The sequence below is a fragment of the Pinus tabuliformis genome, chromosome 5_2 (assembly GCF_031772625.1).
Source record: "Pinus tabuliformis cultivar Carrire ecotype Pingquan chromosome 5_2, CPIR1, whole genome shotgun sequence".
In the NCBI taxonomy this organism is placed as follows: Eukaryota; Viridiplantae; Streptophyta; class Pinopsida; order Pinales; family Pinaceae; genus Pinus; species Pinus tabuliformis.
In genome coordinates, this window is record NC_142306.1 from 918,085,338 (window position 1) to 918,157,426 (window position 72,089).

A 72,089-nucleotide genomic window follows, 5' to 3' on the forward strand; every position below is an offset into this window, starting at 1 on the left:
TATGAATCCTATAAAAATTAATTATACTTTCATTTACTTGATAATACTCTTCTTCCTGTGTTAATGGTGGGAAATACCAAAACCCAGAGTAACCAATCAATCAGTTTTCACAGATCAATGGAATCAATTGTAAAAGATACCCATTCTAACACCAACAACCAATAGGGTAGCAATGTCAATTATTGAATCAATGCACATAGGGAGCCATAAAATACTAATCATTTCTCCTTCTGGTCACTCTATCTATCACCCATTCATTATTTGATGTGATTCCTAGTCTCCCACCCCAAATGACCACATCTTATTTTCTCCTCACATATTAATGATTGTGTTAAATAAATAGAGAAGTGAGAAGGCAAGGAGAAGTAAAATATTCAAGTTGTGAGCTTGAACCTAATGAACATCCCCTTTCAGAGTTTGGAATATGTGAATCATTATTAGTGAAGTCGAAGTAGCAGAAGTAAAGGATGAGTCGATCCATTTCCAATGTGACCTCGCAACTAGCCATTGTGGGTTCAAACATTTGTCCTATCGAGAGCTTGGACTACGAGTATGTCTCCCTCTAACTTATAAGTCTGAATATGTGGTTGTTGTCTATGAATTTTCATTTCTATGTTGATCGTCTGACCATGGCCTCATACATCTTGAGTGAAAAATCACATGATTTATGTTTTGAAATATATTTCATTTTGATATTTCTTTGATGGTATTTGGCATAAAGTTGGTTCCCCCATGGCCATATGGCAAGAGAATAGCCAATCAAAATCCCATGTTCTAGCAATTGGCATTCAGTTCATGAGTTTGGTCCTCAAGTAATCACATGCACTGATTCTAGATTATGTTCCAACACATTCTATTCCAATTCTAGAACTTGCAGAATTCAAACTTCGTCATGGTTTACATTTGGGTTTCCACATCTTGAATTGAATTCCCCAACACCCCTCAACCCCCAACACATTTGTTCCACTTGGATGTGGATAAAGGAAGCAATTCTAAAATAACAATCATGAGTTAAAATTTCACAAGATTTAAGGATCAAACATGAAGATTTGAGCAATGCATTCATATATTCAACTCTCTTAATTTTTCTCATAGATGAAAATAGAAAATTATCCCAAACTTGCTTGCTAGAAAATGACAGATCATTCCATGTTTCTCCATTAGTTCATTAGTGTGATTCAGATCTTGCAATCATCTTAGGATACAATGTACACCTTAAACACCCATTTCCGTTTGGAAATTACGTACAAACTCATACTGAATGCATTGTTAGTTGTTAGTTAGCCAAAAGAAAAATGGAAAGCACCCTACGAACTTTCGATGGGTTTGAAGCCAACCTCAATTTCTTGGGTCTACCATGACACCTTGTTGAATTTCAATGGGTTTGAACTTTGAATCCAACCTCAATTACTCAGATCTACCATGATATACTACCATTTATGATTTTTCTTTAATGTTTTCAGATTCATCGTCCATCTTGAACTACAGATCTAGTCCCTCTATCCTCTGCCCTTGGATTTATAGACATACCCTAATGCCAATGTTGATGTACCCAAATTTAGATTCACACCAAAGCTTAGGGTTGTGGCTAAATATGGTGAAAATCGTGTTACATGAGCTATCTCATGTTATCTAATTGTTGAAAATTTTATTCGTTACTTCAATATAAGGGTGATGAACACCACAGAGTGCTTGATATTCATCCTGCTTGATAATATAAAATCAATATTAGTGGTGGATGTACCCAAGGCCTAAACTGAATGTTTAACTTCTCAAGCATATACATTTTTCCATTATTCTTGAAGATGGTGGTGGTTTCCTATTTTTATCATCCAAGATTATTGAAAATTATCTCTTAAAACATGATTGGCATAGCTGCACACAGATTCAAATCTTTCAGTACATCATTGTGAAATTGACTTTGGCATTTTTAATTAGCCTTATAACTAGACTTGTTGGGACATAAAAGGTACAAATCTACATGAATAACATGCATGCTTATTGCATTATGTGTCTTGACTCCTTTTTTACTTTCTTCCATAGTCTTGTTTCATTGTTTCTATATTTTCTATACCAAATTTTAGTTAAACGTACTTGTTTCTAGTAAGATGAATTAAACCCAACTAAAAGTTGCTTAAACTTAAGAGTGGCTCATAATGAATTAACAAAGTTGTAATGTTTTAATGCAGGTATGAATTATCATTTGGAGTATATGTAGCATCTAATTTTACTCTAGTTATATTTGCAACAATACTTTGTGCTTATATTGCTCCAGCAGTTGCCAGATCTGGTATACCAAAAGTTAAAGCTTATTTGAATGGTATTGATGCTCTAGGAATTTTGTCTCCATGCACACTAATAGTGAATGTATGAATTTATGGATATTGTTACAGATACATTTGGGAACATCACTCCCATCATACAGATCAATATTTTAGGGCTCATCAAACCCTAATTCCAGTTGCTACATGCCCTAAACAAGTCACCCCTTTGAATGCCTCCTTCCCATATAGTTTCATGACATGAAGACATCCAGAAATGGCCTCTAGAGGGACTAGTGCAGGGAGGCCCATGTAAGGGTGTGCCGCAGAGTAGTTAAGTCCATGCCAGGGTGCTCTATAGAGCACTTAGGATTCCTTTCACCTGGGTTGGCCGAGTTTGAGAAAAATTCACATAGGGTTTGGGAATATTATTATCTTTTGGAGTCATCTAGAAGGTTCCCTCACTTATCAACTCCTATGAGCTCGAAAATGGATGAGGAATGAGTTAAGATGCATCCTATCCTCTCATCCCTTCCTCCATGGAACTAATTCTAAGTATGGAAGGCCATTCAATACCACCATTTATGACAAAACCTCCTTCATCTCCCTATAAATTGACCATTCATCTAAGTGATCATGGGTTGGAATATGTTGAATTGTAAGGAGATAATGTTACTATGAGAATTGGCTTTGAAGCAAGTATTGTAATGCTACAAGTTTTTCATGCTTTTGATGTAATGTGGATGGGATCCAAGTTGGAGGAATGAATTTGAATCAGACATAATGGTTGTAATTCTTGCTTCTATTCAATAAAGTATTTGAACCTTTCTCCCATATGTTTGTATTGTCTTATGATGCTTATATGTGTGAAATGAATCTGATTCCATTTACTTGTATTCAATATATCTTTTTCTTTGATCGGTTCTTTTTCTTTTGTTTGTGTTTACAGGTACTTCTCAAGCGTGTTAAGTACGGGAAGGAGCGAAAGGATCGATACAAAGGAGACAAGAGGAAAGAGGAACTACAAGTAGGTCTTCTCATCTTCTTTGTCTTATCTATTGCTTATAGGAAAAGGCTAAAGTGCTTTAAATTGTTGTTCTAGATATGGCTACTTATATACGGAATTAGTATCTATCCGTACATACCAAATTCTCCAAAATAAATTGGTGACTCTGCTAGGGAATATCATCTTTGCTAGTATCTTATCCACCTCCTAGGACATCCCTGCAGACCCTACTTGTGTTTGTTGATTGTAATTTAGCTCTTTTGCATTGAAAATTTGGTCAAAACTATGTCGAATTTCCTTTTGAAATGGCTCACTATCACAAGCTCAGGCTTGTGAGGGACACAGTGCATTGCAGAGCACCATTGCCTTAGGGGGAGTGATCTGAAGTGCACTGTCTCTCATCCAAGGCTGCATTGATCCTCCTGGGGTCAATTTCTCACCTGTGGAATGTGTTTTTGCCAACTTTTGTTTGTTTGTTTGCTTGTTGATTGATCAATGAATGTCATATCTCAGAGAACAAGTTTTTGTCTCATTTTCTAGCCCTACTTAGACTTGGTCTATTAATGTTTCTTAAACATTTTATTTTTCATTATTGATTCATAGTCAAAGTTAGAATATAGTTGATTAATCTTTGTTCGAAAGAAGGTGTCGTAAAAGTCTTCTTTTACTTCGAAACAGAGCTGTCATCAAGTCTTTGTTCTTGTTAAAGATTGATTGATTGTATGTGCATAGTTTCCTTTTTGTTCATCATAACATTAAGGGATTTGAAAAGAAAAGTTTGCATTGTTCATATTGTAGTTTGTGAATGCTTGAAAGGAATAGCTAGGGAATTTGCATTAGATATGCTCTTTGCTCTTTGTCAAAGGTTTGATTGCTCTATCCCTACTAGCTAAGGTTTTCATTGTTCAATTGAATGAGAAGAATGCTTATCCTATTAGTTGCATTTTATGAATTGCAAACATACATCACGTGGTGAACCTTGAAAGGAAAATTCTATAGAAGATCAACTTAAAATTTATTTGAATTTACCTATTGGAGCATTGTCACCTAATGAATAACATTTAGAGGTTCTAGGCTAGAGACGTGTTTTGACGTCGTAAAACATAACAGTTGTCGTTAACTTGTCTACAATACACCCCAAGTGTGATACCTCATTCCACGTACGTGAGTATATCGTAGCTTGTCAATGTACCTTCAAGTATATAGGGTGGTGTTACAGTGCGTAAAGTATATGGGAATGCTATCATTGTGCGGTTTCACATTAGACGGTGCTAAGACGGATTGGGCATCCATGTACTTTCGGGTATATATGGGAGGACAACACTAGGTTGCTATCCATCCTTAGGTAACCGATTCGGCTTCCTTGTACACTGTGATACATCGAACACAGAATTCGGGGAGATTTCCTACTCGTACTTCTCGGTTCATCGGGAGGTATTCTACAGTTCGTAGTTGCTTGGTAAACCTTTTGCCTAGATTATCCCTTTTTTGTTTTGTTATGTTACTTTGATTAAAATAAATTTAATTGACCGCAGATAACATCCTCCACGCTCGCTCCTTAGTTTATCTTAGGTTGAGACTTATGGCGACAAATTTGGAGTCCACCGATCAAGGAATTCCTTTTTTTGGGAATCCTGTTCCTTTTCCTCCTTTTGTAAATATTGGTGCTCCTTATATGGCTACATTGTCCCTTCTGGGACTTACCATTGGCTTGCCAGTATGGTTGTTTTCAACCTCAGTTCAAAATGTCATGATTTCTCCGCAATCAAGTACTCCTCCAACTAGACAAAATTAACCTCCAGTTGATCCTAAAGTTGACCCTTTTCATTCTTCCTCGGTTGTTTCTTCCTCCCCTTCTTCCTCTTCGCCTAGTGAAAGTATTGGTACTAGCAACCAGGTGGCTAAGAAGAAGAAGAAAGGGAAGAAGAAGAAGAAGAAGCAAATTCAGCAAAAAGGAAACCAAGGAACCATTGCTTTGACTGCAACTTCTGATGAGAAACTGTTTATCAAGCCTCACAAATTTCGATATCCATGCAAACTTTGTATGGGAGACCATCTTCTTTGAAATTGTTCTGGTATTCCTCAAATCTTAGAAGAATGGTCTTCGTGTTAATGTCATCCTATGCCATCAACTTCTGGAGATCATGCTGGTGACACACCATCAACTAGTGGTAGTAAAGTTCATGCAAATAAGGGTAAAATTAAGTTTCCCTGAAGGTTATGTGAAGGGATTCACCCCATTCAACTTTGTCCCTATCTAGATGAAGCCAAAAAAGTGTTGGATAACCATCCTAATTCATCGTAGTGACTTCCATCTGGTTACAGGAGACTATCCCTTAATCCTTCACTAGTTTATGAATTGACTAACCAAAATCAACTGTCAGTCAAACCCACTCTCCCTGAATGTGAATCCAATGAGTCCATACCTAACCCAAATCAACAGATCGAGGAAACAGTTCACCCAATTTCACCTTTAGTTAATCATACCTTTCCCGAAGAGAGTGGGTATGATACCACTCAGGTTCTTTTCGTTTCTTTAGATTCAAATGAGCTTGGAGGAAACCCTCTTGTTCCATCAAGACAGGAGGAAAATCCTCCCATTCGTGTAACTCAAGGGGGTAATTCTCCCATTCTTATGGTACCCTCTCCAAGTAGTCTAGTCTCTTCCTTTGATTGGAATCGACTAGCAGGATTTCATCTTCCTTCTTATGTGCCTTTCCAGATCATAGTATAAGTTTGTAATATAATTGTATCTGACACTATTATATATGAAGGTGCATCTACGAGTATCCTTTCCTCTACTACTTGGCAAGAGCTCGGTTCACTGCCACTTGTGTCTATTACCCAGAATCTATTTCCTTTTAACAGAGGAACCAATCAAGCATTAGGGATCCTTCCTTAGTTGCCTATTAGTTTGGGAGGAAAAATCATTTATTTGAATGTTATGGTAGTCCCAGGCCCTTTAGATTACAATTTAATTCCTGGGTGCAATGATGTTTATGACATGGGAGCTATTGTTTCAACACTCTTTCGAGTGATTTGTTTCCTGCATGAAGGTAGAATTGTCACCGTTGACCAGCTTTCATTTCCCGGTACAAATATGGCTTCTAGTCAACCATCTTCCCTAAATGGTCCTTTTGTACCAATGGTATCATCCCCGCCATGGGTTAATTATGTTGCATCCCATTCCATGCCTACATCAACTGACGATCAATTCAGTGATGTTGTACATTATGTGCTGGGGGCATTAGAACCAGATTGCTCTAGTGTTCTTCCATCTGATGAGAACCTCCTAGAATTCATGACCTCTTATTAGTCATGAACAAGGAAAATGAGGAAATTTCCTTGTCTTGTGTCAACCTCGTTAAAAAATGAAACCAAGGATATGACGATAGTTCCTGGTCTTGTGTCGACCTCGTTAAAAAATGAAACAAAGGAATATGAGGATAGTTCCTGGTCTTGTGTCAACCTCCTTAAAAAAATGAAACAAGGAGTATTAGGATAGTTCCTGGTCTTGTGTCAACCTCATTAAAAAATGAAACAAATGGTATGAGGAGACTTCCTTGTCTTGTGTCAATCTCGTTAAAAAATGAAACAAGGAATATGAGGATAGTTCCTTGTCTTATGTCAAGCTCGTTAAAAAAGGAAACCAAGGATATGAGGATAGTTCCTTGTATTGTGTCAACCTCGCTAAAAAATGAAACCAAGGATATGAGGATAGTTCTCGGTCTTGTTTCAACCTCGTTAAAAAATGAAACAAGGAGTATGAGGGTAGTTCCTTGTCTTGTGTCAACCTCGTTAAAAAAATGAAACCAAGGATATGAGGATAGTTCCCAGTCTTGTTTCAACCTCGTTAAAAAATGAAACAAGGAGTATGAGGGTAGTTCCTTGTCTTGTGTCAACCCGTTAAAAAAATGAAACCAAGGATATGAGGATAGTTCCTTGTCTTGTGATAAGTTCGTTAAAAAATAAAACAAGGAATCTGAGTAGAGTTCCTTGTCTTGTGTCAAGCTCATTAAAAAATGAAAGAAGGTCCCTTGGAGCAAAGTTCCAAATCGAGTCTTTGATTAGATCTCGTAAAATCCTAGTCAAGTCTTTCACTTGATCTCATAAAAGGACCTTCATTACATCCACCTGATAGACACAAGTAGTCTACTTTGGTCAATTTAATGAAGCTTGGTGGGTATGAACCTAGCAGTAAAGTTAAGTTTCCCTGTAGGTTATGTGAAGGGAATCACCTCATTCACCTTTGTACCTATCTAGACGAAGCCAAAAAGGTGTTGGATAACCTTCCTGCTTCACTGCAGAGACTTCCATCTAGTTACAGGAGAATCTCCCTTTCATCATGTTGGGGGCATGTAAACCAATCTCAAGCATAGTTCTTCATTTCAAGCTTCTGTAAACATGAAATTGAATCCAAACATAGTTTTTCATTTCAAGCTTGTGTAAACATGAAACTGAATCCAAGCATAGTTCCCTATGGTTCAAGATTGTGTAAAACTGAACCCATCTCCATTTTAACCCTCGTGATTGCCATTCTATCAGCCTTTTCCATCATATGAGCCTTGGTTTTTCTCCTTCCATCATTACTATCTGCTTGGCCGATCATACGCTTTCACTTGGTTGTTTTACCCTTTTTGAGGAACAGTTGCAATGAGTGGTCTTGTTAGCTCTGCTATGCAATTCTAACTTTCTAGGGTCAGAAATAAGCTCAGTCTGTTGGGTGGTGTCTGAAAAAAGGCTCAAAGTTGGTCATTCCTCCTTTTTCTTCCACTCTGCTTTCTCTCTGCCACCTCCATCTCTCTTTTTCATCCTAAAACCTTGCAAAATGGCCCTTTTTACCTTAAGCCCCGAGCACAAAGGCCTAAACCCACCATACCACCTCACCTAATGACCGCGCGCGCTCATAAACCCCTTCCTTCATCTCCGCCGTTGATCACCCCGTCGATCTAACGGCTCCCATCACGCCCGATAAAGCAATCTGCACGCTTATTCCCCAATTGTCTGATCCATCTCTGCCCGATCCGACAATGTTCACTCTTCCCGCGCCCATAACTTGATCGAACGTTAGCACGCGATGAGAGTGGTTTTTCTCTCTCATTCGCCGCTACGTGTCAACCAATGAGTGGAATCGCACACCCTCGTCCTTGTTCCACTTTATGCCCAAAGGCGGTGCGATCAATACCACTTACCACTTAACCTAGCCGCCCGACAATTAAACTCCCGTGCAACTCTACTGCCCGATCGCCATTAGATCTGCCTACTTAAGATCTAATGGCCCAAAATCAATCTGCTTCCCTTTCATCTGATAAACTGCGACAAGCCATCTTCGATGTCTATTCTCCCAATCTGACGGTCATCCTGTCTTACCATCTTGACCATCCATTCACCCATGCACTCCACATCCTTTGACCACTCCATCTGCCCGACGAAAGGAGGTAACCCGCATGCTCGTACCAATTGCAGTAAAGCCCCAACAACCATGTTTAAACATGAAGTATGGCTAGGAGAGATAAAGGACAAGAACGACCCTATAACTGCATTTACCATTTATGGAGCTACAGTGATACAAACACTCCACCTACTAAAGAGAACATCCCTGCGCCTGAAAAGATCAGATTCATCCACTGAAGCAAGAAAACGCACTCAGAGAGTCTATCAGACTGTTAAATGCGGTTGGTGATTAACTATGAATTCTCCCTACCTAAACGGCTAAGAGCCCCTGTAATGTAAAATCTATAAATACCCCGAAACAAGATGTAATGAGGATTGATGGTTAGTGTTTTGATGTAAGGTTCAATTTCTGGAGACTGTAGATATTTTGTCACTTGTAGCGTCTCATTTTCGTTTTCAGCTAATACAAACTTCTTTTGCTATTAACTACTCACTTTCCATTTTCTTCTGCTCTAAGTTGTGCCCGATATACTGAATTCTTGATTTCTTTAAAGTTTAGCACTTGAAAGCTATCATCCTATCTATGTGTTAGACTGTTAAATGTATCATTGAATAAGTCATCCAGGTTTCTTTCTATTTAGTGCCAGAGAGCTGTCATCCTGTCTGTGCATTAGTAGAACAAATTTACAGACTTCTTTACTGGTTGCAGCCGGCCATCACATGGTCTTGTGTATCTGCTGGTGTGGTCAGTATTCTCCATCTTCACCTAGTTTCTAAAACTGTGATTAGTTGGTGGTCTAAAGCCTTGTAGTCTGGGGGTGTTCACACATGTCTGGAGTGAAACAAAGTAGAAGTGGTTATCTGGCTTGGGCAAGCATCATTCCTTCCATTCATCCATTGCAACAATAAGTTGAATTTTATATGTTACCAAGCATCTCTGAGCTACAACCTAGGAGAGGTTCTTGGAGCTCTAACGTAACTAGCGTCGTTGCCGGGGAGAGGAGATTGAAGCTCAACTTCCCTGGGAGAATGACATAGATCCAGCTTTGATGATAGGCAAAGCCTGGACACGTTTTTGGTTGTAATCATCTATCTGGAGACTCTACTGGAGGACCAACCTTTGGCGACTCCACATTTTAGTTCTGGCTTAGTTTGTGAGGCATACTCGAAGGAATCCCTAGAAATCACCAGCTGACGCAGTGCCTAACCCTGAGAAGATTGTCAAGCAGAAGAAGGCATCACAGAAAGGAGCATTAGGATCAGGTAAGCCTAAACAATCTTATGTATCTCTACAAGAAAGGCTTGTAACAAAGCATGTACACCTTGAAAATATAGAGCCTAGCACTTTTAGTGAAGAATTATTCTCAGAGATTCATAAAGCTCCTTGTCCATTAAGTTCCCCTTTGGATCTCAGTCCAAAGAAAACCTCCCCTATAGTCCATCATTTTCCTTCTGCCCTATCATTCATTTCTCAGCCTTTTGTCATCCAAAGAACCAGTACCCATCCATCCATCCCAGTCATGGCAGGCCAACAAGCACCTACAAAAATGGAAAGAATCATAGCTGCCAGGAATGGACCCCTGGTCCTGCCTGTTCCTTTGAATGTCGTGCCTGTAGGAGAATACCAGAAATACATACCTAAGTTCACTGGTACAGAGGGAATAATAACTGAAGAACATCTTGAGTCTTTCATAGTTATGCTGGTAACCTAGATATTAGTGAAGATGATGTGTGGATGAGAGTGTTTGTCCAGAGCCTTGATGGAGAAGCTAGAAAATTGTTCAGAGAGCTGACCCCTAGGTCCATAGTAGACATTGAAGCATTAGATGATGCGTTTTTAAAGCATTGGGGAGATAAGAAGGACCTGCTATATTACCATACTGAGTTTGGAAACCTCAAGAGGGAAAATGGGGAATCACTATCTGATTTCAATAAAAGATTCAATCGCATGTATAGAAATATACCATCTGAAGTAAAGCCTACCCCCACCTCTGCCAAACTCACCTATGCCAATGATTTTGACTCTGATTTTTGCTTGCTATTAAGAGAAAGAAGATGTGTCACTCTAGCCGAAATGTAAGATGCAGCCCTAGAGGTGGAATCCAATATCATGGCTACAGAAAAGCTCAAAAGTCATGCTGATAGAAGAAGGTAGAGAGGTGAGGCTTCCTCTTCTTCTACTTCATCTCCAAAGCCCAAATTGGATAAAATGACTAAGATGATAGAGTCATTGGCTGCTGAAATATCTAAAGTAAAGGTTGAGTAGAGTTCTGGGAAGACAAGCCCCCCAAATACATTTGCCCCTAGAAATCCTAATCCATTCAGAAGAGAAAATGATCAATTGCAGATTATTCAGAGGGGCAAAGGAGCCAGTGAAGAACAAAGGGTCAAGGCTCCTTTCCAAAACGTAGTCATGGAGGAAGAGCATTCCGATGAAGAGGGTGAGATCCATTGCATGGAAGACAAGGGCAGTGTTGCCTTTTTGACATTAGCTGCCTACGAAGAATCATTACTCAATAACCAAATCAGTCAGGAGTGGGATAGAGAAGCTGTTTTACAGGCCGATGAACACCAAAGGTATAATTTGAGGTCAAGAACAAGTAATGTCAAAGAGAATCCTACTCAAATAGCTATTGTCCCTATAGAACAAAAGATCAACAAACAGAAGAGGCCAGTAGTTGACCCCATCATCCTCAAAGTTCCATCTCAAGAGGTAAGAGGCCCTGATAAGTCCCCTTACCCTTTTAGTTTTGAATCAGAAGTACAAAAGCTTAAAATATCTATGCCTCTGATTGAACTTACAAAGAGTGAGGTCTTTAGAAAGCCTATCCTAGATGTCAATGAGCTAAAAGCAACTCAAGCCTCCACTGGCTATGTGCATTTGTAAGATGATAAACCCGCAGTTGTGTTTAGCCCAATGACTGAACCTACCGATGATAACTCTCCATCATTTTATGTCTCTCTGATCATTCATGAAAAAATCCTCCAAAATTGCCTATTGGACACTGGTGCCAGCCATAACCTCATGCCTAAAGTTGTCATGGAATAATTAGGCCTAGATATCACCAGACCTTATCATGATTTACTCTCCTTTGATTCAAGGAAGGTGAAATGTCTGGGGTTGATCAAAGATTTGGCTATCACCTTGACCCAGCTGCCCATGATGAGCATGATGATGGATATCGTGGTAGCAGACGTTCCCCCTAAGCATGCTGTTGTCTAGGCGGTGGATTAAGAGGCTAGGTGGGACATTACAAAATGATTTATCTTATGCTACTGTCCCAGTTTTTGGAGGAGAAAGCAGAAGGTTATACAGGGAATCTCAACTGGCCTATTTCATCAGTGATGAAAAGAACCCCTATAATCATCCCATCTGTGCTGTGGACACTAATTTTGGAGCACGCATTCTCAAAATTGAAGAATCCCAGAGGACATCGATGCAGATTAAGAAAACAGTAGGCTAGGCCATGGAAGAGGAACAAACACAAGCTTGGGACATGTTCTTTGATGGAGCTTGTTCAAAGGAGACTGTTGGAGCAGGTGTGCTGTTAGTGTCCCCAAAACAAGGAAGCACACATCTGTCTTTCAAGTTGACTTTTTAGGTCACCAACAATATAGCAGAGTATGAGGCTCTGATATTGGGTCTAAATGCTGCCAAAGACAGTGGAATCGGGAATATAAGGGTGTTTGGAGATGTTGATCTCATCATTCAACGAGTAAACAAAACATTCCAAGCAAGACACCTAAGGCTGAAAGCGTATAGAGATGAGGTATGGAGGCTCAAATATTATTTTGATAGTTTTTGTATCTCATATATTCCTAGAGTGAAAAATCAGCTCGCTGATTCCCTTGCTATGTCTGCTAGCCTGTTCATCCCTCCCATGCCTCCTAAACTGGTTTATGAAGTCCAGATAAAATATAGATCATCCTTGCCTGATAATGTCCAATACTAGAAAGTCTTTGAGGATGATGATGAAGTAAATCAGTTTTTGCAAGTCACTGATGAGTTCTATGAAATGCAAATAGACCAAGAGAATGAAGCCTTGGAGGAAAATTTCCAACCCCAACTAAGGAACCAAATTGGCCATGACAACATTGTCCAGTTGCCTAGCAATTATATACCTAGAGGGCTACTTCCCCTAGAAAGATTGTTTGACCATAATGATGTACCTTATAAGGCTTCCCAAAAAGAGGATCAGTCTGCTGTCCATAAGCATAACATAGGGAGTCCAGATCATCCTAAATACATAAATCTGTCCACCCATTTGTTTGTTGCCCAAGTTGCTGAGTATCGCACCTTGATTAAGAAATTTGCTGATGTCTTTGCCTGGGAATATAGTGACCTGAAGACTTATGATAAAACGATCATCCAACATAAGATTCCCTTGGAGAAAGACACCATCCCTTTCAAGCAGAAATTGAGGCCCATAAATCCCTTGCTCCTCCCTCTGATTGAAAAAGAAATTAAGAAACTGTTGGCTGCCAAAATCATAGTCCCCCTAAGGTATTCAAAGTGGGTAGCCAATTTGGTAGTGGTGAGGAAGAAAAGTGGAGAAATCAGATTGTGTGTGGATTTCAGGAACCTGAAAAAATGCTCTAGGAAAGATAACTATCCACTGCCCAAGATGGAGCATTTGCTACAAAAGGTCGCAGGAGCCAAAGTGATGTCTTTCCTGGATGGATTTTCAGGGTATAACCAGGTTGTTGTACATTCAGAAGATCAAGAAAAGACTGCATTCACCACTCCTTGGGGCACTTTTATGTATTCCAAGATGCCTTTTGGACTGATGAACGGTGGAGCCACTTTTCAGAGAGAAATGGATATAGAATTTGTAGGAGAGAAGGATAAGTTTGTCCTTGTCTACCTAGATGACATAACAATCTACTCTAGCAGTCAGAAGGATCATTTGCAGCACTTGAGGAAAGTGTTTCTAAAGTGCAGGAAGTTTGGGATATCAGTCAATCCCAAAAAGTCTCAATTTTCTTTAGAAGAAGGCAAGCTGCTAGGACACATTGTTTCTGCTGCAGGTGTTAGAATAGACCCAGAAAGAGTGAAATCAATACAGACCTTATCTGTCCCAAGATCAAAGAAGGATATCCAATCCTTTCTGGGAAAAATAAATTTTTTAAGGAGGTTTATTCCTAACTTTGCAGAACTGGTCAAACACATCACCTCCATGCTAAAGAAAGGATCAAAGGTAAAATGGACTGATGCAGCAAGAGGATCTTTTGAAGCCATCAAAAGAGCTATTATGGAAGCTCCCACTTTGACTAGCCCATATTATAGCAAGGAGTTCCATATCTTCTCCTTTGCCTCAGGTGACACCCTTGCAGCAATTATATTACAGAAAGATGATGAAGGTTCAGAACATCCAGTGGAATTCTTCAGCAAGACATTAAGGGATGCTGAACTAAGGAATGACATCATAGAAAAACAAGCTTATGCCCTTATCAAATCATTAAAGGCTTTCATAATCTACATTCTACACTCCAGGGTAATTGCATATGTGCCATCAGCTTCAGTTAAAGATGTCCTCACATAGCCAGATGTTGATGGAAGAAGGGAAAAATGGATTGTAAAGCTGATTGAATTCAATATAGAATTGAAGCCCACCAAGCGTGTCAAAGGTCAGGGCCTTGCCAAGCTAATGGCTGAGGAAAATTGCAGGATGCTCGATGTGAATTAGATAAGTACCATTTCAGAAGATGGACAGACAGAAGGAACAACTAAACCAGGGCTTGACCATTCATTGCTTGAAAATCTAGCTTCCTGTGAATGGTATTCTGCAATAGCTAAATTTTTGCAGGAGTTAGAAATTCCTCCAGGCTTAAATTCAAGCCAAGCCAGAACCATCAAGCTCAGAGCGGCCAAGTATTGTATTCATGAAAACTTGTTGTACTGGAGGGACCCCTCTTGAGTCCTTTTAAGGTGTGTAGGCAAACAACAATGCTTGGAGGTCCTGCATCAATTTCATTCCAGCATATGTGGAGGGCATTACTATTGGAAAAAAATGGCCCACAAGATCCTCAGAGCTGGGTATTATTGGCCCACCTTGTTTTCTGATGCCTTTTCATTTGTAAAATCTGGTGACAGGTGCCAGAGGTTTGAAGGAAAACAATAGTTGAAGTCTTTACCCCTAAATCTAATACATGTCAGTGGCCCTTTTCAGCAGTGGGGTTTAGATTTCATTGGGGAAATTAATCCACATTCTAGTGGCCAGCAGAATCTTAGTAGCCACTGATTATTTCTCTAAATGGATTGAGGCCATCCCTACTATGAAAGATGACCATCAGGTGGTCATTAAATTATTCACAAATAATATTTTCACCAGGTTTGGTTGTCCATACAAGTTAATTACAGACAATGCAGCAGTCTTCATGGCAAAAGAGTTGGTGGACATGTGTGACTCGATGGGCATTAAGCTAGTTCATTCCACCTCATATTACCCTCAAGGTAATGGTCTAGTAGAATCTTCCAACAAAAGCCTAATAAGGATAGTGAAAAAGCTGCTGGAAGACAACAAGAAGAGTTGAGATTCCAAGCTGAAGTACGCATTATGGGCTGACAGGGTAACCAGCAAAAAATGTACAGGGAACTCTCCATTCAAGTTGGTATATGGTGCTGAGGCTTTATTTCCAATTCGGTTGACCCTACCCATGGAGAAATTCTTGCAGGAAGAATAGAATGAGGAAGATGATATGGCAAGAAGGATTAGTGACCTGGCTGAAGTGCATCAAATCAGAGATCAGTTGGTTGAACAGTCAGCAGCAAATCAAAAGAAAATCAAAGAAGCTTTTGACAGAAAGGCAAAGGTAGATAGTTTTCAGGTTGGAGACTTGGTTCTTAAATGGGATGCACTAAAAAAAAAGGAGACGCAATCATGGGAAGTTCGATGCTCTATGGACTGGACCTTTTGTCATCACTCGGATCTAGGGGAACAACACTTTCATGTTGCAAAGTATGGAAGGAGAGGCAGTTTTTGCTAGCCCAGTTAATGGGCGATTTTTGAAAACTTATGCTATTTAAGGTCTTTGGGCCTCAACATTGTAATTATATCCTTTGTCAAGTTTTAGTGTAGGCTTAATTAGACTCCATGCCTAATGGAATACTAGGCAATGTTTTTAATCTTGTTTCTGTATGAAGGCAGTTGTGTATGGTTCTTGAGACCTCATAGAGAGGATATCATCCCCAGAAGGAGCCAGTGTTAGCTCTGCTATGCAATTCTAACTTTCTAGGGTCAGAAAGAAGCTCGGTCTGTTGGGTGGTGTCCGAAAAAAGGCTCACAATTGGTCATTCTTCCTTTTCCTTCCACTCTGCTTTCTCTCTACCACTTCCATCTCTCTTTTTCATCCTAAAACCTCGCAAAATGGCCCTTTCTACCTTAAGCCCTGAGTGCAAAGACCTAAACCCACCATAGCACCTCACCTAATGACCACGCGTGCTCATAAACCCCTTCCTTCATCTCCACCATTGATCACCCCGTCGACCTAATGGCTCCCATCGTGCCCGATAAAGCAATTTGCACGCTTATTCCCCAATCGTCTGATCCATCTCCGCTCGATCAGACGACATTCGCTCTCCCCGCACCCGTAACTTGATCGAACATTAGCGCATGATGAGAGTGGTTTTTCTCTCTCATCCGCCGCTACGTGTCAACCAATGAGTGGTATTGCATGCCCCTTCCTTTTTCCACTTTATGCCCAAAGGCGGTGCGATCAATACCACTTACCGCTTAACCTAGCCGCCCGCCGGTTAAACTCTCGTGCAACTCTACCACCCAATCACTGTTAGATCTGGCTGCTTAAGATCTAACGACCCAAAATCAATCTGCTTCCTTTTCGTCCGACAAACTGTGACAAGCCATCTCCGCCGTCTATTCTCCCAATCCGATGGTCATCCTTTCTTACCATCTCGCTCATCCATTCACCCATGCAATCCACGTCCTTTGACCACTCCATCTGCCTGACGAAAGGAGGTAACCCGCATGCTCGTACCAATTGTAGTAAAGCCCCAACAACCATGTTTAAACAGGCAGTATGGCTAGGAGAGATAAATGACAAGCATGACCTTGTAACTGCATTTACCAGTTATGGAGCTACAGTGATACGAACACTCCACCTGCTAAAGAGAACATCACAGCGCCTGAAAAGATCTGATTCATCCATTGAAGAAAGCAAACGCACTTAGAGACTCTATCAAACTGTTAAATGCAGTTGGTGATCAACTATGAATTCTCCCTACCTAAACGGCCAAGAGTCCCTGTAATGTAAAATCTATAAATACCCCGAAGCAAGATGTAATCAGGGTTGATGGTTAGTGTTTTGATGTAAGGTTCAACTTCTTGAGACTGTAGATATTTTGTCACTTGCAGCGTCTCGTCCTCATTTTTAGCTAATACAAGCTTCTTTTGCTGTTAGCTGCTCACTTTCGATTTTCTCCTTCTCTAAGCTGTGCCTGATATACTGAATTCTTGATTTCTTTAAAGTTTAGCACTAGAAAGATGTCATCATATCTAGGTGTTAGATTGTTAAATGTATCATTGAATAATTCATCCAGGTTTCTTTCTATTTAGTGCCAGAGAGTTGTCATCCTGTCTGTGCATTAGTAGAACAGATTTACAGACTTCTTTACTGGTTGCAGCCGACCATCACATGGTCGTGTGTATCTGCTGGTGTGGTTAGTATTCTCCATATTCACCTAATTTCTAAAACTGTGAGTAGTTGGTGGTCTAAAGCCTTGTAGTCTGGGGGTGTTCACGCTTGTCTGGAGTGAAACAAAGTAAAAGTGGTTATCTGGCTTGGGCAATCATCATTCCTTCCATTCATGCATTGCAACAATAAGTTGAATTTTATATGTTACCAGGCATCTCCGAGCTACAACCTAGGAGAGTATCTTGGAGCTCTAATAGGTCTTATTATCCATCCTCTTCACATAAATCAACATGTTTTGAGAAGTTCGAACATCACCAGAACCAGTTGCTACCTAGATACCACTTTTTCCTCAAAATGGAGTCCTCTTTAAGCTCGTTTCAGACTCACTAAACATGAAATGATTTTCGAGTGCTTTTCCTTTTTAGCTCATTAACGGATTGGAAACGACATCTCTCTCGTATTGTTTTACACTTTTTCAGGCTTGAGAGATTAATCTACGAAAAAGAGCTAGTGGAGTTTTCTTTTTGTCCCTTTTCAAGCTTCTAAACATGAAAAGGACCGAGTTATCATTTTTGTTAAACTCGTTAAAACATCAAATAGCGACAAACTTGTCCATCTAGGAAAGACCGAGTTTCACCTTCGCTAGACTCATTAAAACATCTCATAGCGATGGATTCAACTGAAGGGTGGAATTATACAACAAGCATATGTTATCCTCCTCAAGCTTGATAAAAATAAAGAGGTACTAGTCAGCAATGTCTGGGGAAAATGGGAAAAATGGGAAAACCACTTTATGGTAGCAGGCCGCTCTTAAACATGAAACTTTTAGTTCATCTCCGTGACTATTTGGGTTCGGTTATCTGCTTCACAGTTATCATACTTATGGTATATCACACCATCCATCACTTTTCTTTTAGGTCAATGCTACCAATCCATTCAGACTATTTGGGTTGGGTTATCTGCTTGATGCTTATCATACCTATGGTCTATCACACCATCCATCACTTTGGTTTTGGGTCAATGCTACCAATTCATTCAGTGTCATCGATATGTTCAAGAGAAGTCAATTAGTAAAATTCATCCTTTGCAATACCATAAACCTTCATTTTCATGACCGCCATTCCTAAACCTTGTGTCATCAGTCAAGTTCCATATCCAAAATCATTACACTCATTTCATGTCATTGAAGTGGGATATATCAAGGCCCTCGTGCGATGAGTCACTTCTTGTTGACATCAGCACATTATCCAAGAAGTTGACTTAGAAACGCCCTTCCAATACCTTGAGGCTTGCATACATCAATGGTAGGTTTCTCGTTTCCGGCAATAGGTTGACATCAATGGCCTTCGACCGAAAGACTTTGCATGGTGTTCGACATCAAATCATCCATTCACACCATGAAGAATGTACTGCAGTACCTTGAGGATCATTATCATTATCGGTGATTTCTCTCGCATCTGTTAACAGCTTACAACATTGGCTGGTAAGTAGACGGTGTCTTCCCATGTTCGACTTCAGATCACATATTCACATGGCTAGACTCATACTTGAGCAAATGATTGAACGAGATAGAAGACCCCAATCTAGTTTCATTCATCCGGGTTGCGATTTTAGGAGTACTAAATCATATATACAATGGCTTTACATTGATTCTCATTCCGATCATGGGTCTATATCTATAGATGATTGTTTATGTACATGTAATGAAAGTTTATAAGTTGAGCATGTGTATGTCTTCCCTCAACGATTCATGTGAAAATCAAAATATCATGATATATGTATTGTAATTGATGCAGGTCACCTTCCACTTTGATACCTCCTCATCACATCGTAAAGCATTTCATTCGACATTTTCTTTTTTCCAACTTCATGCTTTAGAGGGGGGTTGTTACAGATCCATTTGGGCACATCAATCCATTCATCCATATCAGTATTTTATGGCTCATCAAACCTAATTCCAATTGCTACATGCCCTAAACAAGTCACCCCTTTGAATGTCTCCTTCCCAGACAGTTTCATGACATGACGACATCTAGAAATGGCCTCTAGAGAGACCAGTGCAGGTAGGCCCATGTAAGGGTGTGCTGCAGAGTAGTTAAGTCCATGCCAGGGTGCTTTGCAGAGCACTTAGGCTTCCTTTCGCCTGCACTGGGCGCGTTTGAGCGAAATTCACATAGGGTTTGGGGAATATTCTTATCTTTTGGAGTCATCTAGAAGGTTCCCTCACTTATCAACTCGTATGAGATCGAAAATGGATGAGGAATGAGTTAAGATGCATCCTATCCTATCATCCCTTCCTCCATGGAACTAATTCTAAGTATGGAATGCCATTCAATACCACCATTTATGACAAAACCTCCTTCATCTCCTTATAAATTGACCACTCATCTAAGTGATTAGGGGATGGAATATGTTGAATTGTAAGGAGATAATGTTACTATGATAATTGGCTTTGAATCAAGTATTGTAATGCTACAAGTTTGTCATGCTTTTGATGTGATGTGGATGGGATCCAAGCTGGAGGAATGACTTTGAATCAGACATAATTGTTGTATTTCCTTCTTCTATTCAATAAAGTATTTGAAACTTTCTCCCACATGTTTATATTGTCTTATAATGCTTATATGTTTGAAATGAATCTAATTCCATTTACTTGTATTCAATAGATCTTTTGCTTTGCTCAGTTCTTTGTCTTTTGTTTGTGTCTACAGGTACTTCTCAAGTTTGTAAAGTATGGGAAGGAGCAACAGGATTGATACAAAGGAGATAAGAGGAAAGCATAACTACAAGTAGGTATTCTCATGTTCTTTGTCTTATCTATTGCTTATAGGAACATGTTAAAGTGCTTTAAACTGTTGCTCTAGATATGGCTACTTATCTAGGGAATTAGTATTTATCCGTAGATACCAAATTCTCCAAAAAAAATTGGCGACTCCGCTGGGGAAGATCATCTTTCCTAGTAGCTTATCCACCTCCTAGGACATTCTTGTAGACACTACTTGTGTTCATTTATTGTAATTCAACGCTTTTGCATTGAAAATTTGGTCAAAACTATGTCAAATTTCCTTTTGAAATGGCTCACTATCACCAGCATAGGCTTGTGAGGGACACAGTGTGTTGCAGAGCACCCTTGGCTTAGGGACAATGATCTAAAATGCATTGTATCTCATTCAGGGTTGCGCTGATCCTCCTAGGGTCAGTTTCTCACCTTTGGAATGTGTTTTTTCCAACTTTTCTCTTTTTGTTTGCTTGTTGATTAATCAATGAATGTCATGTCTCAGAGAACAAGTTTCTATCTCCTTTTATAGCCCTACTTCAACTTGATTGATTAATGAATCTTAAATGTTTTCTTTGTCATTATCAATCCATAGTCAAAGTTAGAATATAGTTGATTAATCTTTGTTCAAAAGAAACTGTCGTAAAAGTCTTATTTTCCTTTGAAACAGAAATGTTGTCAAGTCTTTTTTCTTCTTAAAGATTGATTGATTGTATGTGCATAGTTTCCTTTTTGATCATCATAACATTAAGGGATTCGAAAAGAAAAACTTACATCATTCATATTGTAGTTTGTGAATACTTGAAAGGAATAGCAGGGAATTTTCATTAGATATGCTCTTTGCTCTTTGTCAAAGATCTGATTGCTCTATCCCTACTAGCTAAGGTTTTCATTGTTTAATTGAATGAGAAGAATTCTTATCATATTAGTTGCATTTTAGGAATTGCAAACATACATCACATGGTGAACCTTGAAAGGCAAATTCTAAAGAAGATCAACTTAAAATTTATTTGGATTTACCTAATGGAGGATTGTCACCTAACGAATAACATTTAGAGGTTCTAGGCTAGAGATGTGTTCTAGCATCGTACATAACAGTTGTCCCTAAGTTGTCTACAATACATCCCGAGTGTGATACCTCATTTCGCATACGTGAGTATATCGTAGCTCATCCACGTACCTTTGGGTATATAGGGTAGTGTTACAGTACGTAAAGTATATGGGAATGCTCTCATTGTGCTGTTTTGCATTAGATAACACTAATATAGATTGGACCTCCACGTACTTTTGGGAATATATGGGAGGACAACACTAGGTTTACATCCATCCTTAGGTAATTGAGTCGACCTCCTTGTACACTATGATACACCGAATACAACATTCGGGGAGATTGCCTGCCCATACTTCTCAGTTCACCAGGACGTATTCTACAGTTCACAGTTGCTTGGTAAACCTTTTGCCTAGATTATCCCTTTTCTATTTTGTTATGTTACTTTCATTAAAATAAATTTAATTTACCACAGATAACATCCTCCATGCTCACTCCTTAGTTGATCTTAGGTTGAGACATATGGCGACAAATCTAGAGTCCACCGATCAAGGAATTCCTTTTGTTGGGAATCCTAGTCCTTTTCCTCCTTTTGGAAATATTGGTGCTCCTTATATGGCTACATTTTCCCTTTTGGGACTTACCATTGGCTTGCCTGTATGGTTTTTTTCAACCTCCTTGGTTCAAAATGTCGTGATTTCTCTGCAATCGAGTACTCCTCCAACTGGACAAAATCAACCTCCAGTTGATCCTAAAGTTGACCCTTTGCCTTCTTCCTCGGTTGTTTCTTCCTCCCCTTCTTCCTCTTCACCTGGTGAAAGTATTGGTACTAGTAACCAAGTGGCTAAGAAGAAGAATAAAGGGAAGAAGAAGAAGAAGAAGCAAATTCAGCAGAGAGGCAACCAAGAAACCATTGCTTTGAATCCAACTTCTAATGAGAAATCGTCTGTCAAGCCTCACAAAGTTTGATATCCATGCAAACTTTGTATGGGAGACCATATTCTTTGAAATTGTTCTGGTATTCCTCAGATCTTAGAAGAATGGTCTTCCCGTTCACATCATCCTGTGTCATCAACTTTTGGAGATCATGTTGGTGACACACCATCAACTAGTGGTAGTAAAGTTCATGGAAATAAGGGTAAAATTAAGTTTCCCTGTAGGTTATGTGAAGGGAATCACCCCATTCACCTTTGTCCTATCTGGATGAAGCCAAAAAAGTGTTGGATAACCATCATGCTTCACTGTGGCGACTTCCATCTGGTTACAAGAGACTATCCCTTATTCCTTCACTAGTTGATGAATTTACTAACCAAAATCAACCATCGGTCAAGCCCACTCTCTCTTAATGTGAATCCAATGAGTCTATAACTGACCCAAATCAATAGGTCAAGGAAACAGTGGACCCGATTTCACCTTCAGTTAATCATACCTTTCCTTAAGAGAGTGGGTATGATACCACTCAGGTTCTTTTCATTTCTTCAGATTCGAATGAGCTTGGAGGAAACCCTCCTGTTCCATCAAGACAAGAGGAAAATCCTCCCATTCTTGTAACTCAAGGGGGTAATTCTCCCATTCTTACGGTACCCCCTCCAAGTAGTCTAGTCACTTCCTTTGATTGGAATCGACTAGCAGGATTTCGTCTTCCTTCTTATGTGCCTTTTGAGATCATGGTACAAGTTTGTAATATGATTGTATCTGGTACTATTATAGATGAAGGTGCATTTGTGAGTATCCTTTCCTCTACTACTTGGCAAGCACTCGGTTTGCCACCACTTGTTTCTGTTACCCAGAATTTGTTGGGTTTTAACAGAGGAACCAGTCAACCATTAGGGATCCTTCCTCATTTGCCTATTACTTTGGGAGGAAAAATTGTTTATCTGAATGTGATGGTAGTGCTAGGCCCTTTAGATTATAATTTACTTTTTGGGTCTGACTATGTCCTAATGACATGGGAGCTATTGTTTCAACACACTTTTGAGTGATTTATTTCCTGCGTGAAGGCAGAATTGTCACCCTTGACTAGCTTTCATTTCCCGGTCCAAATATCACTTCTAGTCAACCATCTTCCCTAAATGGTCCTTTTGTACCAATCGTATCAACCCCGCAATGGGTTAATTATGTGGCAACCCGTTCCATGCCTACATCAACTCACGATCAATTCAGTGATGTTGTACATTATGTGTTGGGGACATTGGAATGAGATCTCTCTAGTGTTCTCCCATCTGATGAGAACCTCTTGGAATTCATGACCTCTTATCGATCGTGAACAAGTAAAATGAGGAAAGTTCATTGTATTGTGTCAACCTCGTTAAAAATGAAACCAAGGATATGAGGATAGTTCCTAGTCTTGTGACAACCTCGTTAAAAAATGAAACAAAGGAATATGAGGATAGTTCCTGGTCTTGTGTCAACCTCGTTAAAAAATAAACAAGGAGTATGAGGATAATTCCTGGCCTTGTGTCAACCTCGTTTAAAAATGAAACAAAGGGTATGAGGAGACTTCCTTGTCTTGTGTCAACCTCGTTAAAAAATGAAACAAGGAATATGAGGATAGTTCCTTGTCTTGTGTCAACCTCGTTAAAAAATGAAACCAAGGATATGAGGATAGTTCCTTGTCTTGTGTCAACCTCTTTGAAAAATGAAACCAAGGATATGATGATAGTTCCTGGTCTTGTGTCAACCTCCTTAAAAAATGAAACAAGGAGTATGAGGATAGTTCCTTGTCTTGTGTCAACCTCGTTAAAAAATGAAACCAAGGATACGAGGGTAGTTCCTTGTCTTGTGTTAAGCTCGTTAAAAAATGAAACCAAGGATATGAGGATAATTCCTTGTCTTGCGTTAAGCTCGTTCAAAAATGAAACAAGGAATCTAAGCAGAGTTCCTGTCTTGTGTCAAGCTCATTAAAAAATGAAACAAGGTCCCCTGGAGCAAAGTTCCAAGTCGAGTCTTTGACCAGATCTCGTAGAATCCCAGTCGAGTCTTTCACTTGATCTTGTAAAAGAACCTTCATTCCATCCACGTGATAGACACGAGTAGTCTACTTAGGTGAATGTAATGAAGCTTGGGGGGCATGTACCTAGAAGTAAAGTTAAGTTTCCCTATAGGTTATGTGAAGGGAATCACCCCATTCACCTTTGTCCCTATCTGGACGAAGCCAAAAAGGTATTGGATAACCGTCCTGCTTCACCACAGCGACTTCCATCTGGTTACATAAGACGCTCCCTTTCATCATGCTGGGGGCATGTAAACCAATATCAAGCATAGTTCTTCATTTCAAGCTTGTGTAAACATGAAACTAAATCCAAGCATAGTTTTTCGTTTCAAGCTTGTGTAAACATGAAACTGAATCCAAGCATAGTTCCATATGGTTCAGGCTTGTGTAAAAATGAACCCATCTCCATTTTAACCCTCGTGATTGCTATTCTATCTGCCTTTTCCGTCATATGAGCCTTGGTTTTTCTCCTTCCATTGTCACTATCTGTTTGGCCAATCATATGCTTTCACTTGGTTGTTTTACCCTTTTTGAGGAAAAGTTGCAATGACTGGTCTTATTAGGCATCCTTTTCACATAAATAAACATGTTTTGAGAAGTTCCAACATCATCGGAACCAGTTGCTATCCTAGACACCACTCGTTCATCAATGGTAGGTTTCTCACTTCCAGTGATAGGTTGACATCAATGGCCTTCGACCAAAAGTATTTGTATGGTGTTCGACATCAAATCATCCTTTCACACCATGTAGAATGTACTGCAGTACCTTGAGGATCAGTATCGTTATCGGTGACTTCTCTCACGTTTGTTAACAACTTACATCATTGGCTTGTAATCAAACGGTGTCTTCCCATGTTTGACTTTAGATTACATATTCACATGGCTAGACTCGTATTTGAGCGAATGATTGAACGAGATAGAAGACCCCGAATCTAGTTTCATCCATCTGGGCTGCGATTTCAGGAGTACTAAATCATATGTACAATGGATTTACATTGATGGTCATTCCAATCATGGGTCTATATCTATAGACGACTATTTATGTACATGTAATGAAACTCTATAAAATGAGCATGAGTATGCCTTCCCTCAGAGATTCATGTGAAAATTGAAATATCATGATATATGTATTGTAATTGATGTAGGTCACCTTCCACTTTGATACATCTGAATCACATCGTAAAGCATTTCATTCGACATTTGCATTTTCCTAACTTCATGCTTTAGGGGGTAGTTGTTACAGATCCATTTGGGCACATCACTCCATTCATCCAGATCAATATTTTAGGGCTCATCATACCCTAATTCTAGTTGCTACATGCCCTAAACAAGTCACCCCTTTGAATTCCTCCTTCCCAGACAGTTTCATGACATGAAGACATCCAGAAATGGCCTCTAGAGGGACGAGCACAAGTAGGCCCATGTAAGAGTGCACTGCAAAGAAGTTAAGTCCATGCCAGGGTGCTCTAAAGAGCACTTAGGCTTCCTTTCACCTGCGTTGGGCGAGTTTGAGCGAAATTCACATAGGGTTCGGGGAATATTCTTATCTTTTGGAGTCATCTAGAAGGTTCCCTCACTTATCAACTCCTATGAGCTTGAAAATGGATGAGGAGTGAGTTAAGATGCATCCGATCCTCTCATCCTTTCCTCCATGGAACTAATTCTAAGTATGGAAGGCCATTCAATACCACCATTTATGACAAAACCTCCTTCATCTCCCTATAAATTGACCACTCATCTAAGTGACCAAGGGCTGGAATATGTTGAATTGTAAGGAGATAATGTTACTATGAGAATCGGCTTTGAAGCAAGTATTGCAATGCTACAAGTTTGTCATGCTTTTGATGTGATGTGGATGGGATCCAAGTTGGAGGAATGACTTTGAATCAGACATAATGGTTGTAATTCATTCTTCTATTCAATAAAGTATTTGAACCTTTCTCCCATATGTTTGTATTGTCTTATGATGCTTATATGTGTGAAATGAATCTGATTCCATTTACTTGTATTCAATAGATCTTTTTCTTTGATCGATTTTTTGTCTTCTGTTTTTGTTTACATGTACTTCTCAAGCGTGTTAAGTACGGGAAGGAGCACATGATTGATACAAAGGAGACAAGAGGAAAGTGGAACTACAAGTAGGTCTTCTCATCTTCTTTGTCTTATCTATTGCTTATAGGAAAATGCTAAAGTGCTTTAAACTGTTGTTCTAGATATGGATACTTATCTACGGAATTAGTATTTATTCGTAGATACCAAATTCTCCAAAACAGATATGACAATGACAAGTTGATATGCAACAATAATTATAATATGAAACACTAATACTCAAATAGTAGTCCCCAAGGAGGATTCTGCATTCTTGAAACTTTGTCCTGTGCCACAAATAATACCAAACGAAAACTAATTTTGGGAACAGTTCTTAATACACATTAAATTAAATACTCTTGAAATGTCCAAAATAGAAAAGCATAAAGATGAGGGTTGGAGCTCATATCAGCTAAAAACAAGCATGTACATTATTTGGGAAACAAGTAAGAGTTGACATAGTATTCATAGTGATATGAGTGCTTATGTAATCCTATAAGCCATTTAGAGAACATTATCCACTTTGATGATTTCCATTAGTAAGTGATAAAATGATAAAAACATAAAGATGGGGGATGAAGATTATATTGGATAAAAACAAGCATGTACATCATTTGTCACACAAGTTAGTGATGCCATAGTATTCACAGTAATACATGTGCCCATGGAATCCTACAAGCCATTTAGAGAACACTATCCACTTTGATGATTTCCATCATTAACTGATAACATAGAAATTTTGAGGGAAGCAAATCATAGTACACCAAGGAAATGAAAATAATCATTATGCTTCATTGATCACATGCACACCTAAAATACCATCTATTTTTGTAATTTGTTTTAGATGAATAAGTCCACAATGGCTTGAGAAGATGAACTGTTGTATGTTATCATATTAAAATAGTCTCATATTCTAGCTCGATTGAGAAGCGATCCTAAAATCTCATCCTAATAATACTGCATGAGTTCTTTTGTCCTCCCCAATTCCAGATTACCACCATGTTTCAAGAATTTGATTGAAAATTTTACAGAAGGAAGTAAAGGAATGTGACGTTTTACTAAAGGATTGATTAAAATCGTTTTTTTTCTAGGCACAAAGTGGGCTCTAATATGCATGTATATTTGTACCCAACAATGGGGGGCCTAAATGATGTACTGGAACTTAATCATTCTTCATATAGCATAATCCTCACTATACAAATTTGAGCTCCTCATTATCCTAAATCAAGTAAAATATGCGAAAATCCATTGTAAATGGCAAAGGGTGATACGAGATAGAAGAAATTGGTTAGAGACTGCTTCTTCCTTGCTATTATCTCATCTTAAATATTGTGGGGCCAACATTTTATTCTTGTTTCCGCTTATGATATTTATATCTGAACATATCAAATATTTATATTGCAAGGGTTTATAGCTGAATGTCATGGGTAATTTAAATTCTAGTTTCTATTGGTTTAAACATTAGGGATAATCTATCTACAATTGTGATTGGATTATATGAGTTTGAAACCTTCTTTTCTGTTTTTGAAGACTAACACTTATGTTAATAGAGAGTCTACCGTACCTCATTTAACATGTATTATTCAATTTTTTCTTCTCTGTCTGCATTCTTAGCACATTGAGAAAATGATATGTAATAAGAAATGTCAGTGAACTTTTTCATATGCCGATTTTGGGGAGCATTTACGCAGTCTCTGATTCCGTAGATGTAGGTAAGGAGGGACCTCTTGTGCATACTGGGGCATGCATAGAATCATTGTTGGGGCATGGGGGCTCCAAATGGTACCATTTAACATAGATATGGCTGCGGTATTTAAAAAATGATAGAGATAGACGTGATCTCATAACATGTGGTTCTGTTGTGGGAGTTGTTGTTACATTTCGTGCCCCTATGGGTGGTGTTCTATTTTCCCTTGAAGAAGTATAATCATTGTAATACTAATTTTTTTGTATCTTCTTTAAATATGTATCGAGGGGGTTTATGGAGTTTTAAAAACGAGAATATGTTCACTTGTTTCATCAAGGTTCAAGTCATAGGGAAGATACTTAAAGAGGAAATTGTTTTTAGATAGAAGTGCTTGGATTATGAAATGTTTAGGGTGTTGATCATTTCATTGCTTTGAGTCTCTTACTACCTTTGGAAAAAATTTTAACAAACATATTTCTCATGATTCTAAGGGTCTATTCCATCTTCTTAGCATAAGACTAACCTATTGCATTTGGTTACTAAATTGTGTTGATAAAGGCTCAAACAGTTTTTTGTTCTGCAGGTGGCGGAGTGCTCTTCTTTGGAGAAGATTTTTCAGTGCAACAATGGTTGTTGTAGTTTTGAGGGCACTCAAAGAATTTTTTGAAACATGAAAATGTGGGCTCTTTCGAAACGGTGGTTTGATAATGTTTGATATTAGCTCATTTAAAATTTCCTATCGGACTACTGATCTTTTTCCAGTGATAATCCTTGGAATTATTTGGGGATTAATTGGAATTCGTTTTAATTACCTTGTGCAAAAGATCCTAATATTTTATAATCTTATTAATGGGTATGTACATGATCACTTTAACATTTTAATTGGTATCAAAATGTTATATTGGACCTTGATGCACTAAATGTAATTAGAAATGATTTCCAATCAAAACATTCTTCCTAAGCATGCATTTAGGACTAATACATACAATCATCGATGTCATTAGAACTAATACATACAATCAAATTTAATTTTATGAACTCAATTAATCTTTTTTATTGTTGTTAATATTTTTTACATGATTAAATATTGAATGATTAATAAAATTTTGAGGAAATCCATATGATAGACGTGTTACACTGTTCACCAATACCAAATCAAATAATAAAACAATCTTATATATGCAAAAAAGAGCTATGATGCACATAATTCATCTATACAAAAAAATACAATGGCATGTCACCTCGTGGCTCTTGTTATCCAAGTTTCAATAATTTATTTACTAGTTTAGATAAATTATTCAATCAATTAAATTGACTCTCTCTCTCTCTCTCTCTCTCTCTCTCTCTCTCTCTATATATATATATATATATATATATATATATATATATATATATATATATATATATATATCTATATATATCTATATATATATTTATATATATATATATATATATATATATATATATATATATATATATATATATATATATATATATATAGATATATATATCACAAAACAAAATTAAATGATGTTGGCTTCATACGTTTTAATTAATATTCAAATTAAAATCTATATAAATGTAAAATGGAAAATGGAAACCAACGTCTCACAATGATCTATCTTAGTCATCTTAATTTATAAAAGAAAATATAACAAACAAAACTTAATAAATTGGATAAATATAAATTACAAAACCATGGGTTCTAACAAAACTATTGGCAAAAAATTATAGATTAAATAAATATAAAGTACAAAACGATCTGCTATAACCAAACCATGTGTGATAACAATTTTGTCAAAAATTATTTTAACAGAATCAAATCTAACGACTAAAAATGAATGGTTTAGTAGGTTATAGATTCAAGTGATATTTATATATAATATTTAATTTAATAGAAATTAAAAAAATCATAATTTAATAATATTTCTAAAATCAATTATCGACTGAGTCAGTAGGCCCTTGAGCCACTCAAAGGGCCCAACTTTGAACCTTGTTCTTTGAACCGTTCCACTTGACAAAACGTACATGTTGATTGACAAAAAAGGAGTTGTATTAATCATGGTAATATGCACTTAATATGCAGGCTTGGGGTGAGATGACACTGTTCACCTAGACCAATAGGAAGCTTTCATTTTTGTTGTCCTTCTTTCAATAAAAAAATTGACAAGTGGAATTAAAAATATGATAAAACATTCAGTGGGTTTTCGCCATTATTTTCCTCATCCTTGTCACCATCACACTTTGCATGGATTTCATGAGCACATGTCTTGCGGATGGAAACAATGAGATCGAGCTTTGCATTGAGGCCCCCAATGCAGTGATAGATTGACAAATCTAGCACAACAAGCTTTGACAATGTTGCACCATGAGAAAGTTTTCACTATGAACCTTGGCATCACAGACACTAGCTTCATCCCACTCACGATAAAATCTTGCATGTAATTCACATAGATTGCATTCCTTCATTTCTTTAGCTTTTTTTAGATCTATGAGAGACCCCAAACTACCTAAGATAAGAAAACCCAAGATTTATTCACTAACCAAATTCAAAACAAAATGGACTTCACAAAGCCTCTTCGGATTGTGGACATGTAGAACAGTGGGGCTTATAAGGCCTTTGTGAGTGCTATGGTGATAATACCTAAAATTAGAGATTGCTTCTTAGACAATTGCACTGGCTATTAGAGTGTGCTAAGAATTGAAAACATATGTATCAAAGGTGGATACTATCCTAAGCAGATTGGTTATGGCACAATCCTTGTGTATTAAAAAAAGAGATAGTGCATGTGATAATCGACCCATACTATCACTTAAATTTATACCATGTTAACAATAATCCTAAAACAAAAAGAAATTCGAATTTTTTTTATAAAGTAATACCAAGCATTAATCATAGAGTTTTAGAGAATTGCAACCATGGAAACACCAAGAAAAGTGAAAAAGTGCTCAAGATACACAATTAAACCTACCATAGAACTCAACGAATTTCCCAACCACTCTTGCTTTCAAAAAATTAGAATCACCATTAAAACCAAGTCCTTACATGTCACTCCATTATTGATATTTCAAATTAGAATCAAGAAGAACCATACTCATTGGTTGTGGATGCATAAACAAATGTTCATAAGTAATTTAACCTAGAAAATATTTTAGTGAGTCTTAAACCTACAAAAACACACTTGTCACCTATAACTAAATAATAAAAAAACACTCGAGCACACTTTAACTTAATAAACATTCAACAACTGAGGTTATCAAGGAAACGAAAATGGAAAGTCAGCAGTTGGAAGCTATTGTACAGAAAATGCAAATTGGTTATGAGGTTATGGCGCTCGATGCTGTAGCCACAGCAGGGGGATTGGCGATTATGTGGAATCCGGAGGAGGTAATTTTTGAGCATTGGTATTCCTGTCCTAGAATTCTTTCCAGGAGGTTTCGTCTAGTTGGGATGGGCGACCGAATTTTGTTCACAGGGGTATATGGGCCTCATACTCATCGTGATAAGCAAGATTTTTTACTGCATCTTCATACTATGCGGCATCTCCTTCCACACATCCCATGGATAATTGGGGGGGATTTCAATCTCATTCGGCATCTAGGGGAGAAGCGAGGTGGGGTAAGAAGAGAGGATGCACTTATGGAGGAGTTTAATGATATGATCAATGACCTAAGCTTAGTCGATATACCTACCACAAATGGCGAACATACGTGGAACAATCGGCGGGGAGGACAGAGTCAAATAGCCTCTCGCTTGGATCGTTTCTTGGTATCAGAGCACATACTTAATCGAGATGTTTTCGTAGAGGCTACAATTCTTCCTACCATTGGCTCAGATCATTGGCCAATTCGATTGGAGATAGATATTAAGAGAACAAAAGGACTGAAGCCTTTTCGCTTCGAATCCTTTTGGTTACGGGATCCTCAATTTGTACAGAAGATGGAGGCCTGGTGGAGCCAGTGCACTTGTCACGGAAAAGGGAGGATGCATACAGTTCAGCTTAAGCTTAGGGAGCTTAAACAGCGAATCAAAGACTGGAATCGAAAAGACTTTGGCAATATTTTGGAAGCTAAGCAACAGCTGGAAGGTAAACTGGAGACCCTACAGCAAAAAATAATTTTATATGGCAGAGATGAGGCCACCAGTAGAGAGGAGGGAAGTCTAATCAGTCAATTAGAGGAACGACGTAAACAGGAGGAGATTTTATGGCGCCAGAAATCTAGAGTCCGATGGCTAAGAGATGGTGAGAGAAATACAAAATTTTTTCATCAGGCCATGGTTCAACATCGCCAGCGGAATCGGATTTTCTCTATTAAGAATGAAGCGGGTGATAGAGTGGTGGACCAGAAGGACATTGAGAAAACCTTAGTGGATTATTTTAAAGAGGTGCTTACTGAAACCCAATCTGATAGAAGGGAGGCTATTCGAAATTTATGTGGGGATATACCTCGACTAGTTACTGATGAACAGAACAAGGCATTAATGCGAGCAGTCACCATGGAAGAAGTTGAAGAAGCCGTGATGGCGATGCCTAAAAATAAGGCTCCTGGGCCGGATGGTTATACAATTGAATTCTTCCAAGCATCTTGGAAATTTATCGGTCATGATATCCTGGCAGCGGTGGAGGAATCCAGGCTTCGTCAGCAAGTATGGCCAGGTATTAACTCAACCTTCTTCACTTTGATACCAAAGGGCACGGCAGCTGATGAACCAAAGGGTTTCAGGCCTATTGCCCTATGCAATGTTCTCTATAAGATTATATCAACAGTGATGGCAAAGCGATTGAAGCCTCTCTTACCTACCTTGATAGCGCCTGAGCAAACAGGGTTTGTGGAAGGTCGTCAAATTTTGGATGGTATTGTGGTATCCCAAGAAGTGATCCATTCGTTAAAACAGCAGAAGAAAAAGGGGATGCTGATGAAATTGGATTTATCTAAAGGCAGTCCGGGCGTGTCCAGAGGAGGGACGGTGGTGGCATCACTCTGCTGTGCGGGCTATCACATCAAGGGTGGTGGGTTGCGACGTGTAACTCTACCTCGAGCTGGGTATTAATGATCAAACGAACCGGGAGATCGTCGTGCTGGGCTCCTTTATTAGTGCATGCTTGCGAGGGGATTTTGCCAGTTCGTCGAGGGTGGTCGATTGAAGTTGCATTCGTCCAGGGTAGGGTGACATCAGTCCGGTTGAGAGGTGAGGGTGTGTTGCAGGGGTGTAGTGGTATAGGGCCGAGAAGGGGGAATTCTCTACCACCCGGTCGCAGCGACGGGCTCTGTCACCATACTTGGGTGAACGCCTCAGGCCGAGAAGGGCTCTGCGGCTATCTCTGGGCGAGTGCCTTGGGTAATTGGACCTTGTTGGTTCAGAAGTGGACGAGGATGGCAGCCATGCGTGCTGAGGGCCGGCGAACGCGTAGCCAGGGGGCTGTCTTGGAGGAGCAAGGGCCGCAGAGGCAGGAGGAAACCCTGCGATCCATTTACCAAATTTCTGATGAGTCCGACGGGCCGAAAGAAGCTTCACCGCAGGGGGTGGCAGCGCGAGCACCTTGGCCGACCTCTGGTGGTAAGGTTGGTAAATGGATGAAGCATACTGAGTCCGCGGATGCTGCAGATGAGTCTGTCGAGGAGGAGGTCTCGGAGGATGAAGATGAGGAGGAGTATGATCGTTGTCGAGGTCGAGGTCGCGGCAGGAGGGGCCGTGGGCGAGGAAGGGGTCGTGGCAGGTCTAGTGAACAATCAGCGGAGGGTAGTCGGGCAGGGAGCTCTGGAGGTAGGCGTGTCAAGAGGGATATGCGACGCAGGCTTCACGAAGCAGAGGCTGCTTTTGTTCAGGAAACTCATCCACATGTTCGCAGTATCATCGACCACCTTGAAGAGCAGGCTTTGCAGGATCAGTCCGACCCTGAAATGTTTGATTGGGAGACTTATCTCCCTGATCCGGGTCATACTCGCGGGCGTATGTCACTCTATAAGCAATCATTGCATGTGTATTGGGGACTCAAGCGTCTTCTGGCGCGGGCTATGGAGCAAGTCTCAGCAGAAATGTTGGATATAGCCCACGCCAACCTCAAAAAGGAAATGAAGAATATTCACATGACTCTTATGATGCAGGACAGACGGATGGATCAGCTATTCCAGTTGCTTAGGGACAATGGGATGGTTAAGGCCGAACCTGCGGCCCAACCCGCCGATGCTATGAAGCCGTAGAACCTGGAGGTTATGCGTGACTGTTTCTGTTTATATGATATCGTTTTCAGTTCCTTTGTTTTCAGTTAAAACTATGCATAGTATATCCATAGGTAGATTTGGCAGTTTTGATATCAGATTTGACAAACTGGCAACTTATTTTTTTTGGATGGGTGTCATATATTTTCGAAGCCCACCTGGTTTCCCTTCTGGGCAGGTGGTGTCGTTTTAATCCTCTGTATATAGTCTGCTTTCGGTTATATTAATAGAATCTTACCTCAGTTTACAAAAAAATAAATAAACATTCAACAACTAAAATATATCAGTAATTGTGCAATTTTAAATTGAATGACTGGTTATTTACAACTATTAAATCGTCTCTTTTCTTGTTTCTCTACACTAGAGAAAAATTCTTCAATTTCGTTGGCGGTGGGAACGTGAAATTGGTTCTGAGTGCCATGCTCCCTTGGTTCTGTGGAGCGTTGGAGGAAGGTCCAGTCATGGACCGCAGGGTTTCCATTATTAGTGTTAATTAATGAAAAATAATAGTGTTAATTAATAAAAAATAATAGTGTTAATTACTATTTTATTGACCATGTACATCATTATTATTTGAACATACTTATACTTAAGTAGTTTGAATTAGCCTAACCACTTAATCTCCAAACTATATTTCTATTGACTTATCTCAACAAAAACGCATATTATGGTTTTAAAAAGAATGGTGAGAAAAGAGATGATGGTTGTAAAAAAAATTGTCGAAAAAGTTAGGATGTGCAACCTAGGTTTATATCCTCTTTTGTGTAAAATAAAAAAATATAAAAACCCCAAAAACAATAATAATACATAGATATTAATAGTATATTAACATTATAAATTAATTTAATTATTATTAGTATTTAAATTAATTTGAAATAATAAATTTATTACTTCTCATTTAATTTAATGTAAAAAATTTAATAAAAAAAAAAAAAAAACTATAGGTTATCAATTTACGGCGCTATGAAATTTATCCAAACTATCTTAACTATTTCTTTCTATTTATTCTATATGTTTACTAGCCTTAAAATTCATACAATTTTATTATATTTTAAGGAAATAAAAACGAAAACTTGTTTATCAATACTACATAAACATAAAAGATTGAAAATTTTAAACCAACATAGATCCATCTTTACTCTAGATCTACCAAGCACCCAAAGGGATCAAATCTTTTTTCACTCTATGCCAGTTTTCATATCAAGATATTCGATCCCTCTCAATGCTCAGTGGATCCAGAGTAAAAGATGGATCTATGATGGTTTAATTCCCCCCTTTAAATAGGCTACATTCCATGTGAATGCCATGGGTCAATACCATTGGTTCTCAATACCATGGGTCAATACCATGTGCCATCTTTATTTTTATTAATATTAATATTAGGGTTAATAATGTTTTTTTCATAGTATCAATAATAATTTGACCCATAGTCTTCACCTAAATAAAACCCATTTGAGAATTCGTAAATATAAAGTGAATTATGGAATAAATATAAAAAAAAAATATTTTATTTATTTACCACACCTCTCGTTTATTTATATTTTTATTAATTTACCATATCTCTTTTATAAATATGGTATTTGGCCCATGGTATTTAGCCCATGGCATTAAAATGCTAGCTGGCCCATAGGCTTCACCTAAATAAAACCTATTTTTGAGCCTTTGTAAATATAAGGAGTTTACCATACCTCTAGTTTATTTATATTTATATTTATTTACCATACCTTTGGAGTAAGTATAAAATAGGTTTTTATTTATTTACCATACCTCCAGTTTATTTATATTTATATTTATATTTATTTACCATACCTATTTTTTTAGTGTTCATCGTAAATCTTATTACATGAAAAGGTAATGTTAAAAAGCACAGTAAGTAAATTTTAAGAGATTCAATTTTGAAGTAGATAAAAAAGACATAGATGATATAGACAAATGTTAAAAATGAAATTAATTTTACAAGGTAAGAAATGATGATTTTTTTTGCTTCATAGATTTTGTAGTAGGTATGTTCACACAATATATTTGTGTATACCAATTGAAATAATGTTGAAAGAATTGAACTCGTAATTTTTCAATAACAAAAGCATATTAATGATGTGGTGGTTTAGTCCCCACAAATTCCGAGGTTCATTCCCATATAGACTTATATAGGCTCTTCTTTAATTCATATAAATAATAAGAAAAAATATACTTATATGAAAAAAACGCCTTAATAATAAAAACTCAACCAATTAAACTGATTCTCATAATAATATAAAAATACTATTAAAAACAAAATTCACATAATAATATAAAAATACTATTAAACACAAATTGAATCAATTAAACCAAAACCATAAAAAAAACCACAAAATTATAAAAAAATAAATAAAATATAATTATCACAAAAACCAGTAACTAAGATTCTAAAGTGAAAAATAAATATATTAATGTGGCATGAACCAAAATACCAATAAAGTGAGACCAACTTTATGAGATATGAGATATTATGTTTAATAAAATAGTGGCCTTCCTCGTTAAGAAAGCTTGCACTTTACCAAAACTCAGGGATCAGACTGTGCGATGATTTATTAGTCACCTCTGTTTATGTGTTCATGAAAAACATATAAAAAAAAACACGCATATTCGGACATGATTTGTACTTAAACGGTTCTGTAGCAAACTTTCTTTATCTTTGTCAAAGTTTGGATGTGTATGTCTAACTAGTGTGAATTCCTCCGCCTTAAAGTAATTGACTAAGAAAGAATCCTCAGCGTAAAATGAAATATCTATTCTCTTTATAAGTTGTAGTTATAATTTCAAATTTTTTTAAATGTAAGTTTCAATTTATTTTTTTCATTGTGGCATAGTGATGATTATAATTAGTTATGTTAATTTGTTTAACAATTTTTTATTCTATTTTTGAGAGATAAATACATATTTTGGATTTTGATTTACTTTAATATCTAAGTAATATTGAAGTTGTCTCATGTTTGTCATCTCATTTTTTTTCTCATTTTTTTCTTTATAGATGTAATAGATGTTTCATTTTCCATTTTATCAAAAGATCATTTACATGTATCACAAGATACACAATAGTTTTCCCAACTTTTTTGACAAACAAAGTTTCATCACCAATATTGAAATGCTTGAAATCGGTCTTAAAAAAAGCTCACTTAGCTTTCCATAACATGTGGAAAGTATTTTCCTTAGGCCATAATGGGCTTGTGTGCCTTATGTTCTTGACCCTTTATAACAAATCCTCATAGTAGAGACATGTAAACATTCTCTTTCAAGTCTCCATTCAAGAAGGCTATTTTCACATCCATTTAATAAATCATCTACCTATTATGCATACCCAATCTAATAATGCACGAATAGTAGCCCATTTATTTGTGGGAGCAAAAGTCTCCTCATAGTCTATGCCTCCTTCTATGCATATCCACTCACCACAAGCCTAAACTTATGTTTGTGAAGTGAGTCATAAAATTTGCACTTGTTCTTGAAGACCCACCTACAATCAATTGGTTGAGTTCCAAATGGATAGGAGCAACATACTCCTTTGCATGGCTTCTTTCCACTCATCAAGAGAAGCAACTTCTTCAAATGAAGTTGGTTTAAAGTTAGTAGACAAATTCAATTCACAACCATATGAAACATCAATATCATTTACATTGAATTATCTACATCACCTCCATGTTGCCTTGTAGAACTTTTGGTTCCTATCTTTCCAACTTCATCAAGATGAACCTTTTCAAGTGTATTTATAAGCAACTTTGGACCATTCTATAGTGGTCTAGGTTGCTCTAGTACTTGAGATGGTGTTGCATTCCCATTAAGGTTTAGTCTTTCAATTCTCTTAATCATATCATCCAATTGAACTCCCTATTATGGTGAAGTTGTTGGATCTTCTTCATGAGGGGAAGATGACACTTCAAAAGAAGATTCTAGAGATTGTTCCAAGATAAGGATCCCCACTTCAAGATGTGGAATCTAATCATCAAACTCATTATATCTCTTTACATGGTAAATATATCCAAATGATCAAATTGTTACTCAACAATTTTGTTAATCCCAATGGATTCGAAGGAAAGCATGTCTCTAGAAAGAATGAAGTTTTCGTTTACCTCATCATAAAGATGAAATTCCTTGGTGGTATTTGAGTAACCCAAGAAGATTCCCTTTCAACTCCTTGCACTAATTTTGTTTCTTTTCTTCTTAGGAATTAAGAAATAGTAGGTGGAACCAAATACATTTTGAAGCCTCACCAAAGAAATGCAACCATACCACAATTCATATGGAGTCTTATTCCTGAGGGAATGAGATGGACTCATGTTTTTAACACATATTTTCCATAGAAATTCATTATCCCAAAACATCAACTTCACATTCTTGAAAAAATATCATTAAGTGTACCATATTCAAGCGTGTCCCATTCATTCATTTTGCTACACCATTCTACAAAGGATTATATGGAATAATGGTTTGATGCTTGCTCATATGTTGACGAAGATATATTTCAAACTGATTTGGATCATTGGAGGAATGAGACTTATAGAGTGACAAACGAATACCAACTAAAAATTCCCAACAAGTCTCCCATCCCAGTACTACTTTGGCCCAAGTGCGCTTAATTGCAAAGTTCTCATGAAATCTGAAGCATTTAATGTTGGTGTGATCCAAATTGTTTAAAAAATGAAATTTCATGAGTGAGAAAGGAATATGTCATAATGCATGAGATAATTATTGTAGAAAAACATTATAAAAATAATTGAGAATAGGGCACAATTCATAAGAGAAATAATGCAGAAAAACATTATAAAGATAACTCAGAATATGGTACCATGCATAAGAGAGTAAACATGAACTCGAATATTTATTGAATTGATAATATACCATGATACTACATTATGAGAAAAGCTTGCTTTGATCCCAATGAATTCTCATATTTATACTTTTAACAAGAGTCTTTCCACGAAGAGTCATCCCTTTGTACATTTCAAAATATCATGGGTAAGTGCCATCGTTTGCAAAATCCATGGATGAATACCATAGGTGAAGATCACAAATTATGATGGTAAAAATTAAAATATTGTGTGATTCAAATACCATGTGTAAATACCATGGTTTACAGAATCCATGGGTGAATATGATGGTGAAAACTAAATCATCGTGCGATTAGATTCTTACTTCACTATTATGATTTTTTTTTTCTCATGCATATTTCAAATATAATCCATGATTTTACAAACATTGGTAGAAAAATAATTTTTAACCATGGTAACTATTATCCTTTTGGATCAATCCTCCCCCCTCGGAAGAAATGGTCCCTGTTACATAAAATCCCCTCATCATATGAGGAAATGTTTGCTAAACTTGGTTCCTGGTGAACCACTTTCCCTAGTGAAGAAGCTTCCCTGTGTTAACCACTTGAAAGAGTTGTATGTTCCATTGGTGAGTACCCTTCATCTTGGTGTCCACAATCCCATTAGTTGTATCTAGAAACTTACATAGAACCTGATATTGGTCATGTCTTTGTTTATACTTGGCATTGGCTCTTGGTAGGGAATCATGAACCTATTATTGGAAGTGTTGAAATCGTTCAACAAATTTGGTTGGACGATGGGAGGACTTTGTTGGTGAAGATGCAGTCTGAAAGGTGACATCCATGGGGATTATTGGTTGGAACCCTGAACATGTTTGCAAAGAACTAATAGAGTTGTAAAGAGCTCCATTGTAGCCACATTGAACATATGGATGAATTTCATCTGATGTAAGTCAATGTGTGAATTAGGAGAGTAGGGGTTCCTTTATCAATGAGGTGAATATATCCCTCTAATGTTCTATAAGCTTGTCCACCTTCTTGTTTTTTTTATAAAGAGCTTGTACTGAAGTTGTGGTGGTTGCAGTGACTTATTGTTCACATTCTGACCCAGCTATGGAAAGAAAAAAAAAGAAGTATGAGATAACACCTTCATGCATTTTTTTTTTAGATTGAAAATTTTGTAGTAGTTGGAACTTCTTCTAGTATCTTATAGAGCTAATCCCCTAGAGTAATAACAACACTACAAGGTCGAGACTCATAAACAACATAATGTTTCCACATATAATTTTGTCTTAACAAAACGTCACAAACATTGAGTGGTGCAACATCACACAATACCTCATATGTGAAGGGCTTGATGTTATAGGAAAAACGACATTGTTGGATGTCATAGATGTCTTGTCCATGGCTCAACCAACTAGTGGTGTATGGTTGGGGGTGTAACATTATTGGCAGCTTAAATTTCTTGACGACGTTTGCTGAGATTAGATTATTCTGGTTACCATTGTCAACAATGAAATGTAGTGGGGTCCTTGTCACCCACATCTGTGAATGAAGAGGTGCTCCCCCACTAGGGGATCCTCTAACTCTTCTAGTTGGATATTCACAATTGCAATGATAACATTGGGTTATGAAACAATGATCAAATTTCTTTTATACTATTTTAAATCAAAAGTTGAGCCAAATTTTATTTATTTCTTTGCAAGCTCTGCCAATAATGATTGTTTCAAGCGGTAATAATCAATGTTGTGCAAGGGACTTCTGTGGAGCCTACGCCAATTCCCAGTGTCTTCCTTTTAATTTCCATAATCATTCTTTCTTGAGATTTAGTTGCATTGTCCTAGGGAAGTCCACCCTAGCTCTGTCCTTTTCCCTGCTTCCGCTGTGAAGGATTTTCATATCCAATGTATTGCTTCTTCTGTTTATTTTATTTTTCTATTTACAACATATCAGTATGTTGCACCAATTGAGGAGATGTCTAGGAACTCAATTTATATCTAGATGTATATGTGTAGACATCCACAGTACTTGATCACTATATGTCACTCAGAGTCTTTGATATCCATCTTAGTGCACAAGGTATGAAAGATATTTGTGAACTCTGGAATGTCTTGGCACCTTTACAACCATAGTATGGTCCATTTTATGCATCTATATTCATAGCTCCCGACAGGGTAATATTGTTCCTTGATGACATCTCGGAAATAATTCCAGGAGGGTGCAGCAGAAAATAGTGAGGGTTCATCCTCATTCCTCTAGTCATAGTAATTTTTGCACTAGTTCTTGACATGGGGGGAGGCTTTGAGGAGTGCAAAAGTAATATTTTCCCTATCGAAAAAATTATGGACCGAAAAATATCCTTTAGGAGATTTAACCATCTATTTAGGGAATTTGTGTCTATCTGGCCTACAAATATTAGAATGTGAAAGTTGACTTGTACCTTAAAGGGGAAATGAAATATAGATTTAAAGAAGAACACAACAATGAAACATGACTTCAATTAATTAATAACAAGTGTTGAAAATTGTTTACATACATACAATAATCAAACTACCTCATGTGACGATAGCTTACCTTTGAGAAGAGATGTGATGGCTATATGCCTTCTGAATTGTGTTACAATGATGCTAACATGAATTTTTAACATCAAGAAACAATGTAAAACCATAAACATCCAAAAACCTAACCCTAGGAGATGAAGCGCCAAAATTTTGTGGGCCCTGTTGGTGTTAGTTGGAACGTCAACTTCCCGAGGTCGTAATTTTGGAATACATTCTTTATTGGGTGTGTACAATACCTCATTAGAAATATCTATCTGAGGAAAATAAATTTTTACTAAAAACCCCTGTTGTGGGCTATGCATTTTCCCCTTTTCCAAAAGAACTTCGTTTAGGGCCTCAAAATGGCTCCAAAACTTTAGGACTAAAAAAACTGCCAAAAACAAAAACTACCAAAATAGGAAATTATGCTAGAAATTACGAAGCTAAAAAGAAAACATGTTGGATGTCCAAGTGGAATAGGTGGGTGGCCACCTATATCCACCTGGATCATTCCTCCCCCTTAGGAAGCATTGGTCCCCATTGCGTTGAGTGCTTTTATGAGACGGGGAAACTTCTGTTGAATTTGGTCCCTAGTGAGCCACTTGCCTTGGTGCAAGAACTGGCCATCTTTGACAACTCAATACAATTGGATTCTTTGTTGGAGATTGTTTTTAATTTGTATTTCTATGATTCAATCAGTTGTGGCTAGCTCGATGTAATCTAGATTGAGCGTTGTTGGTGTCCGCTTCTCAACAATGTCTAATGTGGCCAACAATGGTGGAAAGTATGGCCGAAGGTGGTCCACATTGAATAAGGGGTGCAAGCCAAGGAATGGAGGGATACTTAACTCAAAGTTATTGTCACCCACTACCTTGGTGATGTTGTAAGGCCCATATCAAAGTGGTCAAAGCTTTTGATGGGCACTAACAAGGAATTCGCAAGGCTGGCTAGTTGTAGGTGAAATTTTTTTAATGTTTCAAGTTCTTTAGATTTATATTTCAACAAATTGTAGGTTTTAACCTCGTACAGAAATTACCTGCATACAAATTTTAAAACATAGAAAATAAACAATAGTGAGATAATAACACATATAGAAAATATACACAGATATTTGCCCTTGGATCCCAAAACCAGGACTAAACTTGATTTTTCATTATGTTCCTTTCAATGTTACAATACATATTAATACATGCCAAAGCATACAATACCATGGACCGAAAAGAATCGCGTCCAAAACCATGTGTGAAAACCATGCACAAAACCATATGTAGGTCTGCCAAACCTAATATACGGTCCAAATTTGTTTTCCCCATGGCGTTGCCCCGAACCCCGTAGAGGGGGGCTACCCACCCCCCTTAACCCCTTGGACAGGGGGGGCTTCCTCCCCCATTGTCACCCCCCCCACTGTGCAATCGGCGCAATGAAAGGGGGGCTCTGCCCCCCCTCTAACCCTCCAGTTAACTAGGTTAGCTACTCATGGAAAGAATATAACACAACCCAAAATTCTCCCACTTGTTGTTTTTTTTCCACAGGGGGCCATAAGAGAGCTTAGTCATTTATGCAGCCTTGCAACGCCCATTATTTCTCTACACCAAGAGAACTTCTCATAGCTCATAGATTTTGTCAATGCATCTATAGTATTCTTCAAAGTCTCCACCTTTACCAGCAACACCTTTTCGTCTTCTATCATATCCCTCACAAAGTGATATTGAACATCAATGTGCTTTGTCTTTGAATGATAAGCAGGGTTCTTTTCCAAGAAAATTTCACTTTGGCTGTTACGGTATATACTTATAGCTCCTTGTACTAACCCCATACTTGAACACAATCTCTGCAACCAAACTGCTTCCTTGCTTTCATGAGTAGCTACCATGTATTTTTCCTCTGTAGTTGATAATACCACTACAAATTATTTCTTAGTCATCGAACTGACTGCACCTCCAAATAGGTTAAACACATACCCACTTGTAGATCTTCTCTGATCCATATCTCCAGCCCAGTCTGCATCAACAAAGCCATGGATATCAAAAAATTTGTCCAATCCTTGTCTTCCTTGGTAGCACAAACCATAATCAATAGTGCCACACAAATACCTGAAAACCCACTACACTATTGTCCAATGCTCCTTTCCTATTTTTGACATAAACATGCTCAATCCTCCCACTGCATGTGCAATGTCTGGTCTAGTATAGACCACCGCATACATCAGGCTACCGACTGCACTTGCATATGGAACACAGGACATGTCCTCTTCCTCTTCTTGTGTCATGGGACATTGTTCATCAGACAACTTTACACCTACAGGAATAGGAACCTTCACTGGTTTAACATCCTGCATATTAAACCTCTGCAGTATTATCTCGACATACTTATTCTAGTTTAACCAGAGCTTCCTCTTTGCCCGATATATTTTAATTTCCATGCCCAAAATATAGTTTTTAGAACCAAGATCTTTCATGTCGAATTTGGAGGACAATTGGGTCTTAAAATCCTGGATAATTTCTTTGTCATTTCCAACTAGCAATATATCATCCACATACAAGACTAGATAAATAACACGATCACCAATTAATTTAAAATACACACAGTGATTTGCTTTTCTTTTGTTGAAGCCAAGTCCCCGTATAAATGTATCAAATTTATGATACCACATCCTTGGTGACTGTCTTAAACCATACAGAGACTTCTTTAACTTGCATACCGGTTCTTTCTTACCCTTCACCGCAAAGCCTTTAGGTTTCTTCATGTAGATATCCTCTTCTAGATCCCCATGAAGAAATGATGTCTTCACATCGATCTGTTCTACCTCAAAATCAAAAGCAACAACAACAAATAAAAGTAATCTAATAGAAGCTACCTTGGCAACAAGAGAAAAAATATCACCAAAATCAATTCCCAACACCTGGGAATATCCTTTTGCTACCAACCGAGATTTGTATTTCTCCACCTTTCATTCTCCATTTGTCTTCTTCTTGAACACCCATTTGTTGCCAATGGGTTTCCTTCCAGCTGGCAACTCCACTAGATCCCAAGCCTCATTTTTGTGCAAATATGCCATTTCATCATCCATGGCCTCTTTCTAGAGTTTTCCATCTTCTGAATCTACTGCTTCCTTCATAGTTATGGGATCATCATCAGTAATAGATAAAGAAAAATTTGAACAGAAAGCAGATGTACTATACCTTTCTGGCTGCCTTCTTTCTTGAACTGATCTTCTCACAACCGAAGTTTGTGGCTCTTCATCTTTTGATTCCTCTTCTACTCTAGAGTCTGATTCTTCCTCCTTTAGCTCAAACTCTATCTTCTCAGGTTCCTTTTATGGGACTTCATGTTTAATAACATTTTTCACCTCTCTGAACACCACATCTCGGTTGTACACAACCTTCCTTGTTACTGGGTTCCAAAGCTTATAACCCTTTAAACCATCCTTATACCCAATAAAGATGCACTTTTCAGATTTACTATCCAACTTTGTTCTTTTCTCCTTTGGAACATGTACATATGCATCACATCCAAATGCCCTCAGATGTGAAAGAGAGGGTTTCTTACCAGTCCATACCTCTTGTGGAGTCTTATCCTCAAATGCTGATGAAGGTGATATGTTGACCAAGTAACATGTTGTCTCCACCACCTCTGCCCAGAATTCCTATCCTAACCTGACACCACTGAGCATGCTTCTTGCCATTTCCATCAATGTCTTGTTCATTCTTTCTGCAACTCCAGTTTGCTCAGGAGTGTATGGAATAGTCTTATATCATTCCACACCACACTTCTTACAGAATTATTCAAATTCCTTGCTGCAAAACTCTCCAGTGTTATCTATCCTCGACACCTTTATCTTCTTCTCTATCTGGTTTTCCACCAGAGCCTTAAATTCTTTAAACCTGTCAAAGACTTCAGATTTCTTCTTGAGGAAATATATCCATGTATTCCTTGAGAAGTCATCTATAAATGATACATAGTACATAGACTTACCCAATGATGGAACCTTCACAAGTCCAAACACATCACTGTGCACAAGCTCTAATATATGTTTCGCCCTCTTACCACCAAAGGGGAGACTCACCCGATTCTGCTTCCCATATACACAATTTTCATAGAAATCAAAATCTAGAGAGCTATTAGTCATACCTTCTACCATACCTTTACCATGAAGTATTCGAAGGCCCTTCTCTCCAATATGTCCAAGCCTTTGATGCCATAGCATGGTATTTTCTCCAGAGACCACTATATTTTCTGCTCCACTTTCAGGAACCACAAAAATGTTGCACCCATCAATAACAGTGCTACCTTGTAGCTTGTACAAAGTTCCAATCTGAACTCCCCGCATCAATACCAGTGCTCCCAGAACCATCTTACAGGTATCCTTTTCGAACATTGTTTTTACACGTGCATCATCCAACTTTCTTACAGAAATCAGATTTCTGGCCAATGTAGGAATATCCAGAACACCCAGAAGTGTTCTAACCCTTCCACCTTGCAACTTCAACTTTACTTTTCCGCGACCAATGATTCTAGCCTTCTTATCATCCCCTAAGAAGGCATCACCACCATTGTATTTCTCATACTTGCAGAACCACTCTCTATGGGGAGTGAAGTGAAAGGATGCACCTGAGTCAATCAACCATGCCTCATGATTGATCCAGGTGGATATTGGTGGCCACCTGCCAAGTCCACCTGGACCCCTACCATTGTCTTTCTCAGCATTTTCAGTTTCCTTAATTGTAGCACAGTTTACTATTTTTAGCAGTTTTTCGGGTCCTGAACTTCCGGAGCCATTTTGAGGCCCTAAACGACGTTTTTTTTTGGAATTCTGGGGCGACCGAGCCCAATGTTGCCTCCCAAAGTGGTAGTACTCGGATAGATCTTTCTAACGAGCTATCGTACGCGTCAAACGGAGATCGTATGCCAAAGTTACGACCCCGGGAAATTGATGTACCAATTTACCCAAACGGGGCCCACAATTTGGCGTTTCATCTTCTAGGGTTAGGTTTCGGTATGTGAAGGGTTTTCCATTGTTTCTCAACAATAAATAGGCCTTCGAGCCTCATTGTAATACAGTTCGGAATAGTTCAGAGGCATGTAGCCGCCACATCTCTTCTCAGAGATAAGCTACCATCGCCCTAGCTGGTTTCTTTCCATTTTTGTTTGTAAGCATATTTCAGTATTTTACAGTAATGAAATGAAGTATTATTTCCGCTGCATCTTTGTTTATTTCCGTTGCATCTTTGTGTATATGGTTATCACATCTCTGTATTTATGGTTATCTCTGTAATCTATTGCGTTCCTGTCTAAATCCGGATCAGTGGTATCAGAGCGGTCTGCTTTTTCTCTGTTTTTCTTTGCATGTCCCCAACGAGGTCGGGATATAAGGAGTTAGGGCTTGAACTGGTCGAACCTTTGCAAGACCAGCCTCGAAAATCCCGACGGCCTCCCATGGCGGATGAGAAGAAAGACGAGGGGGCAGGAGATCCTATCAAAATCTTGCTCGAAGAAGCCCTCAAGCGACAACGGAACGCGATGATGGATAGCTTTGCGCAGATCCTTCAACGGCTACCCAGAGGCAACGCATCGGCTTCCAACAACGACTCTGGAAACTCCACGCTGTTTAAGGTACAAGTTAATTTTGAAATTCCCATCTTCGAGGGTCAAATAGACGCAGATGCCATAGATAAATGGTTAAATCTGCTAGATGGGTATTTTTCTGTTCACGAATTTTCAAGTCGGGAAAAGATTGTTTTCTCTCTTCTCAAAGCAGCCCCCCACGTCAAGGACTGGTGGGAAACCTACTGCGAGCAGAAGGATGAAAGTACAGGCTCACTATTTTCAGCCGCACCCACTTGGAATGACTTCCGGGATGCCATCAAGGAGCAGTACTACCCTGTCGGAAGCTATGAGGACAAATACATCAAATGGACCACACTGCGGCAGGGACGAGACCAAGATGTGCCAGAGTTCACAAACATTTTTCATACCCTTCGCACACAGTTGGGTATCAAAGATTTTGAGCTGCATCTAGTACTCAAATACCGCAGCTTCCTACACAGATACATCCAGGAAGAGATGGTGTTCTTGAACATCCCCTCACTCGGCACAGCATACCAATACGCTGTCAAAATCGAGCAAAAGTTCAAACAGAAGAAGCGAGACTTTGGATCTGCAAATCCGAAGCCCAAAGGACAAAGCCAAGGCGGGGTGACCCAAGACAACCCGTCAAAGCCACAAGAAAAGAACAACACCATGAAGCCGAAGAAGGACACAGGGAAGTGGTGTGAGTTCCACAAGAGTCCCACTCATAACACAAGTGAGTGTCGGACCAAGCAGTCGCTGGTGGCCGAGTTGAAGGCTTCCGAATCAGATGCATGTTCCGATCCTGAGCCAGAACCCGACAAGGGGAATGGAAAAGGGAAGCAGATCATTGATGCGGATCCCAGCGCCACTGTTGCCACTGCCAAGATCAAGAAAAATGAGCCCGAAGATCCAGAGGAGGGGGAGCGTCTTTTCCACTCACAGATGTGGGTGAAGGGTTCACCGCTGCGATTCATTGTCGACAGTGGTAGCCAAAAGAACCTTGTTTCAGCAGAGGTCGTGAAGCGGTTGGGCCTACCGACTACACCACACCCACAGCCGTACAGTATCGGGTGGCTTCATGAAGGACGAGATCTGAAAGTTTGCCAGCAGTGCCGCCTTCCCTACAGCATCAAGCCCTTCACAGACGAGGTATTGTGTGATGTTACACCTCTGGATGTTTGTGATATATTATTGGGCCAACCATACTTGTGGAGGCGACATGCTGTGTATGAGTCAAGGCCTCGCGCTGTCATTATTTCTTTGGGTGATTCATTATACAGGATACCAGAGGTAGCCCCACCTACCGCCACATCTTTGATCACCACCAAGAAAGGCAGCAAGCTCATATCACAGACCAGGAAATTCATCTGTCTGGTTCACTCCCAAAGTAAGGGGAAGATCGTTGCTACATCCATGACCCCTGCAAAGGGTTCCTATACACAGCAGCAGCAGCAAAGGGATACGGTCATAACAAAACACAGGAACAACTTCTCCTCACCCACATGGGTACCACACAAGTTTCAGGTGGGAAACAAAGTCTGGGTGCATCGACAGAAAGAACGCCTTACCAGAACCCATCAGAAACTCAGACCACTCCGACATGGTCCTTACACCAGTACCAAGGCTACAGGAAACAATGCTTTGAAGCACAGCCTTCCTCCATTCCTTCACTTGCACCGAATGTTCAATGTGGACCATCGTCGACCATGCTTCCCACCATCACTGGACACATCAAAGATTGCAGGACAAGTTCAGCAGATGGAGGAACTCAACGCAATGGGGACCATTGCTTCCTAAGGGGGGAGGAATGATCCAGGTGGATATTGGTGGCCACCTGCCAAGTCCACCTGGACCCCCACCATTGTCTTTCTCAGCATTTTCAGTTTCCTTAATTGTAGCACAGTTTACTATTTTTAGCAGTTTTTCGGGTCCTGAACTTCCAGAGCCGTTTTGAGGCCCTAAACGACGTTTTTTTTTGGAATTCTGGGGCGACCAAGCCCTATGTTGCCTCCCAAAGTGGTATTACTCGGATAGATCTTTCTAACGAGCTATCGTACGCGTCAAACAGAGATCGTATGCCAAAGTTACGACCCCGGGAAATTGATGTACCAATTTACCCAAACGGGGCCCACAATTTGGCGTTTCATCTTCTAGGGTTAGGTTTCAGTATGTGAAGGGTTTTCCATTGTTTCTCAACAATAAATAGGCCTTCGAGCCTCATTGTAATACAGTTCGGAACAGTTCAGAGGCATGTAGCCGCCACATCTCTTCTCAGAGATAAGCTACCATCGCCCTAGCTGGTTTCTTTCCATTTCTGTTTGTAAGCATATTTCAGTATTTTACAGTAATGAAATGAAGTATTATTTCCGCTGCATCTTTGTTTATTTCCGCTGCATCTTTGTGTATATGGTTATCGCATCTCTGTATTTATGGTTATCTCTATAATCTATTGCGTTCCTGTCTAAATCCGGATCATGTGTACTTGAAGAAACCAAGTACACATCCTCACCTTCATTTGAGGTGGTTTTCACCTATGAAAAAGGAGCATCATTAGATCCCTTTCCTTTGTCAGGATCTTTGGAGTTACAGTCCCTTTTGTAGTGCCCTTCCTTTCTGCATTTCCAGCACACCACCTTTATAGGTTTTCCTGGAGATTTAGATCTCCCTTTAGATTTAGATCTGCTACTCGATAACTTATTTTTGTTTCTGTTCTGGGACCGTCTTCATACTGATAAGGAATCACCATTTTGTCTCTCCATATTTTTCTGGCTCATCTCCTCCGTCAACAATGATGAGACTATTTCATCAAACTGTAAGGCAGTTGCATTAACCAGACTATCCCACGAATTTGGTAGAGAACACAACAAACTGATGTGCTTATCTTCATCTGAAATTTTAATATCAACAAATAATATCTGACTTACCATAGTATTAAATGTGTTCAGATGCTCTGTCATCGAGTCTCCATCTTTCATCTTCAGGTTATACAACTTTTTCCGTAGGAACAGTTTATTCACCAGAGACTTAGATTGGTACAAAGTCCCTAACTTGTCCCACAAAGCCTTCATCATAGCTTCCCCTTATACATTCAGAAATACTGAATCTGAGACACACAATCGTATTGTGCTCTTTGCCTTCTGATCCAACTTCTTTGATTCTTCATTGGACACTCCCGTTGGTTTAGTACTCGGATCTACCGAGATCCACTGATCTTTATCCACAAATAGATCCTCCATCTTGAGTTTCCATAACTCAAAAATCTGATCATTAAATGTCTCGATCTCTATCTTTCCACTGCTTGCCATCCTCTTTCACCACTAGAAACAATTCCAGAGATCTCCCAATGAACAAGGTCTACCACATGCCTGAGAGAAACCCCTCAGCAACAAAGGCATCCCCTTGAAGCTAAAATAGATCTGATACCAAATGTAGGTCTTAACCCCGTACAAAAATTACTTGCTTATGAATTCTAAAAGATAGAAAATAAATAATAGCAAGAGAATAACACATAAATCAAATATACACAAAGATTTTCCCCTAGATCCCAAAACTGGGATTATTAGCTTGATTTTTCATTTTGTTCCTTTCAATTTTACAATACATATTTATACATGCCAAAGCATCCAATACCATGGACCGAAAACCATCGCATCTAAAACCATGTGCGAAAACCATGCACAAAACCATAGGTAGGTCCTCCCAACCTAATATAGGGTCCAAAAAAAAAATCCCCGAGGTGTTGCCCCGGACCCCGTAGAGGGGAGCTACCTACCCTCCTCAAACCCCCTAGACAGGGGGGGCTGCCGCCCCCCTTATGACCCCCCCCCCCCCCCGCTGGACAATCGACACAAAGAAGGGGGGTCTCCGCCCCTCAGTTAAGTAGGTTAGCTATTCATGGAAAGAATATAATGCAACCCAACACATGTGAAGGAAATACCTGAATGTTACAATATGATGAACATAACCTATCATCACAAAGTGACGTGCAAAGCCTGGTATTGCAACATGACATACAAAAGCCCAACATAGAAATGTGATGAACAAAACTCAATTTCATAATATCTGAACCTATTGACAGTGCTCAATACTGTCAACATACAGAGGGTCTCCCCAATGTGAAGTCTCAATTCGACCTCACACCATTTGGAGTAGGAGCCCCATCCAGAGTATCGACTTGGCCACCATAACCCTAATCTTTTCCTTGGCTTCAAGGTATAACAGAAGATACTACACACATATCCTTTGAAATCGACAAGTAAGTTGACATTATGAAACACAAATTGTAACACGTAAAAGGAGACTTTTACGAGGGGGGTCTAAAGAGTAAGTTTTTGGAATAAAAGTAATAGTACTAATCTAAGAGAGGCACACGAGAGGAATGAAATATCTTTTAGTTATCTAGCGAAATAGTTCACATAGACACAATGATCATTAAAGAAACCACAAGAAATATTCAACAAGATGAGTACGAAAGAAAATGAAATAGTTCAATTTCTTTAGTACGTATGAACATAACACATAAAAAAAACATATAAATAATAGTCTTACAATAGTCACAATACATACATGAAAATGCATTGGCTCAATGTGCTCTTGATAATTAAGTGAAAGATCCAAGTACACAGTTACAATGGTGAGCCACTAGCTCTAGTAGTGGAAGATTAAGTCACTTATTGATTCTTCAAGGAATGATCTTCTCTCCTATGTCAAGCTAGAGAAGCCAAATCTATCTCTCGAAAGATGAAGCCTCCAGAAGGCATTTGCTTGAGTTATGAGGTTTCTTTTATAACAAGAGGAAGGACCTTTCATCTCCCCTTATGACTCTTGAGCTATCCTCATGAATCTTGGACTCCTAAATGACTTTTCAACTTCTATAAGGCTATTTTTTCCACATGTGACTTTTCATATTCCAAATCTGATTCTTTCACTTCCACACATTACATTTTTTCATTTTCCTTAGATAATACATCATTACATACACAAATGATGTGGCAAGACACATTGGCACATATGACATTGTGATGACACTTGCATAGGGCTGATTTGGCATTGATGACATAGGACTTCATGATGATGTGGCAATGCCAAGCTACTCTCTTATTGCTTTATATTCAACTTCACCATCCAAGGGGTCTTGGATCATCATTGATACCTTCTTAGTCATCATGGAATGTCATTAATCTATCTTAGTTTAGCATGTGATTCATGTCTTCATGATGGTTATTCTTTGTGCTTCTTCCTTGCAAGTGCTTCTTTGCTCCTTCTCCTTGGTTTCTTCCTTGAGAATTGATCTGAACTTAAATAGGAACACAAAAAATTACAGATATAACCATAAATACAAAGATGCAGTAGAAATAACACTTCATTTCATTAATATCAAATACTAAAATAAGCTTACAAACAGAATGGAAATAAACTAGCTCATGTGATGGTGGCTTATCTCTGAGAAGAGATGTGGCTGCTACAGGCCACTAACCTATGTTACAATGAGGATCAAAGCCCTATTTATTATTGAGAAACAAAGGAAAACACTAAACATCCAAAAACCTAACCCTAGGAGATGAAGCACCAAAACTATGGGCCCCTGTTACAGATCCATTTGGGCACATCACTCCCATCATTCATATCAGTACTATTAGGGCTCATCAAACCCTAATTCAATTGCTACATGCCTTAGATAAGTCATCACTTTGAATGCCTCCTTCCCTGAGAGTTTCTTGGCTTGAAGCCCTCAAGAAATTCCTTCTTGAGGGACCAACGCAGCCTTGGTTAGGGGTAAGTATGCTTCAGTGTAGGTAGGTCCATGTCAGGGTGCATTTTAGAGCACTTAGGCCCACTTTGACCCATTCTGGGCGAGATTGAGTGAAATCCTCATAGGGTTCTGGGAATATTCTTACCTTCTGAAGCCTTCTAGAAGATTCCCACACTTATCATCTCCTATGAGCTTGAAATTGGATAGGGAATGAGTTAAGTAACCTCCTATCCTCTCATCGCTTCCTCCATGGAAACTAACTCTAAGCTTGGAAAGCCATTCAATACCCTCATTTATGACCAAACCTCCTCCATTTTCCTATAAATTGAGCACTCATTTAAGTAATTAGGGGCTGGAATTTGAGAATTTGTAAGGAGATATTGTTGGAAAGAGGTTAGAGATTGTAAGCAAGTATTGTTATGATGTCAAAGTGTTGTTCTTTTGATGTGATGTTGGTTGGAACTCAAGCTGGAGGAGTGACAGTGGATCGGACTTCATGGTTGTAAATCTTCCTTATAATTAATAAAGTTGTTTACACCTTTTCCTATATTCTTATCTTTATGTATGATGATTATATGTGTAAATTCTTTCGATTCCATTTTCTTATAGTAGATATATCTCTTGCTTTGACTGGTTTTTGTCCTCTGTTTATGATTGCAGGTACTTGTCGAGCGGATTAAGTTCAAGAAGGAGTGACGGGAGCCATACAAAGGAGAAAAAGGGAAAGTGAAAGATAACATGTAGGTGCCTTGTCTTATTTATCTTCTGTAGAAAAAGGTTAAGCACTTTAATTCTATTGTTCTAGGTGTAGCTACCCACCTAGGGAATTGTATTTATTTGTAGATGCAAAATTCCACATAACAAACTGACGAATCCACTGGGGAATGATCATCATTTCGGGTAGTTTACCTTCATCCTAGTATACCCTAGTAGACATTACTTACTTCAATTGATCTTCTTTCAGCCTTTTGAAGTGTTTTTTGGTAAAAATTGTGCTTGAAAGATGCCAGGATGGCCTCTCTGGCAGTAGCATAGGTTTGGTCAAGAGACAGAGCACTGCAGAGCACCCTTGGCTTGAGGATAGTGCTTTGAAGCACACTGTCTCCATTCAAGGCTGTGCTGATCTTCCTTAGGTAAAAAATCCCTCCTTTGACTTGATTTTTCCCAAATTTCCTTATGTTTTTGCTTGCTAGAAGATCAATGATGCTTGTGTCTCTAAAATCAATTTTTGTTTCCTTTGCTAGCCCTACTTTGGCCTTGATTCTTTAGTGTTTCTTAAATGATTTCTTTATCACTATCAATTCATTGTTAAAGTTAGTTTATAGTCGATTAACATTTGTTCAAAAGAAAGTGTCGTAAAAGTCTTCATTTCTTTAAAAAAAGAACTGTCGTAAAGTCTTCGCTCTTGCAAAAATATTGATTGATTGTATGTGCATTAGTTTCCTTTTGTTCATTTCAAACATTAAAGGAATTCAAAATAAAAACTGGCATTGTGCATTGAAAAAGTTTGAGTGTGCTCATAGGAATAGTTTATGGAAATTGCATTAGATGTGCTCTTTGCTCTTTGATTAAAAGAATCTGATTGCTTTGTCCCTACTAGCTAAGGTTTTCATTGTTGAAATTGAATGAAAAGAATGCTTATCATATTAGTTTCATTCTAGGAATTTCAAAGACATCACATGGTGAACCTTGAAAGGCAAATTCTTAATCAATATCAACTTAAAATTAACCTCAATTAACCTAATGGAGCATTGTCACCTAATGCAAAACATTTAAAGGTTCTAGGCTAGAGACATGTTCCAGCATCATAAAACATAGCAGCTATCGCTAACTTGTATGGAATACATTCCGAGTGTGATACCTCATTCCATGTACGTGAGTATATCGTAGCTCGTCCACATACCTTTATGTATATAGGGCAGTGTTACAGTACGTAAAGTATAAAGGAATGCTCTCATTGTGCAGTTTCGCATTAGACAATGCTAATACGGATTTGGCCTCCACGTACTTTCAATTATATATGGGAGGACAACACTAGGTTACTATCCATCCTTAGGTAACCAATTCGACCGCCTTGTACACTGTGATACGCCGAACATAACATTCAGGGAGATTCCTTGCCTACTTCTCGGTTCACCGGGAGGTATTCTATAGTTCACAGTTGCTTGGTAAACCTTTTTCCTAGCTTAACCCTTTTTGCTTATTTCTTTTTTGTAATAAAATCAATCAGCAATCATGGAGGAACATCAACCCTTACCCCATCGTTCACAGAGAGCAGCGAGTAAACTGCCTTTACCGCCTGAAGCTACACCTATCCAGTCAAAGCGGTCTTGTTTGACTAAATCCAGTACTTCACAAACTTCTGGTTCTTCATTTGAATTACTAGAAACACCTATACTGGTAATTATTGTGACCCAAGTTACTCCTATAGTTACTGGTACATATGTTATTGAAGTGGAATCTCCACAGTTACTTGAAGAAACTAGAAGTAAATCTGGTGAAATGGTAACCCAAGTTGTTCAACAACAAGTTGACTCCCAACCTGAAGTTGTTCAACAAGAAATTACTTCTGAACCTAAATCTGTTCAACCAGAATTTTATCCTAAACCTATCACTGTTCAATCAAAAGTTATTTCTGAACCAAAAGTTGTTCAAGAGGCCCAACCTGAACCTGTTCTTTTACTAGAACATTTGGATCTTGAGGTTGAATAATAAGAAGTTGTTACCATACAGGAAGAAGATCAACCATACATCCTCAGACATCTGTAACTATCAAGACTTCCTCTTTATCTCAGGAACAAATACCAAAAATATATTATGGACCTGACGGTGAAATCGTTCCACCTGGTTTGATTTTGATAGAAGAGGAACCTGAGGTAGAAACACCCAGAACTCCATTCCATTTTGGAAATGGACTTTATCTGTATCCTCATACTCCTCATTTTATTGCTCCTTTTGATCTTGGTTACTTTCAGACACCCATTGATTCATTAGGAAATTTATTTGGAAATTTGACTATGGCAGAGTCAACATCCCAGACTGTACCATGTATTACAGTTACAACAGAATCTTCTACCGCAACCTCTTCGATGTTTACTACGACACCCGAGTCACACTTGTATGGTGTTTTGTTCATCCCATCAGGTTACCAATCTTTATCTGAAACCCTCTCAAGTGTTGCTTCTAGTCCTTGGTCTTCACCAATGTCCTCTACAGGAATTTTATCTAGTTCCTCATTAACGGATACTGAACAGCTGGACCCATCAAGTCAATATCAAGTTGGTTCATCTGGTTACCATCCTATGTATCCGCTTTACACTGGAATACCCCCATATGGAGAACAATATGCACAATCTCCTTATCCTCCATTTTCTGGGGGGCAACCATATGTCAGTATGCCGTCATCTTTAGGTCAGCCTAGAATGACTATCTGTCAGTGGTAGCCAACAATGCCTGTTCAACCTAGGCTTGTGTATCCATCACAACCTATGCAATCTGTCTCATCCATACCTAGAATTCTTGTTGTTACAGCTTTACCATAGTCACAAGCTTGGATTGTTGTATCTCAACCTGTGGAAGCTGGTCCTTCAAACTCAGACCCCCAAGTTTCAGGTGTACAGATTCAACCTTCTCAAGCAGTTTTACAACAACAACTTATGCCTGGAGTCCAAAAACCTCATGCTAGTTTACCTTTTAATGGAATGACTTAGACTTACACTAGTTTAGTGTATTCACAACCTGGTCAAGCTTACATTAGTGGGTAACAACTGTTCAATCAACAACTGTTGTATCAACAACAACAACAGTTGCTTCAATAGCCTTGACAGCCCCAATATTAACAATAACAATTCTAGCAATACCAACCTCACCCTAGACTTGGTTAACAAGCCTTTTCTAGGTTTGGTCAACAACAATTTTACCCAGGTCCTAGTCAACAAGCCTATGCTGGGTTTGGACAACATCAAATGTATCCTAGTGCTCAACAACAACCCTACACCAGATTTTCTCAACAGACTTACCCTTATCAAAGTTACCACCAGCAAATGCCTTATGCTGGTATGCAAAGGTCTATTGCCCATAAAATCCCATCATACCCTGGATATGCTCAACCCGACCTCAATAGAAAGTTGTCTTTCATTGCAACACTTGAGTTACCAGATCTAAATCGGCTCACCAATGACCCAATTCTTTATGCACCTTGGTGGTCGATGATTCCTCATAAGTTACCTTTCAATATTTCGAAATTCAATGGAAACCCTAGAGAAGACCCGTCCAACCATGTCATGACTTTTCATTTATGGTGTTCATCAAACTCCTTGAATGATGATTTAGTTAGACTACATCTTTTCCAAAGAACGCTTACTGGTCTTGCTGCGAAGTGGTACATTGAGTTACCACGGGCTTCTTTTGATAACTTTACAACCTTAGTGTTACACTAAAAAATGTCACCTTGACTACTTACAGTTAGTATGGCTCAAATCAACAGTCATGCTACCCTCTTAGGCAAGTCTATGCCTCTGTTATCCATCTCAAACTCAAAGAAGAGAGAAAGTCTTGTAAAAACTATGTTTATCTCTGGGGTCGCAGGTTCTCTCTAGCCTTACCTGCGGGGACGCTGACCATGTTCACAAAAACTGCGTCCATGGACGCTCTGTATGTTAAGGGACAGGTGCGTCCTTCTGTAAAAGGCAAAATGCGCAAGTTTTATCTTGAAAAAGTTACTTGTGGTTACTTCTAGAACATTCTAGAGGTCGGTTTGATGAAATGGATGCGCCTCCAGTTGGTTCATGTATCTCTATTAAGAGGGAACTTATCCCATCAATAAGGGAGCTATCCCACCCAAAGAGGGGGATGATCCCATTGATGGTGGACCTGAATAACCTCTTTACAGCACTATAAATAAAGACATTGAGCCAGAAGGAGGAGAGGTTGGAGCTATACATTTTCTTTGGGTAAATGCTGCAGGATTTAGGTCTTCCATTAGAACCTTTGTGAGGAGAGATTGTCTTTACATGATTCTACTTGGAAGTGGGTGAGCTTTGTCAAAGTAGAGGAAAACCCTTGATGGACCCTGGGAGGAACTTGCACAACACCAAGGCCAGGTTGTAAGAGTTTCTTTGTTTCGTTATTAATACAAACTGGTTTATTTTTCTCAATAGCTTGTGTTAATGAGTTATTTCATGTGTTCCTTGGTCTGCATGTTGAATATATCTTTTATTATATGAAATACAAGTGCTTGGTAATTGTTTGATTGTTTGTGGTTGCAGGAATTGACATGAAGGAGGAGCTCATCCGGATCGCCAAGAACGGACTTCAACAACAGCGTTTTGGAATAAGGTAAGCCTAAACACTTGTAGTTTTCATGTTGTAAAAGGTGTATTTAGAGAAAGATCACTCCCCAGTGGAGTCGCCAATTTGTCACACGGAATTGGTCAAGGGTGCGGACACGGCTGACCTTCCTAGAAGTCTAAGACATTCTAATGACAAATGAGACAAAATGGGCACATGCGTCCGCCGAGAGGCGCATTCCAAACCCAAAACCCCCCCAAAAAATGAAACTAAGACCTAAAAATTAATTCTAAACGGATAGAAATGCAGAGTAGGATGTGTAAAATACCTGGATGAAACGGCGTTCGATTCCGACGGTCAGATTTTCCGCAGCGACCACGGGAAGTTTCTTGTCAAAAGCTCCTTTTTCAACCTCCAAAGTCAAACGGTAAAAATGACATGGTAAAAGGTCTTTTTATAGGTTTTTTGGGTGAATTAGTTCATTTTTTACCATGAAAAGATGTTTTTCGACGTATTTTTGCCTATTTTAAACAGGTATGAGTAATGTGTTGCTTTTGTACAGGACAAAAGGACTTCAAGGGAAATTGTCATTTTTCACAAATAAAATATCAGAGTCATCTTTTAAGCCCTTTTCTGACTCCTAAAACATGAAAAGATCGCCGAGTGTTTCTTTTTCACTCGTTAAAACGGAATTAAAAGACGGTCCCCTTTTAGCTCTTTTCTGGCCGTAAAATCAAGAAAAGATTGCCGGGTTTTTGTCGTTTCAAACTCGATAAGGAAATAAAACGACGTGTCCTTGATCGCTTTTTACTTTTCAGGTTGACGACACTATTATGAAAGTACTCCTTGGTCGCAAGATCAAGCGGTTCCCCCAGGTATTATTTTATACTTTTTCGGGCTTGAGGGACACAAATTTACGAAAAAGTTCAACTTGGAGTTTCCTTAAGTTTTTTCAGACTCTCTAAAATTGAAAAACGCCGAGTTTCTCCTATACTGGGCTCGTTAAACTTTTACAGTGAAGGACCTGTTCAATTACAAACAGGAACGAACCACTCCTTCCTAGGGTTCGAATTTAAACTAGGTTGGACTCGTCCGAAGGATGAGCTTATAATCAAGCATATGTTATCCTCCTCAAGCTTGTTAAAAATAAAGAGGTACTTGCCAGAAATGGTGGGGGAAAAGAGAGAAGAATGAACCTATTTGTTACCTTTATCTCAAAAGAACTTTATTACCACTCTTGAACACGACACTTTTTCATTCACCTGGGTTGGGAAATCTTTTACCTCACAGTTAACCAAATCACTTTGAAAGTCTTTAACTGGGTTCCGGGGATTAACTTTGAGTTATTCGTCACCAAACCATCTGTCGTGTCGTTATGTGTTCAAGAGGTCTGCAAGCAAAACTTTCATCTACAAAATACTTGTCATCCATTTGACCATCCCTGAGTCAGTCCTTACAGCAACATTTCTTCAACTTGAACAATGATTTCGTGTTGCAGGCTTGCCTGCAACGAGTCGCTTTCTATCGACATCGACACATTATCTAGAAAGATGACTTAGGAATCGACAGTACCTTGAAGTCTGCATGCATCAATGGCAGGTTTCTCGCCTTTGACGACAATTTACATCATTGACTTTCGATCAAAGGATTCCGTGAAGTGTTCGACATCAGAACATCTATTCACATTTCACGGGTTGTGCTTGGTACTTTGAGAACCATTGACATTACTGGTGGTCTCTCTCACGCTTGTTAACAGTTCACATCATCGACTGGTAATCAAGTGGTTTCTAACATGTTCGACATCAAATCATTTAATCACATGGTTAGAATCGTACCAATTCGGGAAGTAGAAGTGAAGACCCTGGATCTAGTTTCTACCATCCAGGCTGCGAGGAGTTTTGTATTCATTATCTATGTAGACTAATCATAAACAGATGGCTGCGTCCATACTGTGTCTACAAAAGTCTATAAAAATGATGTACTGCAAGATCATTCCTGTATCAGAATAGTTAGTCCATTAGTTAAAGTTTTGAATCTGAGTATGGGAATGCCTACCTCAGTGATGATATAATCTTATACATGTATTTTGTGTTGAAAATTGCAGGTTCCAACCAGGTCATCCACAAGACAATCCTTGAAATGATAAAGCGCTTCACCCTTCCTAGAATTACAAAAACCCTAATCTATTCCAGGCTTCGCACTTTAGGGGGTAATCTGTTACACTAAAAAATGTCACCTTGACTACTTACAGTTAGTATGGCTCAAATCAACAGTCATGCTACCCTCTTAGGCAAGTCTATGCCTCTGTTATCCATCTCAAACTCAAAGAAGAGAGAAAGTCTTGTAAAAACTATGTTTATCTCTGGGGTCGCAGGTTCTCTCTAGCCTTACCTGCGGGGACGCTGACCATGTTCACAAAAACTGCGTCCATGGACACTCTGTATGTTAAGGGACAGGTGCGTCCTTCTGTAAAAGGCAAAATGCGCGAGTTTTATCTTGAAAAAGTTACTTGTGGTTACTTCTAGAACATTCTAGAGGTCGGTTTGATGAAATGGATGCGCCTCCAGTTGGTTCATGTATCTCTATTAAGAGGGAACTTATCCCATCAATAAGGGAGCTATCCCACCCAAAGAGGGGGATGATCCCATTGATGGTGGACCTAAATAACCTCTTTACAGCACTATAAATAAAGACATTGAGCCAGAAGGAGGAGAGGTTGGAGCTCTACATTTTCTTTGGGTAAATGCTGCAGGATTTAGGTCTTCCATTAGAACCTTTGTGAGGAGAGATTGTCTTTACATGATTCTACTTGGAAGTGGGTGAGCTTTGTCAAAGTAGAGGAAAACCCTTGATGGACCCTGGGAGGAACTTGCACAGCACCAAGGCCAGGTTGTAAGAGTTTCTTTGTTTCGTTATTAATACAAACTGGTTTATTTTTCTCAATAGCTTGTGTTAATGAGTTATTTCATGTGTTCCTTGGTCTGCATGTTGAATATATCTTTTATTATATGAAATACAAGTGCTTGGTAATTGTTTGATTGTTTGTGGTTGCAGGAATTGACATGAAGGAGGAGCTCATCCGGATCGCCAAGAACGGACTTCAACAACAGCGTTTTGGAATAAGGTAAGCCTAAACACTTGTAGTTTTCATGTTGTAAAAGGTGTATTTAGAGAAAGATCACTCCACTTTGTCTCGTTTTTCATTAGAATGTCTTAGACTTCTAGGAAGGTCAGCCGTGTCCGCACCCTTGACCAATTCCGTGTGACACTTAGCTACCACGTTTTTAACCCACTTATAGTTACCCATACGATATGAAACTGGAACGGAACTATTAACCAACTTTAAACAGACTATTGCTACTCATATCTTTGATCATATTCATGAATGGTTTCATCATCGTCGAATGGTTAAAACTTATGTTCCTGATCAACTCTTAGCTGAGTGGTTTATAAAATTCTTGTTGCCATCTATTACCGAGGATGTGGCGAAAGGTGGAGTTGTCACTGAAGAGAAAGTAATTTCTTGTACCCAATATTTGGACTCGATTTATACATAGTTTGGCACACTCTATGACAAGATCTAGAATGCACCCCAACCGGCTTTCACTATTCCTCCACCACCATCGAGTAAGGACTCTCATGCCGATGACGGTGTGATTGGTTCTTCGAGCACACAAACGACAAGTAGACCATCTGATCAAACACTTTCCATTTCCAATCAAACCTCCAATGCATCTGACAACACTCTTTCTTTCGAAATCAATGTCATGTCATCTGACAAAGGCAAGAATGAAAAGCAATCGAGAAGCAAGAAGAAGGGGAAAAACAAGAAGAAACAAAATAATCCCCCTCAAGAGAAATCATCTGATTCCTCTTCTTCGGCTAAGAAACCTCGTTACCCATATTTAATCTGTAATAATGATCACTTTACGCGAGATTGTCCTCACCACTTTGAAGTCTCAAAGCTTCTGAAGACTTCTAATACATCCGTAGTGTTCACTAATCCTTTTTCAAACCCGCAGACAGATATGGTTGCTACAAACCATGCTTCCACTTCCCAAGTGCTTATGCTATCTACCTCTAAGCCTAAAAATGATATTTTGGTGTCAATACGAAGTAAAGATTATGGAAATCAACCATTGTCATCAAATAACCTGGCTGATCACCTAATCCTTTGACTTCGACTTTATCTGATCCTATTCCACCACCTATTGCACCAGAGTTAACAATAAAACAACCTAAGGGAGTTGTACATAAATCAACATTTAACCCTCGAGCTCGAGCTACACAAAACTATAACGTAGTAGAAGATTAAACTCAGTCACCTTTTGCTATGTCAATGCTTGAGGTGCTTCAGAATTGTCCCTCCCAAAATCGAGCTTTGTTGTCAACGATTGGTGGAATCGATCCAATTTATTCCAATCTTGTGGTTTTCAACCATGCAGGTTATATGTCACAGTTACCAGCACAATTAACATTCCTGATTCAAGTAAATGCCTTGAATAAACTTATTCACCGAACCATTATTGATGAGGGGGCATCTACTTATATTATGTCTATGAATTGTTGGAAAACACTTGGCTCACCACCTTTTTCACGTTCACCAACAACGTTAAAAGCTTTTGACAGTCACACATATATTCCTTGTGGAATTTGGAGTAATCTGCAAATTGAACTAGGGGGAAAAGATAACTGTTGAAGTTGAGGTTGTTAACGGACCCCTTGACTACAACATTTAGCTAGGAAGACCTTGGGTTTATGCTATGGCTACTGTGGTTTCAACATACTTTCGTACGATTTCATTCCCTCATCTGGGTGGAATCACAGTTATCGATCAACTCGCCTTCTTCACCTCTAGTTCACAGGTTACTGGAAGCATTCTATTAGTTAAAAGACCCCCACTCTCTCCTCAAAACATTGGTGTAGGTCTCTTCAAATATTCTTACCTAATGGGTAGTTTTTCACTACCACCATCAAACATGGCGGAATTGGAAAAAGTTGATACTTGCAACATGATATCTTCCACTTCATCTGACTTAAGGAAGATTACCAATAGTTCTGAAGTTGATAGTAATAATGAAATCATGCTGCTAAGCCCTATTGATCTTGCATAGCAATAAATCTTTATGGCTTGCGCGGTGAACCCAAATCCATCTTCACCAATTGTATGGGTAGATCGTTCATTAGAGTATGGTTCTTCCTCTGATCCTTTTTCACGTATATTTTCTACTAATGAAGGAATCATCCAATCAATAATGACAGAAGAAGAACCATGGGAAGATTATCATCATCGTTCCCATCTTCCAAATCACATAGAAGATTTTTCAAATGAACTTAATCACCCTTCAGTTGTCGATTTCCTTTCGTATTCTGTTTTCATAGATATAGTAGATTCTGAGCGAAACTTGTCAAATATCAAAGAAACTGTTTCTAGCAATATTTCGACCAAACCTAAAGTTGTAGAAAACATTCATGTTGGCAAATCTTGTTCTCCATCAGAACTTGATATTTACCATGCTCTCTTTCGTGAATTCGAGATATATTTGCATGGTCATATGAGGAGATTCCAGGTATTGACTCTAGTATAGTTGAACATGAAATCAAAATGTATCCTAATGTCAAACCAGTGTGACAGCGCCTCCGTCCTGTTTATCCAAAGAAGGTTGCGGCCATTAAAACAAAAGTTGAAAAACTTTTGCATGCTAGTTTTATTTACCCTGTTCCTCTTACTAATTGGGTTTCCAATATTGTTCCTGTCATGAAGAAACAAGGGACAATACGAGTGTGCATCGATTACAGGGATTTTAATCAGGCTTGTCCAAAAGACAATTATCCCACTCCCTTTATCGACGAGATTATTGATGAATGTGCCGGATATGAGATATTTTCATTTATGGATGGATTTTCTGGCCATAATCAAATCAATATCCTCCTAGAGGACTAATCTCAAACTGCTTTTATTTGTCCATGGGGCACATTCGCTTACAGGAAAATCCCTTTTGGTTTGAAGACCGCAAGGGAAACTTTTCAGAGGGAAATGAAATATCCCTTCCATGACATCAAACATATTGTTCATCCATATCTTGATGATTTACCTGCTCATTCACGAAAGCAGACTGATCACTCGTAGCATTTGAGAGCTATATTTTTACGGTGATGACACTACAAAATACGACTCAATCCACACAAATGTGTGTTTTTTATTGGTTCTGGTCATTTGCTTGGTTTTGTAATATCTAAAGATGGAATTCGACTCAATCCACTTAAGGTTTAGGAAATTCTTGAGTTGCCTCCACCTTCCAATCTACTACAGTTATAGAGACTCCAAGGGAAGGCTAACTTTCTGAGGATGTTCATTCCCAATTATGCTGAAATGGCTAGAGGATTTACTCATATTTTGAAAAAGGGGATACCCTTCCATTGGGATCAGGTTGCACAAAATTCCTTTGATGCTCTTAAAGATACCTTGATTAGAGCATCATTAATGTATTCCGCGAATTATCAAAACTATTATTTCCTATATCTCGCCACTACAAATACAACCATTGGAATGGTTTTAGTCCAAGAAGAAGATGGGATTGAACATCCGATATATTATTTGAGCCATAATCTCAATGATACAGAAGTTAAGTACTCTTACGTTGAAAATCTAGCTTTGGCTGCTATTCAAGCTATACAAAGATTTCACCACTATATCTTGCTCCGAAAGACCACTGTCATTTCAGATTGCAACCCTATGACATATATTTTGTCATGTCAATTGCTGGGGGGAAAATACTCAAAATGGATTGTCATTTTGTAAGAATTTGATTTGGAATTCATCAAATCCAAATAAAAGAAATCTCTAGTTTTCATCGAGTTTCTTTGCGACCTTCCCTCGAATACCATTGATTCAACATCAGAACCATCAATTCTGGATGAGTCTCTATTCCTGATTTCGTCATCTAACCCGTGGTATGGAGATATACTGATTTATCTCCAGACCCAAAATTTCCGGCCTGATACCTCTCGCTCACAACAACGACGTATCCGATACCAAGCCAAAGATTATCATATCATTGGCAACACTCTTTACCATCATGGTATTGATACGATTTTACGGAGGTGCCTCACTCATGAGGAAGCCGAGAAAGTTTTGAATGATTGCCATTCAGGTGCTTGTGGTGGACACTTATCTGGTTATGCTATTGCACAAATAATTCTCCGTGTTGGTTACTTCTGGCCTACTATATTCAAAGATTGCATTATTGTCGTCAGAAGTTATCATGCATGCCAGATCTATGACCGTAAAGCTAGATTACCACCTGCACCATTGCATCATGTTGTTGTTATTGGACCATTCACCAAATGGGGCATTGACTTCATGACATGTAACCCCACCTCGGCCGGGGGGCATGGGTACATTATAGTCGCTGTTGACTATTTCACAAAATGGGCCGAGGCGATTTCGACATTAAACAACAGTGGCGAGACAGTTGCACTTTTCTTTTTCAACCACGTGGTTTACCGGTTTGGTGTACCACAGGCTATAGTTATAGATCATGGGTCGCATTTTTGTAATCACATTATGATTGAGTTAACTGCTAAGTTAGGACTTTCACATGATAGTTCTACTCATTATCTGCAAGCTAATGGACAAGTTGAAGCCATCAACAAAGTCCTAAAGAAAATGCTTCAAAGAATGATACAGGTTCATAAACGAAACTGGCATTTAATCTTGTACTCGACTTTGTGGGCATACCGAACCTCAGTTAGGGATGCAACTAGATTCACACCCTTTCAATTGGTGTATGGTCTGGAGGCAATCTTTTCGATACAATGTGAAATTTTATCTCTTAAACTCGTGATTGACCTATTACCCAACACTTCTGATGAAGAAGTGTGTTTCTTAGAACTCATCCATATGGATGAAACCCGTCATGCAGCCACATTGGCTAACGAAGCACATAAGAAATGAATCAAGGTGCAATACGACCGAAATGTCAAGCCTTTCATTTTCTCAGAAGGAGACTTGCTCTTGCTTTATGATCAAGAAGCTGATAAACTAGGAGAAGGAAAATTTGAACCACTATGGATGGGCCCTTATATTGTCAAGTGTGTTTTGGCAAAAGGTGCCTACGAGTTGGTGGATTATGATGGAATTCCATTGTCACAGCCTCAAAACGGGTTGTAACTCAAATGTTACTATGCTTAAGTGAGTGTAGTAAAATCACTGTATATATGCTTTAATTTCATGTGTATGTGTCAATGTGTCTTTTAGAGTTTTTATGTGGTTAAGTAGTCTTCTTTTCATTTGTTGTAGATGTCGGAATCTTTGGAACCATTTGCTGGTTACGCCGATGGTGCTAGTCGTAGTACGCAGAACCTATCTTCTGCAACATGGGCCATTTTCGCTCCAAGTGGAGAGTTAGTGAGTTTTCAAGGGATTTTTATCGATCATTCTACGAACAATATCGCTGAGTATAGTGCATTGATAAAACTTCTCTCTGATGCCATTTCACTTGAAATATGCCGAGTCATCATTAGGCTAGACTCACAACTCACCGTACTGCAACTAACAAACATTTATATTGTCTGAAACCCAACAATTCTTCGTATGTTCCTTAGAGTTCGTCTTTTGGAAAGACATTTTGAGTACATTCTATATCAACATATTTCCAGAAACTTTAATACATTTACTGATTCATTAGCAAACTATGTGTTAAACAGACATTTGCGACACATGTAAAAGTAAGTCTTCAATTCACATCATTAGTTGAATAGGATTGCACATAACCATATGTAGAAACTCTGAAAGTAAAAAATAGATAGATGTTTTAAAAGTTTTAAAAAAAATTGTGTCCAAGACATGTTTGGTCATCTAACCTAAAAACTCAAAAATGCATACAAAAATCATCCTAAGTAGACCTAGTGATGCTCATGATAATAGGTCACAACCTGATCTATCATGCGCAATAGTCGCATCCAATAGCCAGGAACACCAATAGTATGGCGCTGCAACCTTATAGGTAACTCCTCGATCTGGATATCTGAAATACCCAGGGTTAACCCCTCTACATGATCCTACAACTCTGCTAGTGTCTCGGTCAAATCCAAATCCTCGAGAACTGCCCTCCCAACATTTCTCCACATTGGTTCACCTGCCTCCTGTTGGTGTCTCATAGGTCAAATAATACCAACATCTGTATGCATGAGAACAATTTTAGTTTAGTATTAGAAACATCAAAACACAAAAAAATGTATAAACTTAAAAATAAAAAACATTTGGTCAAAAACAATTTACCTATAGCACCCGATTGAGCGCCCACTGGTAAAATCAACTCTGGATCTCCACGAAAATCCATCCCTACGTATGGATGCTCCTCGATGACAATGTGTTGTCAATCAAGCCAACTCAAGAATGTAGTAGAAAATGTAATCGATGACTGACCAACATGTCTAGCCATCAATTCGACGCACCCCTGCATCCATGGATCTCTAGGACCAGCGACACCCAGTGTTAGATGCTAAGCTTGCATCAATGGAATTCTCTCTAAGGTAAAAGAAATTAAGAGTGATCCATAGCTAAAATTTTTCGTCTTAACACTCTTTACCTTTGTCAACTACTTTTTCAGTGAAGAAAGTATGGCCTCACATTAGTTGAATAAAGTTGGCTCAAGACACTCAAGTGCATACTGCATGTATGATCTGTTCGCCAGAGGAAGTGTTACACTAACTTCCAACCTTCCAACTTTGCAATAGTGAAAAGGATTGTTCTCAAAGGCAAATCACAAATATATTTGATGATTATCTTTCTGTCTTTGCTAGGCTATGTACCTAGCCAACAAAATTGTCGAACATAGTCCCTCACACATTCCCTCCACGGGAAGAACCTAAAAGAGAAATGGGGACACCACGTCTCGACAACCCTATAAGAAAGTAAACATCATCGATCATAATAGGGACCACTTTTTCCCTTATGTGAAAATTTTGATATGTTGGATCCCATGCATGAACTAGGAGTTGCAATAGTTTTGATTATTTCCTCATCTCGGACAACCTGAAGTATTTGAGAAACCCACAATTTTTGAGGGCCTCAACTGTACCTGTATCATTTAGTGCAACCATGTCTTGTTCTTCATGCTATGTTTCTTGCGAAGTAATAGACATTCTGATCCAATGAAAGCCTGAAATCAAACCATAAGCTTAGTTAGGATCCATTTCATGCAAAAAACAAGAGAAATTTTGGGCCAAACAGGTGAAACAAATTTGTGAAACTCGCCCAGCACAGCCCAGGGAAGGAGACAGTGCATTGTAGTGCAACTACTCTTCTATGTGGGTGCTCTATAGCACAATTTTTGACATGGAAGGCTGCGCTAATCCCAGGGAAAAATATTCTAACCCTAGGAGCCTTAAAAACCCTAAAAACTTGCATGAAACTGTAAAAGAATGACATGAAAAGAAATAGGAGGGGTAGATCTTCTACCTAGTCCAGATGGCACGAGAAATGATCCACATAATCTCTCACAATCAGCTACTGAAGATCGAGGTAAAAAATAGGGTCAGAGAACAAACTGAACGGTAAATATCAAATGGTGAAAATAACATGGTAAATTCTTATTTTTATGTATATTTCATGATAATTAAATGAGTAAACTTTAGTATTTACCTATTTTTACCAATGAACAGGTATGTTTGATCTGTTTGGTGTTTCTTTGAACAGATTTATAGTTGACTTATAGAATTTGACGTGCACGATCGTGAATTGTACTTTGACCACAGAGCATATGTTTATCTCTTTTTCGAGTTCTGTTAAATATCGAAAAAGGAACCCCCTTGGAGTCCTCTTTAAGCTCTTTTCAGACTCAAAATATGAAAATATTGTCGAGCACTTGTCCTTTTCATCTCATTAATGGATTGGAAATGACATCTAATTAGTATAAGTTTAACCCTTTTCCAAACTGAGATAGATTATTTACGAAAAAGGAATACGTTGACCGAACATGGTCAATAGGTTTGATCCCGTATTGTTTATGCTTTATTGGACTTGAGAGACAAATATACGAAAAATAACTTGTGGAGTTTTCTTTTTGTACCTTTTCAACTCTCTAAACATGAAAAGTACCGAGTTATCATTGTCGTTAAACTCGTTAAAACATCAAATAGAAACAACTTGTCCATCATGACAAGACCAAGTTTCGCCTTCGCTAGACTCGTTAAAACATCACATAGCGATGGATTAACCCGAAGGGTGGATTTATACAACAAGCATATGTTATCCTCCTCAAGCTTGATAAAAAATAAAGAGGTACGGGTCAACAATGACTAGGGAAAGTGGGAGAAGGGTCAAACCACTTTACGGCAGCAGGTCACTCTTGAACATGACACTTTCACTTCATCATTGTGACTATATGGGTTGGGTTATATGCTTGATGGTCATCATACCGTGGTCTATCATACCATCCATTACTTTGGTTTTGGGTCAATGCTGCCAATTCATTCAGTGTCGCCGACATGTTCAAGAGAAGTCACAAACCTTCATTTTCGTGACTGCCATTCCTGAACCTCGTGTCATCAATCACATTCCGTCTCCAAAAATCATTACACTTGTTTCATGTCATTGATGTGGGATACATCAAGGCCCTCTTGCGATGAGTCACTTCTTGTTAACGTCAGCACATTATCCAAGAAGTTGACTTACAAACATCCTTTGAGTACGTTGGGGCTTGCATACATCAATGACAAGTTTTTTGATTTCGGCAATAGGTTAACATCACCAGCCTTCGACTGAAAGACTTTGTATGGTGTTCGACATCAAAACATTTATTCACACAATGCATAATGTACTGTAGTACCTTGAGGATCATTATCATTGTCACTGATTTCTCTCGCCTTTGTTAACGGCTTACATCATTGGCTGGTAATGAGACGGTGTCTTCCCATGTTCTACGTCAGATCACATATTCACATGGTTAGACTCGTACTTGAGCACACTATTGAACGAAATAGAAGACCTCGGATCTAGTTTCATCCATCCGGGCTGCGATTTCAGTGAAGTACCAAATCATCCGTACAATGGCTTTACACTGATGGTCATCCCATCATGGGTCTATATCTGTAGACAACTATCTATGTACATGTTATGAAAGTTTATATGTTGAGCATGGGTATGCCTTCCCTCAACAATTCATGAGAAAAAATCAAAATATCATGATATTATGTATTGTAATTGATGTAGATCACCATCCACTTCGGAACCTCCTCATCACATCGTAAAGCATATCACTCGACATTATCATTTTCGACTTCATGCTTTAGGGGGCAGCTGTTACAGATCCATTTGGGCACATCACTCCCATCATTTAGATAAGTACTATTAGGGCTCATCAAACCCTAATTTAGTTGCTACATTCCCTAGACAAGTCATCACTTTGAATGCCTCCTTCCTTGAGAGTTTCTTGGCCTGTTACACAACATTTTGTCACTATCCCTATACTCCTCGTTCCTTGATCCTAGAGGACCTCTACAGTGAACCCGACATGCTTTTCCTTCATGAAGAAACTCCCATTATGTCCCTCTTCATGAGCAGATCATTTCCCTTTTGCACCATTTTCCCCGGAACGTTTGTTTTTCCCAGTTTGCAAGACCGGCGCTAATGGCCTTTGTTTCCCCTGCACCAATGTATAGAGATTAGCACTACTCATCGCGTCGATCAGAGTGACTGAGTTGTGTCTTAGTCATTCCTTTCTTGTTATGGAAAGCTTTTTAAATTAGAGCCGAATCTTCCAGTGCTAGAAGCTCTCTAATGGAAGTTTGGTAAATGGTTTAGCTAGATGGGGTCGAGGATGACAGTTTGGGCTTCTTTCCCTTATAATGATGGAACTACCTCAAGGGATAAGTCCTTCTCCCATGAGAAGAGGATCCATCTCCCATCCATATTTCCTATATAAACCTCCCTTATTCCCAAGCACAAACTAGTTATAGTTACAGTTTTTGGCTGAGTGTGAGTGTTATAGTTGTAAAGTGTTGATACTATTTTGAGGTAGACAAGAAAGCTATTACTAGTTGTAGCTAACTAGTTTTGTGAGGGAGAAGTGTGTTTTGGTTTGAAGTGAAGCCTAAAGGGAAGATCCTTTAAACTATTGTTGTTTGAAGCCATCATGGAATGCTAGCAGAAGTGTGTGGGAACTTGGTCTTTTCAGAGGAAGACTGCAACATCAAGATGAATGGTTGTAATCTCTCTTTGATATTAATATATCCAACTATCGATTGATTTCCTACATGTTTTGTAACATTACATATCCGTGTCTTAATGCTTCTTGACTCGTTAAGTAGGTTGAATTGAAATTTGTCTATTATTATGTTGTGTGATATTGTTGTTTACTTTTTTTAGGAGCTTCAAGAAGTAAGAGAGAGATTGTTGGAGCAAGCAGGTGAGGACACCATCAAGCAGGATAAGCGACCAAGATGTAGGCCCTCTTGATTGATTCTAACCTAAGGAAATCTTCCATAGAATGTATCTGTTGTGACTATACCCATTATCGGGCTAGAAGAATTTGTTCGTGCCCGCACTTATAATTTTACTTCACCACAAATTGGCGACTCTGCTAGGGAACCCATCTTTTTGTTTGTTTTGTATTTCATGATTTCGTGAGAACTTTTCGAGTTTCATGTTTTCCCTTTGGTTTTGTTTCTTTTCTCTTACTTACTGGCCTAAGTCTAGAATTTATAGTAGCAGATTTGGTCCCTATTTTTTATTTCCTTTTTTATTTTTCCTTAGTTCCCTCGGCTAGCACACTTAATCTGCTAACAGTGGCACTAACCAACCTCTAGTGCTTGTTGTCAGTTAGGTAGTCATGCCGATTCTTGTAAGTGAAGATTAGGGCTTGACCCCAATCTTGGCAAATGTCTTATTCTCTTGTGTTTTTCACCCCATGAGCCTTTTTTACTGTTTTATCTCTGATTATAAAGCTATTTTTCATTTGGTTTTGCTTGCTTGTTGGCTTGTCATATTTTCATTTGATTGAT